The following is a 66,516-nucleotide window of genomic DNA, read 5'->3' as shown; positions in this document are numbered from 1 at the left end:
TTACAAAACCATTTTTAGTAATTTTAGCCAATTATTTTTGGCTATACTTTTGATGGCAATATGGAGATCCTGTATTTGAAAGGAATAGATATCACAGTTGGATTGATAATGTGATATGGAACATTTAATCACGAGGTCACCAGTTTGTATCTAGCCTCTGACAGTACAGAAACAACAAAACATTACCTAGTAACAGAGAGGCAGTGTAGACTAGTAGACAGAATGCTGGCCTGGGACTCAGGAGATATACGTTCTATTCCTGGCTCTGCTACTGGCCTGCTGGGTGACTGTGGGCAAATCACTTCTCTGTGCCTCAGTTTCTCCACCTGTAAAAGGGAGATAATGATGTAAAGAGCTCTGAGGTTTACCAATGAAAAGTAATATAGATCAGAGCTAGATGGCATTATTTTTATAATGGTTGCTCAGTTGCCAGTGTTAAATGATTTGATGTTTCTGTGTTCCTACTGGATTGGTGTCTGTATCACAGGTCTAGACTCAGACACACTGGTAAAGTGCTGTGGGGGGAAGCTTGCACTGCTCTGTGGATGACTAGAGGTCATCAAAGCTCTCCATCTAGCACCAATCTTGAGCACTAAGTTTGCTTTAAAAATAGGAAATGATACTCTGAAGGATCTGTATTATAGAAGGTCACAGACATTAAACTTTGGTTGTGAAATCAGACATATAGAATATTGAGTGGAAATGTGTATTATTCATGAAATTTTACACTCTGTTCATCTTAATCATGGTCAGTTCTGAATCTCTTGACAGGATATTTACCTGTAGAACCAGATTATCTTTTACTGTGTTATCTGAGGGCACCATGTGCTTTAAATTAGATTTTCAAAGAATATTTTCCTTCTACCCCCCTTTTTGTCCATTCCCAACACAGAATTTCTTATAAAGTAGGAGGTTTGTGACAGGTTGCAAACTGAAGTTAGGCTTTTTTCTCTCCTCATTCTTGATCATTCTAACATGAGGCCCTTCTCCTGTCATTACTGCAGATAATAGGTTTCTATTTATGACACTCGCTCTCAATCACAAATAAATTTCCTTACTGAAATTGCATTGTAGAAGAAGGAGACCATCTGTACAGCAAAATAAAACAACCCCAATTATTTTATATCTCTAGAGCACATATTAGGAATTATTCACCAAGCAAGCCAATTAACATTTCAAATGCTCAGTTTTGCTGAATTAATTCTTGATCGGCTATAAATATAGACTGAAAGACCTAATCAAAAAGATGGATTTTCTTTTTGATGTCTAATACCTTGCATCTTGTCATTTCACAGCAGTGATGCAGTACAACATGAAGCAAAGTAATACAAATACATAATATAATATATATACAGAACATCCAAAAGATCAAAGGGCTGGATTCTCTCCTCAAATAGATTTTGCACTGGTGTAACTATTGATTTCAGTGGAGTTACTCCTGATTTACATAGGTGTATTAACAGAATTTGGCCCAGGGATTTTTTAGAATACCAACAATGAACTGGGATAGTATGTGAGTATTCAGAAAAACAAGCAGCAGAAAGAACCATTGACTATCTGATTCTGACTTGATTCTGAAAAATATAATAAAACAGATACAATTTTAGCATGTTGGGCTCTAAATCAAATGTTCACCACTAGGTGTCACTCAAGTACTGGTTTCAGAGTAACAGCCGTGTTAGTCTGTATTCGCAAAAAGAAAAGGAGGACTTGTGGCACCTTAGAGACTAACCAATTTATTAGAGCATAAGCTTTCGTGAGCTACAGCTCACTTCTTCAGATGCATATCGTGGAAACTGCAGTTTCCACGATATGCATCTGAAGAAGTGAGCTGTAGCTCACGAAAGCTTATGCTCTAATAAATTGGTTAGTCTCTAAGGTGCCACAAGTCCTCCTTTTCTTTTTACTCAAGTACTGCTTACTGTTCCAATCTACTGCTGCAGACAGACTCATCTCTTTAAAGTGAGCAGAAAGTTTTGACAGTCTGGGGGACTTGTTTCCCTGTTGTCTCTGATTTAAGCATCCACAACCATGAAATCTCTGGTTACATTAATAATATGTATTATCCTTTCAGATTATAAACAGTGCATTGTTTGTTGACATCCTTTATTCAGAGAGACAAAGCGGGCAAGGTAATATTTTTGATTGGACCAACCTCTGTGAGAGAGACAAGAGCTCTGTGTAAGGTCGAAAGCTTGTCTCTCCCACCAACAGAAGTTGGTCCAATCAAAGATATTACCTCACGCGCCTTGTCTCTAATATGCTGGGACCAACACGGCTACAACAATACTGTGTGTGTGTATATATATATATATATATATATATCCTTTACTCTGGCAGTCTCTGCTCTGCAGAAATCCATGCAGGCTAGGGGAAAATCAAGCTGTCCCTTAATGAACTCCTTAATAGTCTCCTTTGACAATCAGAGCCCAAATTCACACTGATGTGTTATCTGGTTATTTATTTGTCATAATCCCCAAAGCACAGGGAGGCAAATCTTCCTTTTCTCTCTACTGCTGATGCAGCTGTCCCCCTGTGGCACACAACTAGTTCAGTTTCATGGTCCTGGGGCATTATATGGGGAGACCATGGTAGGGGTACACACCCCACTGTAGTTCTGTGAGGCTCTTTGTGCTGTGTTGTGGTTTGGGCAGGGAGCGTATGGACTTGGTGGAGGGACAAAGCTGAGAGATCTACCCCTGGTTCTTTCCCTTGAAAGGTGCTTTGGAAGCTACTACAGCAGGGGTTCTCAAACTTCATTGCACCATGACCACCTTCTGACAACAAAAATTACTACACAACCCTAGGGGTGGGGACTGAAGCCTGAGCCCCGCTGCCCAGGGAGAGGGGGGCAATTCCAAAGCCTGGTGGGGCCAAAACTGAAGCCCAAGGGCTTCTGCCCTGGGACGGGGGCCTGTAACCTGAGCTCCACCACTCAAGACTGAAGCCTGACGGCTTGGGCTTTGGCCCCGGGCAGTGAGGCTTTGGCTTTGGCCCCAGGCCCCAGCAAGTCTAATGCCAGTCCTGGTGACCCCATTAAAACAGGATCTTGATCCACTTTGGGGTCACGACCCACAGTTTGAGGATCCCTGTACTATAGCCATTTGACTTGAATATCAGCCACAGGGTGGTTCTTCTGTTCAGTAACCTGAGGACAGAGGATTCTTTCCTACCATCCACCCAGTGCCTGGCTGAGTTGCTCAAAATGTGCAGTAGGGAGAGAACGGTAGCCACTGAGAACAGTTCAGTTTCCCATTCTACAGGACTAAAAGTAGCACAAAAGATGTTTTGACAATAAAGCCATCAATAGCTAAGCAAGGTGTGTGTCAAGCCATCTCAACCCTGCCCATGATGTACATTGATCTAGCCCTGTGTCTGGAGGAGCAATGCATATTTTCTGTGAGAGTAATGGGTTGCAACTAAGAAAAGGAATATTAGGCTGGTTATCAAGAAAGCGTTCCTTACAATGAGATCTATTAGCCTGGGGAATTGTTTCCCAGCAGAAATGATAGAAGCGTCACTGCCTGGGTCATTTACTACTAGATTGGACAAAGTACTTGATATTTGAGAATCTACTGTAGGCACAAATCCTCAGCTGGCGGAGAGCTGGACAAGATGACCTACTAGTAATGGTGCTTTACTGTTTCTAATCTCTCTGGACTTGATCCTGAAAAGTGCTGAGTGCATCCGTCAAAAGTGCAGAGTGCCCTCAGCTCCTATTGACTTCATGGGCGTGGATGGGCTGAGTAGCACACAGAATCATGCTCTACGATCCTATTATTGGGAAGTACCATTTCCAGATCTCTCACATAGAGTTATTATGATGCCTAGAAAAATGCATTGTTGGAAATGGCTCAGATTATACGTAAAACCCTCAGAGACAGATTATGGCACGCTTGAACGGGAGAGGGCACAAGGAGCCCCATTACCCCCAGCTCTCACAAGAAGCAGCCATTATTTGGTGTCTTGCATGCCCCAAGAACAAGGAAGGGGGAGCAGATTGGGACTTCCATGGAGAACACTAGTGGGTGGTTGGCTGGATAATGATGTGACCCTGGTACTAATCCCTCTCTCACAAGTCCCCTACAAACTATACCTGTTATACATGTATAGTAACCTCTACTGGTCAGCACGCTCCCTCTTAGTGGCATTCATCTCTTCCTGCACTGAGCAAGCCTAATACCTCCAGGTCAGGCTGTGTACCCCGCCACAGCATGGCTCTAGCCCTTTGAGACATAACAGCCTTCTAAAATTTTATAGTAGGGAGGTGTGTCTTGTCTTTTTTGCTTTTCTCAAATGCCCAGACATCTCACTTGGATATGGTCCCTCCCCTGCCTCTCACCAGCCCTGCAGGGCAATGATGGATGGGACAAAGATACTTACCATATACATATCACCACTGTCATCTTTATACCTAGTATATATGGTCTATATATTTGTTTTGCACTCCTTGAGTGTCTGAAATACTCACAGAGTTGATCTTCTGTGCACAGTGGTTGGATGCTATTTAGTGTTTAGTTATGGCCAGTACATAACTCAAAAGAATTCATAGCTTTGGTTCTTGTAATTATACCTGCAGTTTGATATTAATTTGTTTTATCATAATATGCAATGAATCATTCAGCTGTTTAGAGGTTTGATAGGACTATGCCAGTTAAGTTAGATGTGATACTGGTTAGGAAGGACAGTAGAAGAAAATATCAGTGATATACCTGTCTATGAGAGAAGAGCTCAGTTTGCTTTAATTCTAAAGAATATATTCGGGACAAACAAGCAAATCTTGCCCTAATCGGAGTATATAAACATAAAGGATGAGATATAAATTCAATCCCAATGAGATGCAGCAAAGTAAAGCAATCAGTGTTCGCACAAGGGTGAAGTGTCCTTGTAGCATGTCAAATAATTTATCGCCATTACCCTTATATGAAGCTATAAAAAAGGACATCAGGATGCTTTTTGTGCCTTCATAAATGCTTAATTTATATCTTAATCTTCGGCTCTGGTTCTGCTCACAAATGCTTTTTGACACGCAGAACTACTTTGGAGAAACACACTCTCACTCGGAGCACTAGTGAGAATCATCAGTTCAGTTAATGAGCCAAAGGGCGAAGAGTGATCACGAGTGACACCCTTTTAATATATTTCTCCTACTTTTCATATACATATTTATTATGCTATTTTGGTAGATTAAGATAATAAAATACTTTGTGGCTATCACCCCCATGCTGTCTTTGCGTTTCTCAATCGGCTCAATAACTTCTAATAGACTAGATGTACTGTAGAATGGTCAGCGTTGTACTTTAAAGGATGGAGTGTTTTCATACTGTGGAATCTAGTGTTAGTGATAGCTGAAAGAACAAAATCAAAGAACTTGCTGGGTCAGATCCTCAGCTGCTGTAAATCAACATAGCTCCATTTAAGTCAGTGGAGCTTCACCTATGTATACTAGCCAAGGATCTGGATCTTTGTCTTTATTTACAGAGAAGAACAGACTGATGGAAAATTGGGCAGGGTTTATGTGTCTCTCATATTTGCACATGCAGCCACGTACAAATATATACTGTTCTTTTTAGAGCTGTTCTTATTTTGATTGTAGCCTCCTGCAACACCCTTCAGTTACTGCATGTTTTAGACCATAAGTTCTTCATGGCAGAAACCATGTTTTATTATATTTGTGTACAGTGCACAGGACAGGGAGGCCCCAGTCTTCATTGGGGCCTTTGGGTGCTATTGTAATATGAAGATATTTCAGTGTGTCACTACACAAAGAATTGCTGTCAGATGCTGGTAAGTTTTCTGGGCCTTGTGAAAGCTCTTTAGGGTCTGGGAGGGACAGAAATGAAGCACTAATGCAGTTTGGGGTGAGGGTCTGGCATTAGCTATTAGATCCAGGTAGTTGAGAATCAACTGGCTATGCACATTCACTACCTCACAAGCTTCGCTCTATGGTACCATAGAGAAAGATGCCAAGCAGAACAAACTTCCAGGAATGCCTCTTTCCATCTGCCCCATGCACAGTGGAATTACAGCAGTTTGACTGCATTTAGAGCCTTCTGCATCTGTTGGGTCAGGATGAAGGAATGTAGTAATGCCATGTCCATATAACTAAGTAAACTGGAAGATGGCATTGTCTGTATGTGATGTGTAAATCTTTCACAATCTGGATTTAGGCATTTACGAACACTAGTTTACATACCCAATGCAAATTCCATCTTTCCTACTGAACTTTAGACCAGTGTTTCTCAACCTTTTTGATATCAGGAACCAGCTTGCTGCCTTCCTAAACGCTGTCAGGTTAATCTCAGGGACCGGTGCCAGACCACAAACCAGTCATTGAGAAACACTGCTTTAGACAATGAGATCCTCCTGCAACGCAGGTGCCAGGGCTGCAGCATTCTAAATAAAGGTAACTGCCATGAGGTTTAGTCCCCTCCAAATGCATTGGATATTTACTCTAAGTGGCTTAAGGCCTAATCCACTGAGGTGCTAAGCACTGTCCACTCCCACTGAGTTCCGTGGAAGTTAAGGGCACTCAGCAGCTCATAGGATTAAGCATCTGGTGCTAAGGAGAGTTCAGCATATCAATTCCTGTCACTCACTGTGAAGAAAACACACCCTATATTGCCACAGAAGAGTTGCTCTGCTGAAACTAAAATATAATTGCTGTAATCAGCATAATTACAGATATCAACCCTCTGTGTATACAGAAAATGGATACCAGTAAGTCATATTTCATTTCCACCTAGTTACCAGATAAATAGATAAAGTTCTAGATCTTGGTTCAGCAGCAGCAAAACTCCCAAAGTCACAGAGAAATTCATGAACTCAATAGTCATTTTTAAAATAGCTGATATACATACATGCATGCTTTACAATCCTAAATTGACTGACTACTTCAGAGACACCTCCACATGCCACCCCGTCTCTCAAACTCATCAACACAGATGCATCACCATCATTCTCTACTATAATATTTAAGGGGAGCCTCACAGTAGGGCTGCCAACTGTGAAATTCCCTTCTGTAAGAGATCCAACTGAGCCCAAACCTGACCACTACTAAGTCATGTTGCAAGACCTCTCTCTTTGTCCAGGCCTTTTCCTAGCAGTTACAGAATTGCCCTGGTTATGTCTCCCTGGATGGCCACCATTTGGATTTATTCTTTCTTCAAGTAAACAGTTCTTAGTGAGGAGGGAGAAAAGCAGAGTAGGGATCCCTTGATGGGAATTTGATGTATCTATAATGTACATAATGCATGCCCAGATGATGGGTGCTTTAGCAATGTGTATATCAAGAACAACAGTTAAACTAACTGTACATCTATCTGCTTTTCCTAAGTGCTTTCTTACATGTTTATACAATGCAGAGCACACTGTCGGCACACAATAAATAATCAGGTTTTCTGTAATCTATCTTGCCACTTTTGCTAATGATCCATGTTTGCAATAAACAAATGATTTTCCTTTGAAGAGCTTCAAGCTTCCTATGGTCTCCTGAGGTCCTTCTTCCCTCTCTTCCTCCCCTATTTTGAGCTTTGACACTTGATAAATTCCCAGATTTGTGAGCAGATTAAGTTAGGTTTAACACAGTCTCTTTTAGGAAAATAAATAGATATGGAGGCATTAGCAGGGGAGCGATCTCTATTATGTAAGGCCTTTGATCAAAAACAGAAACTGTGGTAGGAGAACAGGTGGAAAAAACTCTGGGAAGGTCTCTGTGGGTTGTGCCATTGACGGGGACAAATGGAAAAGAAGAAGAAAGCGAATAAAAGATATGTCTAAAGCTCTGGATATGTGAAACTTAGTACAAAATCATTCGTAGGCTTTGAATATCCCCAGATCTAAGATATAAATGTGTCCCAGGATTCTCTCCCACATATAAGGCACCCTGGTAAACTTGAGTTCATTGCTGGTGGTTCTGACCCCTCACTGATCCTTTCTGAGATTAGGTGCCCTCCTTCTTGTCAATCTCTTTTTAACACTAAAGAGATTTTCAGTCCCTGGAGGATCTGAGGTAAAGAAAGGTCCCAGTCTGTGCTCATTTGCAACAAGGAATTGTATCTTTAGTGTCTCAATTCAAGACAATCCTGTAGTGACTTCAGAGAGATCTACATTATTAAATATTTTGGCTGAAATTCTGTGCTGAGGTACATTTGAGAAGATGCAGCCCATGGGGGAGGGATGTAAAGGAGCTTTTAAGTCACCTTTTCACTCTGGGATTCTGGGCAGTACTAAGGACTGGTCTAATTTACAGAAGACTCTAGAATGCTGCTTCACACAATACTCCCTAGCACTCAGTTCTCGACCCACTCCATCTTACTTCTGGCATGCTCTGTGCATCAGAGCTTGCAGTGTGGGGGAAGATTTGGGCTGCCAAGTAGCACACATTAGAGAGTAGGGGGGCAGAACTCCTTCCTCTGTAAAACATTCAGCTATGATCAGAAATTAGGCCCTGAATTTTTACAGGTTCAGGAGACTGATTCTGAACTCCCTCCTCAATAGCCTGAAAGAGTTTGCTGAATTGCACCTCGATGATACCATCTGGGAACTTTCCAGCTATACAATTTAGATCTTAGACCCCAATCCTGCAAACGCTTACCCTGCGCACTTAACTTTGTGCATATGAGTATTCCCACTAATTTCAAGGGAAATTACGTAAGAAAAATTGTGCACATGCATAAGTGTTTGTAGGGTTGGCAACTTTGAAGAAAGTGGTTTGGTGGGGGTGTTTTAACTGTTGAAAGGCAGGAAAAGAGTTGGTTGTACCTTTCTTGCTGTTTTACCAGTTTCTGCAGCTGAGAATTCTGCAACAAAAGGGAATGTAACAAACCCTAGTTTTATTGCTATGCTTATTGTTCACACAGTTCATGTTTATGATACACGTTCTTGAACCAATACAAATGATATACAAGCTCTCACCTCAAATTTTCTCTCCTGGATATTTCAACTGAGTGAGATGACAATGCTGACTTGGTAACAGAATCCTTTAGCTGGGAACAAACTGCAATGTCATAAAGTAGGATTTTGGTGCCTGCCCAACGCTGTTCCATGTCTGAACTTAGTATTGTGCAGGAAGAAGGGGGAAAGATTTAAATGGAAGTTAGGAGCCTAAATACCTGTGAAGATCTGGGCCTGTACAGCTATATAGGAAGATACAGTTCCTGCCCCCAAAGAGCCCACAGTGCAAAAAGACCCAAGGCAGATGAAGGGTAGGGAAAAGGCATGCAATATATAATCAAAGTGTTCACAGACATGGCAGTCTCCAGCTATATTTTGTTTTGACGATACCCATTTGTATAAAGCAGTGCTTTATCCCACTCTCCAACACATATTTTCCATCCATTTGTTTATGACAAAATATGGCTCTGGGAAGACAGCATTCTAGTGATAATAGTTATGTAATATGGATTTAAAACCCACGACTGTGCAAAACTACTTCCTGCCTCTCTTGTTCATTTCCTGTTTCCATCAGCTTCAGTAATAAGATCTAGCTCTTATATAACACTTTGCTCTCATAAGTGCTATACACACATTAACTAATTCATCTTCAAAACACCCCTATCAGGTAGGGGAGGATTAAGAGAACACAGAGTTCCTGGCTGCCAGCTCCATGCTGTCTGTCCACTAAGCAAAGCTGCCTCTCAGTGAGTCTGGTGGTCCCAGAATTTACTGTATAGAAAGTTGAAACACAGACAACAGTCCAAAACAGGTTCATTCCATGCCTCAGATCTAATCATGAGCATGTTCTGTTCCTATTCCATTGAGCCCTTGGCCCGTTAGATGATATCTATGGTGTAAAAGGGAAAAATGGCCTTTTGGGGAAATTCCCCTAGAAAAGGAGGGGTTTAGTGCCAATATATGCCACTCCCTCTTGGGTGTAAGGGTGTGATGGGGCACAGCATGTTGCGGACGGGGCAGGGAAGTGCTCTGTAACGTTTCAGGGGCAGTCACACAAGGCTACCATAAGTTCAAATAGTCTCTTGAGAGATAGAGCACAGTCACCCCTCTCTCTCTCTCTACATGCACCATCCCAACACGTGAGATCTCCTGAGATTCTTCTCTTGACAGAAACTAAATTTTAACGTGGGGGTATATGGAGGCAGAAGTTTCCTCAATTCTGGAACTTGATACCTCTATGTGTGTGACAGTGTCCCATGTCCGTTAACTTTCAGAGCAGAGCTAGGGTGACCAGACAGCAAATGTGAAAAATCGGGACGGGGGTAGGGGGTAATAGGAGCCCATATAAGAAAAAGACCCAAAAATTGATACTGTACCTATAAAATCGGGACATCTGGTCAACCTAGGCAGAGCACAAGACCTGTGAGTCCATCCACATCCCATTAAAGTGACTGGAAAAACCACCATGGCCTTTAAAGTGAGTTGGATTGGGTCCCTCCCAGGGTCAAAATAATCAAAAGTAGCCTCTAATTTTAATTGCTTTAGGTTTTGGGTATCCAATCTGAGAGCAAGATCCTCAAAGTATGTAGATGCTGAAGTCCTATTGAAATCAATTGGAGTTATGCACCTAAATACCTTTTTGAGGGTCTGGGCCTTGGGGCTTAATTTACAGAGAGGCTTAATACCCCCAGCTCTCACAGACTTCTACTGGGATTGTGGTGCACAGTCGTGCAAAAATTCAGAGCCACAGTATCTCAAGCTGGGCACTGCAAAAACAGGCAGGAAAAATCTGAGTTTGCTTTTGAAAATGTACTCTATGTGTTTACCCAAGCTTTTGCCTAAGGTGAGGGGACAGAGGTTTTGGTCCTGGTGTTGTTGTTGTTTTTGCTAAGGGTATGTCTACACTACGGAATAAGGTTGAATTTATAGAAGTCGGTTTTTTAGAAATCGGTTTTATATATTCGAGTGTGTGTGTCCCCACAGAAAATGCTCTAAGTGCATTAAGTGCATTAACTCGGCGGAGCGCTTCCACAGTACCGAGGCTAGAGTCGACTTCCGGAGCGTTGCACTGTGGGTAGCTATCCCACAGTTCCCGCAGTCTCCGCTGCCCATTGGAATTCTGGGTTGAGATCCCAATGCCTGATGGGGCTAAAACATTGTCGCGGGTGGTTCTGGGTACATATCGTCAGGCCCCCGTTCCCTCCCTCCCTCCGTGAAAGCAAGGGCAGACAATCATTTCGCGCCTTTTTTCCTGAGTTACCTGTGCAGACGCCATACCACTGCAAGCATGGAGCCCGCTCAGGTAACCGTCACCCTATGTCTCCTGGGTGCTGGCAGACGCGGTACGGCATTGCTACACAGTAGCAGCAACCCCTTGCCTTGTGGCAGCAGACGGTACAGTACGACTGGTAGCCGTCATCGTCATGTCCGAGGTGCTCCTGGTCGCCTCTGTGAGGTCGATCAGGAGCGCCTGGGCAGACATGGGAGCAGGGACTAAATTTGGAGTGACTTGACCAGGTCATTCTCTTTAGTCCTGCAGTCAGTCCTATTGAACCGTCTTATGGTGAGCGGGCAGGCAATACGGACTGCTAGCAGTCGTACTGTACTATCTTCTGCCGAGCAGCCATGAGATGTGGATGGCATGCAGTCCTTCTGCACCGTCTGCTGCCAGCCAAAGATGTAAAAGATAGATGGAGTGGATCAAAACAAGAAATAGACCAGATTTGTTTTGTACTCATTTGCTTCCCCCCCTCCCCTGTCTAGGGGACTCATTCTTCTAGATCACACTGCAGTCACTTACAGAGAAGGTGCAGCGAGGTAAATCTAGCCATGTATCAATCAGAGGCCAGGCTAACCTTCTTGTTCCAATAAGGACAATAACTTAGGTGCACCATTTCTTATTGGAACCCTCCGTGAAGTCCTGCCTGAAATACTCCTTGATGTAAAGCCACCCCCTTTGTTGATTTTAGCTCCCTGAAGCCAACCCTGTAAGCGCCCCTCCCGGCGTCAGAGCAATGGCAAACAATCGGGCATCTGAGAGTGCTGTCCAGAGCAGTCACAATGGAGCACTCTGATGGGGCTAAAACATTGTCGCGGGTGGTTCTGGGTACGTATCGTCAGGCCCCCGTTCCCTCCCTCCCTCCGTGAAAGCAAGGGCAGACAATCATTTCGCGCCTTTTTTCCTGAGTTACCTGTGCAGACGCCATACCACTGCAAGCATGGAGCCCGCTCAGGTAACCGTCACCCTATGTCTCCTGGGTGCTGGCAGACGCGGTACGGCATTGCTACACAGTAGCAGCAACCCCTTGCCTTGTGGCAGCAGACGGTACAGTACGACTGGTAGCCGTCATCGTCATGTCCGAGGTGCTCCTGGTCGCCTCTGTGAGGTCGATCAGGAGCGCCTGGGCAGACATGGGCGCAGGGACTAAATTTGGAGTGACTTGAGCAGGTCATTCTCTTTAGTCCTGCAGTCAGTCCTATTGAACCGTCTTATGGTGAGCGGGCAGGCGATACGGACTGCTAGCAGTCGTACTGTACCATCTTCTGCCAGGCAGGCAAGAGATGAGGATTGCTAGTAGTCGTATTGTACCATCTTCTGCCAGGCAGGCAAGAGATGAGGATGGCTAGCAGTCGTACTGTACCATCTTCTGCCGAGCAGCCATGAGATGTGGATGGCATGCAGTCCTTCTGCACCGTCTGCTGCCAGCCAAAGATGTAAAAGATAGATGGAGTGGGTCAAAACAAGAAATAGACCAGATTTGTTTTGTACTCATTTGCCTCCTCCCCTGTCTAGGGGACTCATTCCTCTAGGTCACACTGCAGTCACTCACAGAGAAGGTGCAGCGAGGTAAATCTAGCCATGTATCAATCAGAGGCCAGGCTAACCTCCTTGTTCCAATAAGAACGATAACTTAGGTGCACCATTTCTTATTGGAACCCTCTGTGAAGTCCTGCCTGAAATACTCCTTGATGTAAAGACACCCCCTTTGTTGATTTTAGCTCCCTGAAGCCAACCCTGAAAGCCGTGTCGTCAGTCGCCCCTCCCTCTGTCAGAGCAACGGCAGACAATCGTTCCGCGCCTTTTTTCTGTGCGGACGCCATACCAAGGCAAGCATGGAGGCCGCTCAGCTCACTTTGGCAATTAGGAGCACATTAAACACCACACGCATTATCCAGCAGTATATGCAGCACCAGAACCTGGCAAAGCGATACCGGGCGAGGAGGCGACGTCAGCGCGGTCACGTGAGTGATCAGGACATGGACACAGATTTCTCTGAAAGCATGGGCCCTGCCAATGCATGCATCATGGTGCTAATGGGGCAGGTTCATGCTGTGGAACACCGATTCTGGGCTCGGGAAACAAGCACAGACTGGTGGGACCGCATAGTGTTGCAGGTCTGGGACGATTCCCAGTGGCTGCGAAACTTTCGCATGCGTAAGGGCACTTTCATGGAACTTTGTGACTTGCTTTCCCCTGCCCTGAGGCGCATGAATACCAAGATGAGAGCAGCCCTCACAGTTGAGAAGCGAGTGGCGATAGCCCTGTGGAAGCTTGCAACGCCAGACAGCTACCGGTCAGTTGGGAATCAATTTGGACTGGGCAAATCTACTGTGGGGGCTGCTGTGATGCAAGTAGCCCACGCAATCAAAGATCTGCTGATATCAAGGGTAGTGACCCTGGGAAATGTGCAGGTCATAGTGGATGGCTTTGCTGCAATGGGATTCCCTAACTGTGGTGGGGCTATAGACGGAACCCATATCCCTATCTTGGCACCGGAGCACCAAGCCGCCGAGTACATAAACCGCAAGGGGTACTTTTCGATAGTGCTGCAAGCTCTGGTGGATCACAAGGGACGTTTCACCAACATCAACGTGGGATGGCCGGGAAAGGTGCATGATGCTCGCATCTTCAGGAACTCTGGTCTGTTTCAAAAGCTGCAGGAAGGGACTTTATTCCCAGACCAGAAAATAACTGTTGGGGATGTTGAAATGCCTATATGTATCCTTGGGGACCCAGCCTACCCCTTAATGCCATGGCTCATGAAGCCGTACACAGGCAGCCTGGACAGTAGTCAGGAGCTGTTCAACAACAGGCTGAGCAGTGCAGAATGGTGGTAGAATGTGCATTTGGATGTTTAAAGGCGCGCTGGTGCAGTTTACTGACTCGCTTAGACCTCAGCGAAACCAATATTCCCACTGTTATTACTGCTTGCTATGTGCTCCACAATATCTGTGAGAGTAAGGGGGAGACGTTTATGGCGGGGTGGGAGGTTGAGGCAAATCGCCTGGCTGCTGGTTACGCGCAGCCAGACACCAGGGCGGTTAGAAGAGCACAGGAGGGCACGGTACGCATCAGAGAAGCTTTGAAAACCAGTTTCATGACTGGCCAGGCTACGGTGTGAAAGTTCTGTTTGTTTCTCCTTGATGAAACCCCCCGCCCCTTGGTTCACTCTACTTCCCTGTAAGCTAACCACGCGCCCCTCCTCCCTTCAATCACCGCTTGCAGAGGCAATAAAGTAATTGTTGCTTCACATTCATGCATTCTTTATTCATTCATCACACAAATAGGGGGATGACTACCAAGGTAGCCCAGGAGGGGTGGTGGAGGAGGGAAGGAAAATGCCACACAGCACTTTAAGCACAGCACTTTAAAAGTTTACAACTTTAAAATTTATTGAATGACAGCCTTCTTTTTTTTGGGCAATCCTCTGTGGTGGAGTGGCTGGTTGGCCGGAGGCCCCCCCACCGCATTCTTGGGCGTCTGGGTGTGGAGGCTATGGAACTTGGGGAGGAGGGCGGTTGGTTACAGAGGGGCAGCAGTGGCAGTCTGTGCTCCAGCTGCCTTTGCTGCAGCTCAACCATACACTGGAGCATACTGGTTTGGTCCTGCAGCAGCCTCAGCATTGAATCCTGCCTCCTCTCATCACGCTGCCACCACATTTGAGCTTCAGCCCTGTCTTCAGCCCGCCACTTACTCTCTTCAGCCCACCACTTACTCTCCTCAGCCCGCCACCTCTTCTCCCGGTCATTTTGTGCTTTCCTGCACTCTGACATTATTTGCCTCCACGCATTCGTCTGTGCTCTGTCAGTGTGGGAGGACAGCATGAGCTCGGAGAACATTTCATCGCGAGTGTGTTTTTTTTTCTTTCTAAGCTTCACTAGCCTCTGGGAAGGAGAAGATCCTGTGATCATTGAAACACATGCAGCTGGTGGAGAAAAAAAAAGGGACAGCGGTATTTAAAAAGACACATTTTATAAAACAGTGGCTACACTCTTTCAGGGTAAACCTTGCTGTTAACATTACATACATAGCACATGTGCTTTCGTTACAAGGTCGCATTTTGCCTCCTCCCACCGCGTGACTACCCCCTCAACCTTCCCCCCTCCCTGTGGCTAACAGCGGGGAACATTTCTGTTTAGCCACAGGCAAACAGCCCAGCAGGAATGGGCTCCTCTGAGTGTCCCCTGAAGAAAAGCACTCTATTTCAACCAGGTGACCATGAATTATATCTCACTCTCCTGAGGATAACACAGAGAGATAAAGAACGGATGTTGTTTGAATGCCAGCAAACATACACTGCAATGCTTTGTTCTACAATGATTCCCGAGTACGTGTTACTGGCCTGGAGTGGTAAAGTGTCCTACCATGAAGGACGCAATAAGGCTGCCCTCCCCAGAAACCTTTTGCAAAGGCTTTAGGACTACATCTAGGAGAACCGCAAATGCCAGGGCAAAGTAATCCTTTCACATGCTTGCTTTTAAACCATGTATAGTATTTTAAAAGGTACACTCACCAGAGGTCCCTTCTCCACCTGCTGGGTCCAGGAGGCAGCCTTGGGTGGGTTCAGGGGGTACTGGCTCCAGGTCTAGGGTGAGAAACAGTTCCTGGCTGTCGGGAAAACCGGTTTCTCCGCTTGCTTGCTGTGAGCTATCTACAACCTCCTCCTCATCATCATCTTCTTCGTCCCCAAAACCTGCTTCCGTATTGCCTCCATCTCCATTGAAGGAGTCAAACAACACGGCTGGGGTAGTGGTGGCTGAACCCCCTAAAATGGCATGCAGCTCATCATAGAAGCGGCATGTTTGGGGCTCTAACCCAGAGCGGCTGTTCGCCTCTCTGGTTTTCTGGTAGGCTTGCCTCAGCTCCTTCAGTTTCACGCGGCACTGCTTCGGGTCCCTGTTATGGCCTCTGTCCTTCATGCCCTGGGAGATTTTCACAAAGGTTTTGGCATTTCGAAAACTGGAACGGAGTTCTGATAGCACGGATTCCTCTCCCCAAACAGCGATCAGATCCCGTACCTCCCGTTCGGTCCATGCTGGAGCTCTTTTGCGATTCTGGGACTCCATCATGGTCACCTGTGCTGATGAGCTCTGCATGGTCACCTGCAGCTTGCCACGCTGGCCAAACAGGAAATGAGATTCAAAAGTTCGCGGTTCTTTTCCTGTCTACCTGGCCAGTGCATCTGAGTTGAGAGTGCTGTCCAGAGCGGTCATAATGGAGCACTCTGGGATAGCTCCCGGAGGCCAATACCGTCGAATTGTGTCCACAGTACCCCAAATTCGAGCCAGCAACGTCGATTTAAGCGCTAATCCACTTGTCAGGGGTGGAGTAAGGAAATCGATTTTAAGAGCCCTTTAAGTCGAAATAAAGGGCTTCATTGTGTGGACGGGTGCAGGTTTACATCGATTTAACGCTGCTAAATTCGACCTAACGTCCTAGTGTAGACCAGGGCTAAGACTGAATAGTGCTAATTATTAGGTGACTGTAAACTGTTGGCTTTGGTAGACAGCATTCAGTTTCATTGATTGTGATTTTAAATTGTAAATGCACAACGATGCCACACAGCAAGCATATTTTTATAAATTGGAAATTTATAAAACTGTAAATTTTATATTTATAGTTTCTATTTTTAAACTCATGCTGTCATTTTCTGGTTTAAGTCTTTTCAGAGATCTGATTTACTGTTTTCTAGTTTAATCATCCTTCACTTTCAGAAAGTCTTAGGCCAGAAAATCATCTTTAAGTATTTGAACATGGCCTAGTGGGTGTATTACCTTTGTCTAAGGACACAGAGAATTTGGTTTATGGCATGACACAGTGCACTGTATTAAAAGCTGTTTGGCCAGATACACTAGCTGTAAAATAGAAAAGAAACATTTGGGCGTGGAGGGGAGAAATAGCTTTTATCTTTTGTGTAATGCAAGATAAGTATAGGGTTAAAAATTCCAGTGCAGTAATCTGATATTTAAGTGAATGCAGATGTGCCCCTTTAGAAGAAGTTAATTGGGTAGCAAGTAGGCACACATAGGAAGCCCAGCAGGCTGGGTGGGGATTTTTTTTCTGTGTGGGTTGATCAAGGGCTAGGGTCAATGCAAAAGGGTAAAATGAAGTAAATAAAGCTCAGTTTTAGTTCTGTACTCCTGTCTTTGTTAGATGTAATGCTTATAAGGCTTTAAAGATCAAAAATTCAGTATTTCTGCCTACAAAAGACTGGTTGACAAGAGGTGGATTATGTAAATTTAGGGACCTATGATAGTTTTATTAGGAGGAAACATCTAAAGTAGCCAGGGAGCAAATCTAATATAGAAACAAGCTTCTGCTACATACCTAAGGTCTCTCTGGCTCTTGCGAAAGCTTGTAGTTTACTTGTGAGTCCATAACGCTCTACTCCTGGGGGCATTCTGTGCCAAAAAAATAAAAATTCTGTACACAATATTTTAAAATTCTGCAAATGTTATTTGTCAAAATAACACTACATAATCACATCAGTTTCAATTATTTTGGTAATTTATTTCAAAATACCTGTCAGCGAGTATGTCTGTAACAACACACATAAAAGTTCCCCCAGGAGTAGACAGTTAAAGAAACCCCTATGACAGTTTCTGTTTCTCTGTCCCCTTCCCCCAGCCCTGAGCCCAGCCATGGTGCCTCCCTTGCCCAGATACCCATACCCCCTCCCTCCAGAGCCCAGCTGCAGGGCCCCTCCCAGCCCAGATACCCCCCCCCCCAGAGCCCAGCTGTGGCCCCCATAGCCCAGACACCTACCCCCTCCCTCTCAGAGCCCAGGGATCCAGAGGGAGAAACAGCCTGATGCTTGATCCTGGGCTTGCATGGAGTTTCCTGCATGCCACCATCTCCTTCCCTTAGGGCATGCTGGGAACTGCAGCTGCCAGGAGGCCTCTAGCTACCTCCCCCTCCCCCCAGCAGTGTCTTCTATGTGCAAGCTGAGCTCTGCTGGGTCGAGCGGCCCCTAGTGGCTGCCAGAAGCCCTGCAGCCCATTTCTGTGGGGGAAAGGAAATGCTGCGAGCCTGTTAATTTCTGCAAAGTTCTGCATTGCGCAGTGGCACAGAATTCCCCCAGGCATAACACTCATAAGATGTCTGCACTGTGGATACCTGCAGTTTCCTAAATAGCCTTTTAGGATTGTCTCTTGGCTATGTCACATTTCTAAAGCCTGAATATAGAAAAAAATATGAGATTGTCCTGTGTGTTCACTCAGAGCACAGGTCCTGGGTAGGGGCAGTTTACTGTTTAAAGAGTGGATAATTAAACTGCTGATTATACATTGTGGCTTTTAGTAGTGGACAAATATGTCGAGGATACGAGCTATGGCACCATATTGGATTCAGTGGGTATCTGACATCCAACAGCCTAGATGAAAATTATTTCTTGAAAAGTGGGGAAGGAAATGTTCCACTTCTTGGCAGGGATAATGGTTATTGAAGTGCTGTAGTTCTGGCTGTCTGAATGATAGCAAGACCCTAGAGAAGGACAGTATCATAGATGTTAGAAACATAACAGAACTATTCTCAGCTTATCTCCCAGCAGATGCAGGATTGTGAGTGCTTCCAGTGCTTTCTAGGGTTCCCCCCCCAGTCTGACTTTAAACATCCCAAGTGACAGAATTGTCACCACTTCCCTTCGAAGACTATTCTGCCACCTCACAGGCCTCAGTGTCAGGAAACTTTCCCTGAAACACAGCCTAAAGTTTCATATGCTTAATTTGATTCCACAAATTGTAACGGTATCTTCATGTACCACATTAAAATTCTTCTGCCTCCTTAGTATTTCCATCCTTCAGCTATTTCTACTATTATACTTTCCCCTGATGGGATGACTGCCTGACTCTCATAATTCTGTTCTGGAAAAAAAACTGGATTCAATTTTATGGATGCTATATCCTACTGAGCAAACTCTTTTGTAGGATTTCACCAATCTTGTGGCGGTATTGTGGTGGGGTTTTTTTTTGTTTTTTTTTTTTTACTATTTCTAATTTAGGCCAGGGTATCTAAGTCGAGTGAATGGGTCACATCTAGAGCCTTCCTTGCTATAACTGAACCAATTAATTCAAATTCAAATTCTGGAGCTGGCATAATTCTCAGGTGACTTGCTCTTAGAAATATCAGGAACTAAAGTTGCCCTCTGCTTTGCTGGTGGCATCCACCGCAGAGACGTGAACTAGAGAAGGACAGATGTCATATGGTGATATTCCTGAAAACTGGGAGGGAGTGGGGAAATAACCATATTTATAGGGGTGCTAAAAAAACACAAAGCCCTTCACCTTGAAGAGAGAACTCTCAGTATATAGCTACACACATACTATTTGAAATACATTGTGAATTTCCTAGGTGAGAGAGGCTTTTATAGATTATTAACTGTTTGCACTGGAAAAGAAAAAGTGAAACCCCAAGGCAGGTTGATAAATGGTAGAAACCTCATGCTTAATAAACCCAGACGGGAGAGCTATTAAATTACCCAACTTCAGTAGCTGCTAGAAGCCCACTGGAAGGAAATCCTGTTGCACAAATCTGTTTCCCTGTTACTTCCTTTCTAGTGTTTTTCACCAGAAACAATCAATCCCATGAGTGCTGTACAGGGTTTAGAGACTTTCTTATTTTGTTTTCTCCCTTCCTCCTTTTTTTAAATCTGAGGGCCGTTCAAACTTCTCTTCTAGACATTCTTTTTGCTCATTCAGGGTCAGGGAAATCTGTAAGTATTCACATTCCAAGCTGATCCTTCTGTGCCTCCCAGTATTCAGTGCTCTGTGTAGGAGGCACTGAATAAGGAGAGATGAAAGATGATGAATTATGATAAACGCAGAAGGGTATGGGGAAACTGCAGTGGCTTACATGCCAAAGACACCCTTGAAGGAAACTTGCTTTGATCCCCAAAAGAACTCTAAGGTGTGCTGTTCTAATTATTTCACAGCTGTATCAGGGACAGAACCGTTATTTGAGTTTTAGTTGAGATTTTGTTCTCTGGCAGAGTAGGGAAGCTGAGTTTGCTTCTGTGCATGTGTCCATACAGTGCACACCAGGAAAAAGCCCATGATATTTTTGGGGGGGAGGGGAGGGGGAGCTTGAAAATGAGAACATTTCAACTGATACCTATAGCTCTAACAAAAAATAATTTCTAGGAAGACTGGAGGGGAGGCAGAGGTGTGTGACTTTAATTCTTCCAACATCTAGCCTGTTACAAAGTATAGTATAAGATAAAATTTCTACAATAAAGCAGTGTTCTTCAATGCTGCCATATAATTCAACAGCCAAGGCTCTCCTTGCCAATCTGTAGTCACTGTTACTGTGTATTGTATATGTGCTGCTTTTACAAATGATGCCTTACAATGGCTAACATTCAGTACAAGTTTTGCCATGATGCAACTGATAAAGTATCTGAGTCCATCTAATTTCATGTAGCCAAAAATAGTTTTTCAATGAAATCTGGGAAGCCCCGGGCCTAAGTGGTACACAGTAAACTCTGATGATCAGCATACCAGGATAAGGTGGAATCTCCTGCTCTAGGACAGTTGTAGCAAGGCATAGAAGGAAAGCAGAGCACAGAAGTTATGTGCCAGGTGCTCAGACTAGGTGGCAATGCTTTTCTTCTACAATACTCAAGTTCAAACTGTTTCAGAGAGGATTTTAGAGTATCACTGTGACTCCACTTGAGGGAACTAATTTGCATGTTAGGACTCCCAAATCCATTTAGGTCTTTAAGAATGACCATGAAATTAGTGTAATCTTTCTAGCTTCCTACAGATAGTTCTTTGTAGACTCTATATACCTTGCTTTGGTATCCACTTAGTGAAATAGGAAAAGCAATTGTAGTAGGTCTTCCATGTTAAGACTGCACTGTATCTTGCAAGAAGTACTGATCTGTGAAGCAATTTTCTGGCAAATTAACCATACACCACAAAATTAACTCCAGTACTGTAAGAATTTGATGATACTGTATTTCAACCTCAGTAACTAAATTCACTTTGGATTGCCCCAAGAATATTTTGTGCTCAGCTCACCCTCAACTTGGAGAGAGACATTGCTGCTTATCTTGTAAGATCAGCTGTTGCTCATTCATTTGCAAGCACATTGATTAATTTTATAAGACATATGAAGCATGCCAGTATATACTATATCTTACTAGACCCTTTATAATTGATTTCCTTAAACACCCAACTGTACTTTCACTAGTATCAAGTTTTTGTGCTCATTAGCTCAAATGAAAACAAAATGAAATTTATTTTTAATAACTCTCCAATAGATGCTAATATATAACTGAAAATCCTTGTCCCAGGTACTAATAATGAAACCTTTATATTGCTAGAAATATTAAAACTCTAATACTCTCCCTAGTATGTTTTATATAAACTTGTACTTAATCTTTGTACTGGTAGCAAGAGTTTTGAGAGACAAATTTACATATTTGTCCCTCAATATTTTTCTTTTCCCCCTTATCTGGGCTATATATGTCATGTAAACTGTTTACAACTGTCATGAACATTTTATAGCGTTGAAGCATTTAAACTGTAACTTGTATAATTTATATATAAATGCTGAATACACCATCAAATGCAATATAAGAATAACAGACTCATTGGTCTTACAGGTTTTAGAAATTTACCATTGCGCACATTCACAAATGGTTGTGTACAAAAACTCAGTACAATTACATACAAAGCTTTCATCTGAAATACAACACAGGAGTAGATAAGAAGGAAAAAACGTTATCATTTTAACAGTAATTACAATACAATGTGTGGAATAACAGTTCACAGCATTTAAAAAACAGATTGCTTATTTAGAGACAACATGAATAAATTAACTCTCCACTTTGGCTATACTGTTCAAATTTCTTATATTAAGTGGAAACCCATCTTTTTCAGGGATTAAAATGCAGCTGATTGTATGCCCACTAATGCAACAGTTTTTCCCTTAAACAATGGGTCTCTGTGGGATTTCCCACTCATTGTAGTATCCATCTATTCAGCTCTATTTTGATTGGTTAATCCTGTTCAGTATTTTTCCAGGCAAGAAATGACTTTGATTTTTAGCAACAGGCAAACTCTGTTATTTAAGTTATGGGCCATGTTTTTCTCTGTTACACCTGGAAGGTCAGTCTTGAAGTTTAACAATTTGTCTAACTTGTGTCAGGTTTTAGAGTAGCAGCCGTGTTAGTCTGTATTCTCAAAAAGAAAAGGAGTATGAGTGGCACCTTATAGACTAACTAATTTATTTGAGCATAAGCTTTCGTGAGCTACAGCTCACTTCATCGGATGCATTCAGTGGAAAATACAGTGAGGAGATTTATATACACACAGAACATGACCCATTTTTTCATGTTCTGTGTGTATATAAATCTCCTAACTTGTGTGTTTTTCAAATCTTTCCATCCACCGGCAGAAATTACTGGTCCTTTCTATACATATTCCTCATTCGTGAGCTAAAATTATGAGTATGCTAATGATTTTAAGCATTTATAGCCACTGCCATGAGCCATATTATATGCTTCCATCCAATAGGTCATCAAATTGACTTAGGAATTGTACAACCAGGCTAGTACCTCCCAGTCTAGCCTAATATGTCCAGAGGTTATTCCACAGTAGTATGAAAAAATCTTAGTCTTCCATAAAATTATTTAAAATAAAATGTGAACACTTAGATGTGATCTCATAAACCAAGAAAAGTAACTAAATTCAAAGCTGAAGATTTACTGCCAGCTAGAAAGATGTCTTTTGATTATTGCTTGCAGTGAGGAATGGTCCTAAACCAACCTGAATACAGAATTAGTTTCTGTGACTTTCGAACAAATTATCTATAAAATTTAAACATGATGCTGATGTGACATTATCAGGTTTATCCCCATGCGGTCATTTTTCCTGACAGCTTTATGTACTAAGTAACTCTTTTTGGGTACCAGGCAATGCAGGCAATCCAGTTTAGCACCCATAAGAAACCCCATCTCTGGATGGAATCTAAAAGATTTTTAATTTGCATGTCACTACGCAGGTGCACTCAGCCTGAAACTATGATGAAAAAACATCAGATGCAACTGAACAGTTGACTCACTTTCCATGGGTACTATGGTGATGCATTGATCATAAAAGATGTTCAAATGGGCTGCAAAGAGGCCTCGTTAAAAGTCCCAATATAGATACCAGAAATATCATATTTAAAAAACAAAAGTGCCATGATGTGGCAAGTTTCAGAGTAACAGCCGTGCTAGTCTGTATTCGCAAAAAGAAAAGGAGTACTTGTGGCACCTTAGAGACTAACCAATTTATTTGAGCATGAGCTTTCGTGAGCTATAGCTCACTTCACCGGATGCATACCGTGGAAGCTGCAGAAGACATTATATACACACAGAGATGGTCCCTTTCTCATAGCTTAATAAATATAGTTTAGTATCTGGGATCTCATCTTCCAGCTAATTCTCATGTAGTAATATAGGTGTTTTCTTTCCACAAATATGTTTTCCTTAATTTAGAAGCAAATTAATTTACAGTTCTCCCTAATATCTACTCAAGGGATTGTTTTCTTCCTAACACCTTGCCATTCAAGTACTCATATATTAGCAGATATTCTTTTGTCTATTTTAATGATTGCCAACATCTTGGGGAGATGTCTGGACACATTACATAGACAAACCTTGATAGGCAGAGCTGCGGAGTCAATACAACACTACTATAGAATTATTTTAAAATAAATATTATAAATGCATTGGCTATATTTCAAGAACACATTTATGTAAATCATGCAACCAGATTTAGTTAATTGCCACAGTATGCCTATTAGCTTGTATATTGCACCCGAAAAGGATGTAATCTTCCACCATCCTCACTTGGAAAGATCACTGTAGAAATTTAACTGGACTGCATGCCCAGTTTATCTACTCAATCTACTTAAAAGTTAGCTAGCTGATGAAATTTGTGTTCATGATCATACAGCTAGTTTGAGAGAACCCTATTCTAACTTTAAAATGCTGCAGTAGTACAGAATATGGGAATTCTGGCATTAAAGAGGGGGTATTTAGTGTACTCATTTGCAGTGTCAACATCCAGAAAGTTCTTTTCCAGCAATTTTATTTCACAGCAGTGCTGGTCTGAGTTATACAAACAGAACAAGTTAAAGAACTGGGTATGTTTGTCAGTGCATGGATTTTCTTCTACCTTGTAAATTATTGGCATGTTTCACTGATTCCAGGTTTAAACAGCACACAATCTTTCCTTCCATCTGTAAACTTGTAAGTGACGTATCTTACCTTACACAGAAATGATGCTGAGTTTTACAAAGCCCTCATATATTGAAAAATGTAGTAAGTTGTGGTACTGTAGAAACTATTCATAGGCTTTAAAGGACTGCTTCTTACATACACTGGATCTGTACTAATTATGATGTTATGTCTGGGTTTTTTTGTGCTTTATATTCACACGTGATTTATTTGTGAAACATACAAGAAAGTTAGAAGAAAAGCAAACATTTTTTTTTGCTTTTTTCAGTTTGTTTACTTTGTGCATCTGTTTATCTGAAGTTGTTGTTATAAATCTTCTCTCACTATGATGTCCAAACAGAATTAAAATGCAGAAAGCTTAAATTCAAAATATTTTATCTTTTCTCATGTCCCCTGAGCAAGGTGGGATGGCTTGTACTGTATGTTCAACCTGGATGAATGAAGCTGTAGGAGTACTGTCTCAAAGTTCAGCAGCAGCATCTTTCTGAGCTGAGGTTTCTTTGGCCTTGTTCTCAGGAAGTGAACTTAAAATAAGTCTCTCCATGTCTGATTTTTGGTTTTGCTTTTTAGGCATTGTAACTAGTTCTCTAACTGCTTTTCAAAGTTGCTAATGTAGAAATTTCAAAAGGGACAATTTTCAAAAAGTAAAGCTGAAACTTACGTGAAAATTGTCTTAAGAGCTCCATTCAGCTTTCCATCTACACAGCCATCTAAATATTACAGTGAACCTGTGTGTATCTGACAATACTTTGTGTGTAGTCAGTTTCACGATTCTCCATTAGTCAATTACTTAGGTTCTCCCTTGCTGAAAAGACCGTTATAAATATCAAGAGGAGAGCAATTTTCAAAGTTTTTTTTTTTTTAATGTATGCTGGACATAGTATTTAAAAGAAATTTTCAGACATTGGAATTTTCTTAATTAGCCAACCGGCAGTTTCTCTATCTAATTTTCCATAATCTAGGCTTGTCACAGAACACAGGATTTATAAAATTGTTGCCTTTATCAGTTAGCCCTATAGGACAAATTTTGTTCTGTTACAATGACATTGCTTGGTCATAGGGAGAGTAACTGCTCTTCCCTTATTTTAAAAGATGTCCATTATTTCTTATCCGACAGAATAAATGAACATAATGTCTCCATGTCCTATGCACAGGTCAGAGAGGGGAAAAAATAAATCATGATACTTTTTCAATCTCTGTCCACTCATTAGAACAAAACGAGATGCCATCGATAATATTCTGTACATCTTCATAATGTGATTGTCCTTCTTCTTGCTGGCTTACATCAGCAGTGAAATAGTTAAGTTTTGTCATGTAATGTATCATGTGTCAGAGTTAATATCACATTGAGATGTTCACATGTCTCAGAGATAATGGTTGTAGTCTGTCTGCAGGTACCATTTCTGTTTACACTTGGATCACATTTTAATTTCCCTTTGCATTCATAAGATCTAGAGGGGTTTTTTTTAAGTGACAACTTAGGTTCTGGAGCACAAAATGGCAGTCTCCAAAGAATAGTGCCACCTTGCCAGACCATTTTGACTCCAGGTCCAGTATGTCAAGCGAGAATGCCCCTTGTCTCATATTTCAGCAATAATCAGTCGAAGGATCAGACACAGATACCACGGTAGGTCTGTGTAAATAAACTCTGCAGGGTGGGTGTCATCCTTTTGGAAATAAGCTTCATCCCAGAGTTCACACATCTTTCCTTGAAATCAGGGTGCTCAGGAGGGTTGCGATGCAGATGTCATGGCACAACCAGGTGGTGTCAAGACACTTGCGTAACTTCTGAGCATTTGAGGGAGCTCCCTACACAATGGGGACAGCCCCTAAAAATCCTGGAGGACCATCTCCCTCTCCCTCCCACCCATTTATCCTGAAAACGCCTGTCTGGACCCCATTTCTTTGCACTCATTTTGTAACTGACTTGATGAGGTGAGGAGTGAGAGTCCAACTCTGTGCCCCCCCCACTTACCACCCTACTCCTCCCCAACCCAAGTGGCACCAAGGTCCAGTACCAGGCTCGTGGGGTTCCCCAGCATAGGGGGCTGGTCCCTACCCAGCAACTCTTCCCCTCACCTGCTCCCTCCTCCTCCTCCAGGGGCGTCTCTGTCTCCTAGCAACGCTCAAAATGGCTGGGCGGCGCAGCGATTTCTGGGAATTATAGTCCTGGCACCCCTGAGCTTCTCGTCCCTTACCGAGGCGAGGGACTATATTTCCCAGGAGGCATCGCGCGCCGAAGTGGGGAGCTCGTCGAGGCGGCGCCGCGGCGGGGTTCCCTGTGGAGCGAGGGGACACAGGTGGGGGAAGCGCGGAGGGCGCTGGGAATTGTAGTTCCGAATCCGGAGAGACTCTCCAGAGCCAGTGGGCGGGAAGGCAGAGCAGGACTACAAGTCCCAGGGGCACGCAGGAGGGAGCGGGCTGGACGCCGCTTGAGGGCGGGGGGTACGAAAGGGAACCTGCTGGCGGAGGCTCTGGAGGTTCCTCACTCAGGTGAGGCGGTGGCTGTGGAGAGGGGCTTGAACCCCTCCTGGGCCTGCAGGGTTTGAAACCGCCCCCCCCCCGACGCCCAGACGATACTCCGTTGTTCCCCCATCTGTCCCGGGCTCTGGGGGCTCAGGCCCTGCCGGGTGCCCCAGCGTGGGGGGCGAAAGGGAGGGCTCGGGGTCCCCCGCATCCTGGGGTGTAGAAAGCGGGGGCGATGGGGGCTCGGGCCCCCCACATTCTCTGGGGTAGGAGCCAAAGGCTCTGCCTCCCTCTGCAGTTGGGGGAGAGGCCAAAGCCCCCATATTTTGTGGGGGACAAGTCGGCGAGAAGGCCGCCCCCCCCCGCCATCTTCCATACTTGGGGGGGCAACAAAAGGATGGGGAATGACTAATGTCCCTTTTTTACTTCGGTGGGATGAGGCGTGAGGAGGAGAAATGCCCCAGTGTCTCTTCTTGTAACCCCCCGCCCCCCCATATACTCACCTTTTTTAAGGGGGACAGATATTTGGGATTCAAATGGCTCCAGTGCCTTGTCCAGTAACCCCCTCAATACACCCACCTTTCTGAGGGTGGTAGGCTCACGTTTTTGGGTTTCATTTACTGGGCTTCAGAATGAGGAAGGCTTAAAAAGTAAACTAAGTTTGAATGTGACTTAAAATTTGGCATTAAAACAGGCACCGCAAAAATGATACATCTTAGGATCTTCTAAAAAAAACCCAAAACCTTGATTAAAAACAAATGCCTGTCTTAACACTAGTAATTAGTGAAATTCCTGCAATGGGAAGGGGAAGTTGCGCAAAGGTTTCAAAGCTGCAGACAGAAAATAGTTTGTTGTAATATATTTAGCAAGCAATGTGAACCACAGAAAAATAGGGGGTGTGGAGAATACATTCCCTGGCAAAGAAGCTACTGTACATTTTAACTTGGGGAGTGGTTGCAGCATTTTGGTATGTCAGGGGAAGCCAAGGAAATAGAAATCTCTCTTTTCTTCCCAATCCTTACAAATAAATTATATAAAATCCAGACCTCTACCAAGACAAGGAAATGCCACATTTTTAGACTGATTTGACAGTACAGAATCTCTCTCCAATGACAGAATTTTTGTAATGTATTCTTAATTTGAAAAAGTGGGGTTTTTTTCTGATCATAGTTTGGCAGTCCTGGATTTTAGGTTTTGTTTTCAGGAAGTACTTTTTAAAGTGTGTTTGCCAGTTTAATCTCTTTAATTGCACAAGATCAGGCTTAGTAAGTATCTAAAGGCATTTCTAAAGCACCTGTAACTGGAGTATGTAACTATACTTTGGCAACAAAACCCTGCCAACATTAATTTCTCTCATCAAACATTGAAGGTATCTGTAACAATTGTCATTGTAGAAGCAGTTATTGGAAACTTCTGGCTGACTGAACAATGATGGCAGTTTTGAGTCACCCAGTGGCTGCTTTACGCATGTTCGAATCATGTAACTCCCTTGCAGTAGAAACAAGGCTTAAAGTGAGTGTAACTTTGCACTCTTGTAGATGGCATGAGGGTCTGTTTCAATGCTTGCAGGAGGCCTCAAATGTACTTAGGTCAATTCGGTCGGTCCCAACTAAACTAGCACTGTCCTTATCATGGGTAAAAAGAAAAGGAGTACTTGTGGCACCTTAGAGACTAACCAATTTATTTGAGCATGAGCTTTCGTGAGCTACAGCTCACTTCATCGGATGAAGCTCACGAAAGCTCATGCTCAAATAAATTGGTTAGTTTCTAAGGTGCCACAAGTACTCCTTTTCTTTTTGCGAATACAGACTAACACGGCTGTTACTCTGAAACTTATCATGGGTATTTGTTAGGAGAGCAGGAAAAACAGGTAAGAGGATCTGGAAAAACAAGTCGTCTTTTTTTTTTTTTTAAGCTTTCCTTTGTAAGGGATTGTGATAAGCATGGCCCAAATAATTGTCTGTCCTTCTACTGTGTAGGTGTCTTGCTACATGTATTTGAGGTATGAATGAGAACCTAGCAGTACACCATGTTAAATTCCTCCTTCCTGAATAAAAAGTGTTTGTGGAAGATCCAGTACTTCAGTATGAAACTCTGAAAAATTTGGTAAGTGAGAATTTTTTGGCCTTTGCCAAGTATGTGGTTTATGAAACTGGGATCTAATTTATTTTGCCTGTATGATATCCTGACAGTTATGAGCAACTAAAGGTCACTTCAGAACTAAAAATGCATTTGGCAGCAGAATGGAGATGATAAGATTTTGAAATTTTATCTGATAACCACAGACTGAATCCACCTGAAATGTATGCACCAAATTTTTACCACCCACTCCCTTCCTTTTTCTTTCTTTTTTTGTTTTGTTTGGCCTGTATCTGGGAAAAAAGCAAACAAACTTGTGGATACAATTCTTTCATAATACTTAGTCCTGCCGTGAGTGCAGGGGACTGGACTAGATGACCTCTTGAGGTCCCTTCCAGTCCTATGATTCTGCTAAAAATGCACCTGAGCTAGTATAACTGATGACTATCCTTAAATTAAGTTTTGTTATTTTTAATAAACGTTAAATTATAGAAGCACCCCTGCATCCAGGAAAGGGATAATTTTCTGGTTGTCAGGCTACAAGAACCAAATAAATACTGCTGTGTAAAAATGTAAAGAATGTAGCTTATGCCTATTCGAGCACGTGAGATCAGAGCTGACAATAACTTAAGGTTTTAGTTTTCATTTTTAGCATTTTATGATAGGAAGTATCTAACGTTTAAGGATATGATTCTGTCATTGAGGTCATGGATTCCATGGCTTTCTGGGACCTCCGGGACTTCTTCTGGGACAGAGCCAGAGCAGCGGCCGCTGGAAGAGCTAGCCGGTGGTCAGCGCTGGGGCTACCAGAGCAGTGGCTGCCCAGTCAACCCCAGGGCCACTGAAACAGCTGACCAGCCCCTGCAACAGTTGGCCGGTGGTCAGCCCTGGGGCTGCCAAACAACTGACCAGAGGTCAGCACTGGGCCCGCCGGAGCAGCAGCCGGGGTTGGGTCAGCCCCCTGGGGGCTGGAGCAGCAGTGGTCAGCCCCTGCCATGGGAGCAGTGGGAGGGCTGGAGCAGCTGCAAAGGCCGGCAGCACTCTGTTTGCCTCCCCTCTTGTCCCCTCCCCCCCCGGGTATTTTTAGGAAAAGTCAGGGACTGGTCACAGGCTTCCATGAATTTTTGCTTATTGCCTGCGACCTGTCCCTGACTTTTCCTAAAAATACCTGTGACAGAATCTTAACCTTACTACTGTTTAATTGTAATATCTGTGTTTTCAAAATAAAGGATGTTGGCACTTACGGTATAAATACTTTTAGTCTGGGCTCCAGTTTGTGAGTCCTTTTTTTTTTTTTAAACCGAAAGTGAAAGCCCTGCCAAATGTAGTACTCACCAGAGAACTGTTTTCTTAATTTGCTTGTAATTTGTTTCATTATGCATTATATTCTGAATAAGCTATCTCCTCCTGTTATAATGTCATTCTAAAGTTAACAGTATTACATTTCTGATTGCATAGGGCAGTGTTTCCCAAACTTGGGACACCACTCGTTCGGGGAAAGCCCCTGGTGGGCCGGGCCGGTTTGTGTTACCTGCCGTGTCCGCAGGTTCGGCCGATCGTGGCTCCCAGTGGCCAAGGTTCGCTGCTCCAGGCCAATGGGGGCTGCAGGAAGCGGCAGCCGGTACTGCACTGGCCTGCAGCGGCGAACCATGGCCAGTGGGAGCTGCGATTTGGCCGAACCTGCGGACGCAGCAGGTTAAACAAACCGGCCCGGCCCGCCAGGGACTTTCCCTGAGCAAGCGGTGTCCCAAGTTTGGGAACCACTGGCATAGGGGATGCAGTAACTTTTCCCTCTAGTTAAAGTGCTGGCCATGGTGTTAGTAATAAGCCCATTAGTATTTGATAGCTAAAGGCCCATGTAAAATTAATTACATGGTCTTGATTTATTTTCTTGTGGATGGATGTCCGCGGCACAAACTACCATCAAAGTCAGTGCCCTATTTGGCTGTCTTGCACTTTGATTATCATGGAGAATGAACTACTAGAAGCTGTCTTTGCACAAGGTACCTAAACACTTGCAGCAAAGCTTAAGAACTTTCATATGTTTCACCTGATTTATTAATAACAAATTTGAGTTTCTAATTCTGTCTGACTCCTTTCATGAGCGTTATTTTTCATTTAAATAAAATATATGATGTTACCAGCATCGCTTCACTGAATGTCCTATGCCTAATCCAATCAAGTATTCTTAATATATATACAAGTTTCCACTCTTCTGCATTTATTTGCTAATAGATATTTCTATGAGCAAATATTGGTTCAAATAAAATATAAAAGATGCCTTTATAGTTTGAGAGGGAGAAAGATCAATTCACTGGAAAGATTCAAAGGCATTTTTATCCAATGTCCTATTTCTGCTGGAACAGCTGCAGGGGAGATGTTCTAGTTCAGTACAATCGTTAGCAGCTGTGAACAAGTAGCTGTCCATAAATGTAATTGTCTCATTGTTGATTAGTACTCTAATATATTTCCATCCCTGAAATACAAGAGGTGTGTGGAGCCTATACCATAAACTTGTGTCCAACAAGAATAAGTACCAGTCATTCTGAAAGCATCTAGTTACTGATGTTTTCTTGTGCGGAAGATATTACATTTTTCTTTCCTGAAAGATAAATATATTTAGATGACAGGAAAATACTTATTTAAATAGTTTTCTCCTCTCTCTTCGATATTTAACTTTAGTATACTAATGAAGCAGGTATTGACAGACATTTGTGTGTAGAGTCCAAAATGATGAAAAATTGATCAGCATCTGGCTATAACAGCTGAGGACATTTTCTCAATGGAAGTCATATATAATCAAAGAGGCAATATTTACCTTTTTGAGGAGCATGAGGTATAGAAGATAAGACAAATTCTGTCTCTGAGAGTTGGATGTATTAATGAAACTCTAAAAATATTAAAGCTATACACACCGTCAACAAAAGCTTTTTAAAGATATGGAATTGATTGCAGTGTTGAACTGCCTTGAAAAGTATCAAGAGTAGTGTTGTCTCCCTGTGCCTGTTTATAGCAGCTGAAAATGTGGCCTAAAGTGCTTGTGTCCCTTGTATGTAGCTCTATAAGTACTCCATGTGATGAATATATTTTTGAGTCAAGTGTTTAAAAATGAGAAACGGGTCTACTACCACCAGAAAATTCTAGTCAACATGCTTCCTTAAAGGCCACAAGGAATCTGGATTTGATTTTGGTAATGATCTGGGCAATAGACCAAACAATTTTTTTTTATGTTATGACATTTTTGGATCTTGTTTGTCAATTGCTCTGTGAGTTACGAGCAAAGGTTTTAAAACTTTTTGTTTACTATAAAAACATGGAAAACATAGGCTATTTTAAACTGGAATATTTTCCACAAGGTAGGTCATTTTGAAATGTTCACCCTTGTCTTGTGATTAAAACCAGTGTAATCTATATTATTGCATTTTCTTACTAGAGGGGAATTTTGTCACTCAGACATGACCACTGGATGCATTTCATCTATAGTATTAGTGTACTTTATTTTGTTTTTTCACCGGTACGATTGAATTTCTAGACTCTTGTCACAGTAAGAGGACATTAAACTAAATCCTATGGAGTCTTATTAAAAGGTTTTATACTTGAAACAAAGCTGCATCTACATACTCAAAGTAGAATTATTCTTAGCATTTATATAACCATTTTACATTTTGATAATCCCAAACAAAGATTAATATTCAGAACACCCTTATGAGGGTAGGTAAGTGTGATCTCTATTTACAAATGTGTAAATTGGGGAGGGAAAGGAATTGAGTGTCTTGCCCAAAGCTGTACAAGAAATAAGTGGCAGAGGCAATATTATCATTCAGGATTTGTTGGCACCTGTTTCTATGCTCTAATCTCTAGACAAGCTGTCTCCTTAAGTAATCTCAGAAGAATGTTGATAATTGAGGTTTTGATTAAAACTAGCGATTGAGGTTTCAAATATGCTGTTGAATAATATACCTTGTTTTCACAAGTGGTTTAGGGACCTATTTGTGAATTACAAATTTGTTTCCATCCTGCCCTAAAGATGTCCAATTTTATAATCTCCAAATCTGAATCTTTTCCAGTCCTTTCAGATGCACTTTTTCTTCTGAAGTATCTCCCTTCAATAGCCCATTGTATAGTTTGAGGTGACCCAAAGATCTCCCTTCCAAATGCAGTGCATTCAGTATGCTCTTTATAACATAGGAGCAAGATATGTGTGATTATCATTCCCGAGGTTCATTAATTCTCTATTATAAATGTCTCATTTTGGAGAACCATTTTGTTCATGGGGGATATATACACTTTGTCTCCAAATACTGTAATCTGCATCAGTAATAGCAAATCTAATCAAGAGCTCAATCTTTTCCTGGAGTCTTCAATTATCAGTGTCAGATAGTGCCAAGTACATAATGAACTTGAACTGACTGCTTCTCATTTGGCAGTGGTGTCACTTTATTCATGTGTGTAAATTTAAATTTGAACTAATGGAATTGGTGAGGTTGTTGAATTGACGCCACTAGCCATCACCTTCAGCCCCCAACTAAAACCTCTCCAATGCATCATCAAGGATCTACAACCTGTCCTGAAGGATGACCCATCACTCTCACAGATCTTGGGAGACAGGCCAGTCCTTGCTTACAGAAAGCCCCCCAACCTGAAGCAAATACTCACCAGCAACCACACACCACACAACAGAACCACTAACCCAGGAACCTATCCTTGCAACAAAGCCCGTTGCCAACTGTGTCCACATATCTATTCAGGGAACACCATCATAGGGCCTAATCACATCAGCCCACAATATCAGAGGCTCGTTCACCTGCACATCTACCAATGTGATATATGCCATCATGTGCCAGCAATGCCCCTCTGCCATGTACGTTGGTCAAACTGGACAGTCTCTTCATAAAAGAATAAATGGACACAAATCAGACGTCAAGAATTAGAACATTCAAAAACCAGTTGGAGAGCACTTCAATCTCTCTGGTCACTCGATTACAGACCTAAAAGTTGCAATACTTCAACAAAAAAACTTCAAAAGCAGACTCCAACGAGAGACTGGTGAATTGGAATTAATTTGCAAACTGGATACAATTAACTTAGGCTTGAATAGAGACTGGGAGTGGATGGGTCATTACACAAAGTAAAACTATTTCCCCATGTTTATCACCCCCCTGCCCCCCCCCCAATCCCCACAGTTCCTCAGACGTTCTTGTCAACTGCTGGAAATGACCCACCTTGATTATCACTACAAAAGGTTCCCCCCGCCCCACTCTCCTGCTGGTAATAACTCACCTTAAGTGATCACTCTGGTTACAGTGTGTATGGTAACACCCATTGTTTCATGTTCTCTGTGTATATAAATCTCCCCACTGTATTTTCCACTGAATGCATCCGATGAAGTGAGCTGTAGCTCACGAAAGCTTATGCTCAAATAAATTTGTTAGTCTCTAAGGTGCCACAAGTACTCCTTTTTTTTTTCACTGGAGACTTGACATTCTTTGATGTCCAAGGTACGAGGTATCATGCAGTGTAGTCTTTTCTCCATTTGCTCTGCTTGTGTGCTTAAATTATCCCTGGCTGGAGGGACCTCTTCTAGGAGGAAGAGAGAAGCGTGATCTCCATAGCCCATTCAAGTCCTCAGTCTCTAGGCTTGAAAGAGCTGTGAAGGGGGCTAATTATAGTAGTGGTCACGGTGAGGGGTGGACCCTTTTCCAGCCAAGACCACCAAACCTATTGGTCCAATTTTTGGAGTTAGGGACAAGAAGTATGTCTGACTAGTTTATCTGTTGGTTTTAACAGAAAGACTTACGAAAGTTAAGATTTAAGGATGTTTTCTCTTAATACAGAAGTCAAATTTGTCTAACATGGTCTATGTGGGTTCCTTTACCTTTTTTTTTTTTTTTTATATAATTGGTCAACGTTGCATTACCGTGACTCTCAGTAGTTTGGTAATATCATAAATTATTTTAAAATTCACCCACAGGATCCTTTTTATGCCACAGCACTTCAATAACTACTTTCGGTTTATTAAATGATACTGAAGGCTCATCTGGAGCTCTCAGCCTGCAGTCCCCCATTTCTAACTTTTTCTTCTTATTAAACTTCAATCAGGAGGTCTTTCATGTTTCCTCTGAAATACTTTCCCTGCAGGTAAGTAAGGTTTGAAAGTTTTTTTGTTTTTTGTTCCATAGTATTTCAGAGGAAAATGGGTCTGGCTACCACACACTTTATTGCTTGTATCAGAGTAACAGCCGTGTTAGTCTGTATTCGCAAAAAGAAAAGGAGGACTTGTGGCACCTTAGAGACTAACCAATTTATTAGAGCATGAGCTTTCGTGAGCTACAGCTTGTAGTGTGTTTCGATAACATGGTGATAACACAGCAAGTGTTTGAACAGCACAGTCAGATCAAGGAGTTGAGGTTACGTTTTTGGTTAGCTAAACTTTATTAGGACTGGGAGAAGGGGATTGACTTCCATTGGGGTCTTTTTGGGCCTGGCTGGAAAAAGTGGGGAAGAGAAGACACATATATGTAACAATAGTTTGAAAAACTACATTCTGCTTTATATGGAGATAGTTTCAAAATAATCTAATTTTAAATTATTGCAGCCAGAAATCCTGACTAGCTAAACTTCTGTTTGAATTCAGTAATGTTGCATCTTAACTTGCAAACTTTATTAAGACTTCAGGTCTCTGTTCTGGGGAGAATAACTATGGCATTAACTTTCTGAAGAGCTGTTACTCTGTATCCTGATACCAATCCTTTTGCAGTTCAGTGCTGCAGCCAGAGGAGTCGGTTTTTGTTGTGGGCAGGTTTATCAGTGATGGTGCCAGGCAGTAACTGTTCGTATTACAATCCCATTGATTTTTAGATCATGGGTGTGGAATAGTCTCTGCATAGCAGCACTGTTTGGAACAGACTGATAAGGCTCCTTGTTTCCTAGCAACCACACAGTCTGCCATAACCAGAAACCTGCCCCTCTGCAGCTGAAGTGAAAATTCTGAGTGTCTCAAATTTGTACCTTTAAACAAGGTAAGTCTTTCTCCTGTGAGATGCTGAATGTAAAAGCCTTTGTGTTCAGTTAAAATTAACATTTCAGCAGAAGTTTGTTTTGGATGCAGACAGAGAGAGAGAGAGAGATTCTACCTTCTTTGTCCTTAATATAGTGTTCCATTCTCTCTCTTTTTATTTAGACATTTCTCATTCCTGGGCATGGCAATGTCATATGTCCTTCTCCTAACTAGACTCATAGCTGAAGTTACAAGCAAATCCACTGAAAGTTTGGTATGTATTATATGTCATAGCTCTGCATGAAGTTTCATTCTGCTATGAATGAAATGGAGTTAAAATTGCCTGTTTATATGCTAAATTCTCTTAGGAAGGAAGTGGGGGTTTTCCCCCTTAAAATGCTGTTTATAGAAGATTTTCTGATCACAGGAAAAGCAGCACACCCAGAACTTGCCTGTAAACATTAATATCAGCTTTTCCTTTCTCCAAGCAGCGTTTGCTGCCAATGATCAATATGATAGGTAGACGGAGCAAATCATTCCCAACAGGAATGAAGATCTAGCGCTCAGTATTGCAGTATTGATTGGATACTCTGTCTAGACAATTTGGCAACTAGTGAGGGGAACTTGCTCTGAAGACTGCCTGTCAAAGCTTTGCCCCCCCCACCCTGACACAAACCCACTGGCTAGAAGACATGCAGCTGATCACACTCTGAAAAACATAGATAATCATGATTTGAAAAGCTTTTAATCTTTCTAGCTGCTTGGCACTACAAAAGTAGCCCAAAATATGGAAACCTAAAATCAGCTTTAAAAAGCTGCCCGAGCTTACAGGAAACTGCTGCTGCCTATTGCACAGTGAATCAGCAGAAATTTATAACCTGTCTCCAGGACAGTTTGACCTACAAGCCTTTGTATGTACCAAGCTGCCTATTTTCTCATTGACTGTGAGCCTTTCTGGTTCTTTCCTGTTCCCTGACTTCCCCTCCCACACTCCACTAACTTGAAGTCTGCCGCAGTCATTACAAGTGTGATTATCTCAACCAGGTCAGGGATGAATCATACACTCTTCCTGATATCCTTGAACCTCATCACTTGCTTGATTAATTGATGACTACATGTAATAACAAATACTATGCTGGGTTGGCTTAGACTGACTTTGACCCTTTAGTCATATGCTTGGATACTAGCCTGATCTTGTGCTACTTTTCACCAAGCTCAGTGCATCTGAGAGTTTTGAGACTTGAACAGCTTGGTATTTTTGAGAAAAAAATCAGATTTAATACAGCTGCAAAGTTCCTGGCTCCCAGCTCTGTGCTCAGTCCACTAGCCCATATTGTTTCAGAACATTTTTTTTTAGCCCTATGAGGAAGAAATTGTGTAGCTTAAATGACACTCTCCTGCATTGCAACATGAATATCCAGAGAAAGAATGGCTTTTCTATAAGGGAGGAGTTATGATACTACTATCTGTCTTGCAAAACCACACATTTTTATTTTTAAAATTTGGCATCTGGTATTTGGCTTGTTTACATGAATATGAAGTGCGCTAAGGAGTGCTTTCACTTTATAGTACTGACATCCTAACATTGAGAGAGTTTATTTTTTTATAACGGAGTTCTCCTGTCACTGCATATAAACATCAAAAAGAGAGCAGTTTTAGTCAGTGCGCTGTTTCACATGAGATTAGCTTTTACCATGATTCTGACATGCATTATGTTTTTCACCTACAATATTAACGCAAAGCTCCCTTTTCTAAAGGTGCTCTATGAAATTAGAAAACTCCAATGCAAATGTGAAGTTTAATAAAAAATCAGCCTTATCCTCACTTTGGAGTATGGGGGAGGAATGAGGACCCTCCGATCTGTGCACAGAGGAGACCTAGCTTAGCTGCCTCTGCAGCAGTCCCCCTAGATCCCACAGAGTGCTCTCTCTGCTAGTCTAAGATCTGTACAAGCGAAAGCAATGAGGACTAAGTGAGATAAGGTAGACATGCATCGTCCCGCACATTTACTATGGAGCCCCCTTTCTGGTGAGGATTCTCTTTCGCAGAGGGTTTCTGGGACAGCTGTGTCCCAGGGGAGTCCCTGGGGCCACCAGGAGTCAGAGCTGCTCTGAAGCACAGACCCTCACCATGGATGATCCTGGCCTCCTGCCCCCCTGGAATCTGCAGCTTTTTGAGTGGTCCTATGGCCTGTTCTGTAAGGGGCAAAGACAATGATTAGGGAAAATCTGTTACGGCAACCACGCTGAAATTGCCTTCTCCAGGGTTTTACCTCAGGAGAGTGAGATTCAGTCCAAGGAGATGAACTGTACATTGTTCTAGAAAAGTTGGCAAGTGCTTTTACAAAGTGGTTCTATGAGGTCCCATCCAAAATCAACACGGACATGTACCTTCTTTTACATTTGTTCGCAAAGCCCTAATTTGGGCAGTTGCTGACTGGTCAAAATGATCTCATTGATGTAATCCAACCTGTTCTGTATCCTCTACTGCTGATTATTAAAAATTGACAATGAAGTGTTCATTGATACTGTAATTTGTTCCTTTTTCATTAGTATGTATTGGGTAAGATTGAGCTGTGTTTTTAATAAAGCCAAGAGCTGTGGGAAATGTGCTGTAATGTTTTCTTTTTAGGTTTCACAGCCAGAATGCTGTATGGATGTATTGGATGCTAACAGCACCTGTCCAGTCACTAACCAGTGCAGTCCAGGTAGTGTCTTTGTCCAAGAGAAATTTCCCAGAGCATTTTTTGGTAGCCAGTGGCAAATCACAGAAGCTAATTAATTAGGGACGGAAAGAAAACTTACTGTACACATGCATCTTGAGGAATGTTCTCTGTATGAACACGTGTAACTCTCATGGAAACTGTATGCTCACATGGGGAGGATAGTAGCCTGGCATTGCTGAACTTGTTTTTCAGTTTTCACATAGCATAAAGTGGTATGATGCTAGGTGTACTATAAATTAATATTTACAAACACATGTGATGCAAAAATACAGTAATATACAGCTAAGGGGGAAGGAAGAAAGACTTAAGCCTTGGCTAATATGATGCAAATGTACTATCTCTTATTGCCAGGAAATGATGTGGGTTCCCTTTTGTGCCACTTAAAGCAGACTTTCAGAGAAATATTAGTTGATTTCCTACCTCCTTTTATCATTCTCCAACAATGCCAGGAGAAAAGATGATCTAACGTTTGTAAAAACCCACCTTTGTTTAAGGTGAAGTGGAAAGCTTTAAAAAAATAACCAAACTCTTCTAGATTCAAGATCAGTAAGAGAACATATAGGCTTCAATATTACTGATTCTCTGAAGAACTAAAGAATTGAAAATCACATTTTTTCTTTCTTATGACTAAAACAGTGGGTTCTGTCTTTTCTTCACATTAGATATTAAAAGGTATCTTAAGGTTCGTTATTTTTCTAAGCTAAATGTTTTGCTGCTCAGTTACTTAAACATTACATGATTATTACATTCATTTCTGTTCTTAAATGATCTGAGATGTGGCACAAACTGTTGTCCATAAGTCTTATAGATTCATATCTTTTTGCATCATGCTATAAAATGTTAAACTATCTGAATATTTGGTGTCAGATAAAGTACTTCGTTGCTTTCTTCTTCTTTACTATAGAAAGGCTTTGCCCTTACAGTGGGTATGTTTCGTGTTTAAAATAACTGTCAGGTGTAATTTATTACTAAGGGCATCAAATGTGCAGCTTCCCTCGGAGGAAAACCTACCAGCAGAGCTGTTTTCCAATCAGTGCTCTACTAATAGTGTGCTTTATGGAATAATTGATCCCAGTTTGGCCAAAGGCTGTGGAGGACTGGATTTTAGCCTACATAGTGAGTTTTCGCTTTAGTATCTAGACTGTAGCATGATCTAGCAGGAATATCCTTCTAATAATCAGGCTCCTAAGTCATAAGACACACAGAATGAAGCCACTACTGCTTTATTCTATTAAATAAAATTGGTGTTGAAGACGTGCCTTAACTTTTTTTCCTATCTTATCAAAGATAGAAACTTGTGCATTTAAACATAAAATGAGAGACAGAAGACATCAGTCAAGACACAAGTTTTAATCAGTTTTCAACCCTGTGGTAGGATGGCTGATATAAAAGACCCCACTTACCTGTCATGGAATAGTTTAAACAGAATTGAGTCCTTCTAAATTGATGCAAACTGTACAATACCAAAGAAGTTTGGGCAATAGAAAAATACTGTATTATGGGCCACCTTCATATTGTTCGTTACTAGCCATCAAGTGACTGACTGGGTTGAGTCCAATATATCCTGATTCAGGAGCTCCTTTACTGGTTCTTAGCATCTTTATGCCTCTCTCTCTACCTTAACTTGTGATATCATACACAGACATAGTCTTAAATCTTACTTTAGCAGCATGGGGACCCGGAGGGTGCAGGAAAAATATAAGCAGGGAGGTTCCTTCTTTTCTGGTAGTTTTTAAGGGATGGCATGGGGGGATTGGTACAATTTTCCTATTTTTCATAATTTAAAAAACTAAATGGTGAATGGAGCTACATGAAAATAACCTCCTAGCATGTGCTTGCTTATAACTGATTTCTCCTTAATGTCCTTTATATGTGGGATAACACCTTGTTTCCTTGTTGCAGCAGGCACATTAGAAATTAAAGCTCTTTTTTTTTTTGGTGTAGTATGATAGTAAGCAAGAGACATTCCATGCAGGAAGCCTGTGTTCTCAGATGCTTGATTCTGGAGACTAGAAGGATGTTCCTGACATTTCTCATGCCATTTCAAGCTCAGTGTACATTTTGTTCTTGTGCAGGTTGTTACAGAGAGTGGAATGAGGATGGGAGTAGCAGTTGCATTAAATGCAAGAATGAAACCACTCCTGTTGTGTCAACTTACAATCTGACCGATTGTAGAAATAGTAAGTCATCTGCCATCCTCTGGTCCTGAATTTTTTATTTATTTATTTATTTTATTTTTGCACCGGGGTCTCTTTGTACACATTCAGCTCAACCAAGACTGTCCCGTAAGAGATTCTGATGATTTCCATTCCTAATTTTTCTTCTCTGAAATCTCCATCATTCTCAGAGGCCCTGCTGTACCTGAATAGCTTTGGGTGACAAACCCTTCGAAACCCATCAGAACTTTCCTGAAATCAACCAGCAAAGACTGCTGTAGAGCAGTGTGAGGCACAGCATCCCGTAATCTTTAATCTTTTGTCTCCTAAATCTCCTTTAGACACTGTTTGTTTACACAGTAGAATATCTGATCTTTACAACCAAATGCAATGTCCAAACTATATCTTTCTGTGGCTTTTAAGAACTCTCAGTATCTGTAACATGCACAATTTAAACAAATACCAAAATATTTAAAAAAAACAAAAACAAATTTGCATTAGACAAATAATTAACATTGAATTTCTTGAATGATTTATTCACTATTTTCAGAAACAGGCATTTGCCGTAGGCACATACTGAGGACTCCTTCAGACCTCAAATAGCCCTTTTATTCAGGAAGCTGGACTGCACTATCCCATATGTAAGAGGCCCCATTTCTCATTTTTGTTCTCCATGAGCAGTCCATTCCATTTAATTAATAAATTATTTAGCAAAATTAGCAGAAGAGCTTGAGATGCTTCCTGTAAGGGCAATGCAGTAATAAACACTTTTGCCAGAAGAGGGTGATCACACTCCTCTTCTTTATCTCTCCTGGGAAGTGGTAGAGGGGCTGTTATCGCATGAGAGAAACCAGGCATCAAATATGATATGATGGCTTATGTCACTCAAAACCTTTACTAAATCTGCTCTGAATTTAACGCTTCATAAAAATGCATTTTTCCCCATGTAGCTGGTACCAGAGGAATGAATTTGCAAATGAATATAAGTACCGTAACCCCCTTTCTACAGAATATAGGTAAGTAAATGGAATTGTCTTGTATTGGGGGGTAGCCACTCTAAAGCTTTTCCTGTTGTCACCTGTACCTGCTTGACAGCATAGCGTTGGATACAATCTCAGTAAGATGTTTTCTCCCATATTTTTAAGCATAGTAGCCATTTTAGAGTGTTTAATTATTCCAGACTGTAGGAGGTTTTATTCTTTTTTTTTTAAAAAGCCAGATTTTGAGATAACCACTTCTTTTGCAGGATGGTGTTTGGTCATGAAGCAGTTTGCTCAGAGAGAAACAGTTATGCCAGTTACTTGCCAGCTGATTTTTAAACCTGATGCTGCAACAAGTGTTGTGGGATCTTTTTGGTATGCCAGTTGTCAATTCTAATTAGATCTGATACCTGATGAGTTTGACTGGCTCTTCTAGGGCTTGAAACTTTTTGTTTCTGGAGCTGGTTGTAAACTGCACCAGTCACTTCAACTTGACTCCTTACATGTATTGTTTCACTTGTACTGCAAGCAAATATGAATTGAAAATAATTAGATTGCTGAAGTATGGACCACTACTGGAGGTAGGATCCCAGACAAGGTGACTCGGTGAACAGTATCTAGTATAACTACTTAATGTGAAAAGAACAGGAGTACTTGTGGCACCTTAGAGACTAACAAATTTATTTGAGCATAAGCTTTCATGGGCTACAGCCCACTTCATCAGATGCATAGAATGGAACATCTAGTAAGAAGATGTATATATCCATACATACACACAGATACAGAGAACATGAAAAGGTGGCGTAAGAAGCTAATTAATTAAGATGAGCTATTATCAGCAGGGGAAAAAAACTTTCGTAGTGATAATCAAGATGGCCCATTTAGACAGTTGACAAGAAGGTGTGAGGATACTTAACATGGGGAAATAGATTCAATATGTGTAATGACCCAGCCAGTCCCAGTCTTTATTCAAACCCAAGTTAATGGCATCTAGTTTGCATATTAATTCAAGCTCAGCAGTTTCTCGTTGGAGTCTGTTTCTGAAGCTTTTCTGTTGCAAAATTGCCACCTTTAAGTCTGTTACTGAGTGGCCAGAGAAGTTGAAGTGTTCTCCTACCAGTTTTTGAATGTTATGATTCCTGATGTCTGATTTGTGTCCATTTATTCTTTTGCGTAGAGACTGTCCAGTTTGGCCAATGTACATGGCAGAGGGGCATTGCTGGCACATGATGGCATATAATGTGAATGCTCTTGAAGTGAGAGGGTAAATAGTATAGTCATAAACAAGATTCATGTACAGTTGGACGCTATAAAAGCGCCTCTGAGACAGCTCTGCCAGTGCACGTAAATCTTGACCTGCAGCACCACTTGCTATTGTATCCCTGTACTTCTCTGGCAGAACCCTCCAGAGAGGCCCAGTTGTGTTATCTTATGACCTGCACAGAAGGGGAGTGGGGGCTCTTGGATGTGAGTAAGCTGAAACAGGTATTGATAGGAGCCTCATGATTCCTGGTTTCTCAATCAAGTTCTAGTTTATGATGAGTATAAAACAAATGCTGCTTATTTCCTTTTGTACTACATGTGATGTAACAGAGGTAAATCGCCTTTGCAACCGGCCCCGTGAAACTTGTACCCACATGGTAAAGAAGAGGAGCTATTCTGCCCAGGGAAACTGAGGACTAATATATAGCTTTAAAAAAAAAAAGGAATTGCAAGATCTAGGGAATAGCTTTGGGAACTTAAGACAACCTATGTAGTGTTATACTAAAAATTTCACTATGCCAAGTGTTCAAAATCTCATTAAACATCTTTTGTCCCTGATCCTGAATGAAGCAAATTAAAAACAGAATGAAGCCAGAATTTAAACTGAGGTAAAGTCTTTGTATTCCATTTACTGTAAATACCAGAGATGTGGTGTATCTGCTCGTTCTCTGTCCTGAACAGAAGAATTTCAGCATTCCTTTGCTTCATAAAATAAATCTAGGCCACCTCATGTGATCATGACCTTAAACAAAATATGTTAAGCAAATTGAGCAAATATTTTGGAGAAATTTTTTTGCTAGTGTCTAACTTCCCTTTGAGGCATTACAAATAGGCCATTTTGAAGGCAGAATACCGGATTTAATGACCAATGGCCTGACTCCATCCTGTATTGGGCAATTTAACTTTACTTTAAGCGTTCTTATTATTTTGGTTACTAATCCACTTTTGTTCAATGCCTGGCAACACCAAGTTTGAAAAGGATAAAGAAGGAAACACTTGGCACAAAAATCTGTGGCTATCTTGAGGAAAACATAGAATTAAAATAGTGTAGGTAGAGACTAAAACACAGCAAAATTAGTGTTGGAGGATTTTTCCTGACAATTTTGATGAGGTTTTCTGTCTGATATTTTGATACACAAAAGGAATGTTCTTCTCTCATCTAAATGTAAGGAAGTTTATTCTGTATTCTCTATAGCACTGATGGGAGAATAAATCCCTTTGCCCCTTGTATCATAAGGGTTTCTAGTAAATAATAGGCTATTTCTTCTGGTTTCACAGGGGGCCCAGAAGTGGCCGCCTCTCTCATTTTAGGGACATTCTTCATCAGTTTATTCCTGATACTGTCTGTGGCTTCATTCTTCTACCTCAAACGTGCCAATAAACTTCCAAATATGTTCTACAGAAGAAACAAAGGTAAAGTGTTTCTTAGTCATTCTCTGTTTCATCATTTATTTACAGTTTAGCTGGGAATTTGAGAGAAGGCCAAAACCTTTTCCATATGTTTTAGAGTTCCATGTTCCACATTATTTTTAATATACATATTGTAATCTGTTCTATGCACTTCTGTATTGGGACCAGTGCAGTCCTACATATGTGTAAATGAACTGGAAAAAGCGGTAAACAGTGAAGTGGGAACATTTGCAGATGATACAAAATTACTCAAGATAGTTAAGTCCAAAGCAGATTGCGAACAGTTACAAAGGGATCTCACAAAACTGGGTGACTGGGCTACAAAAATGGCAGATGAAATTCAATGATGGTAAATGCAAAGTAATGCACATTGGAAAACCTAATCCCAACTATACATACAAAATAATGGGGTCTAAATTAGCTCTTAAGAAAGAGAGCTTGGAGTCGTGGTTAGTTCTCTGGAAACATCCGCTCAATGTGCAGTGGCCATCAAAAAAGCTAACAATGATAGGAACCGTTAGGAAAGGGATAGATAAGACCATAAATATCATAATATCACTCTATAAATCCATGTTATGCCCATACACTGAACACTGCATGCAGTTCTGGTTGACCCTTCTCAAAAAAGATCTATTAGAAATGGAAGAAGTACAGAGAAGGGCAACAAAAATGATGAAGGGTATGGGTTCTAGATAGATTTATGTGTAGTGCGGGGGAGGTGCCGGTGGTCATGGTACATGTAGGTACCAATGACATAGGGAAGGATAGCAGAGAGGTCCTGGAGGCCAAATTTTGGCTGCTAGGTAAGAGATTGAAGTCCAGGACCTCTATTGTAGCACTCTCTGAAATGCTTCCAGTCCCACTTGCAGGGCGAGTTAGACAGGCAGAACTGAAGGATCTCAATGCGTGGATGAGACAATGGTGTAGGAAGGAGGGGGTTAAGATTTATTAGGAACTGGGGAAACTTTTGGGAAAGTGGGAGCCTGTACAGGAAGGATGGGCTCCACATAAACCAGAATGGAACCAGATTGCTGGCACTTAAAATTAAAAAGACCATAGAGCAGTTTTAAAAGTATTAAATATTAATACATACTCTGGTTTAATTAATAAGTAAAAAGTGATTTTATTAAATACAGAAAGTAGGATTTAAGTGGCTCCAAGTAGTAACAGACAGAACAAGGTGAATTACCAAGCAAAATAAAATAAAACACGCAAGTCTACATCTAGTACAGTAATAAAAACTGAATACAGATAAAATCTCACCATTAGAGATGTTTCAATAAATTTCTTTCACAGACTGCAAAAAGAAAAGGAGTACTTGTGGCACCTTAGAGACTAACCAATAAATTTGTTAGTCTCTAAGGTGCCACAAGTACTCCTTTTCTTTTTGCAGATACAGACTAACACGGCTGCTACTCTGAAACCTCTCACAGACTGGACACCTTCCTAGTCTGGGCACAATCCTTTCCCCTGGTACAGCCCTTGTTCCAGCTCAGGTGGTAGCTAGGGGATTCCTCATGATGGCCGTCTCCTTTGTTATATGGCTTTGGTACAAGGCAGGAATCCTTTGTCTCTCTGGGTGCCCCCCGCCCCACCCTCTAAATGGAAAAGCACCAGAATTAAGATGGTTTTCAGTACCAGGTGATATGGTCACATTTCCTGTGAGACCCCAGGCCTTCATTGCTCCCAGCCTGACTCACAGGAAGGCCTGCCTGCGAACAGAGCAGTCAATTGTTCTGGTTGATGGGAGCCATCAAGATTCCAAACCACCATTAATGGCCCACACTTTGCATAACTACAATAGGCCCTCAAAGTTATTTTTCATATTTCTAGTTTCAGATACAAGAGTGATGCATTTATACAAACAGGATGACCACACTCAGTAGATTATAAGCTTTGTCATGATACCTTAAAAGAGACCTTTTGCATGAAGCATATTTTAGTTACATTATATTCACACTCATCAGCGTACTTTTATAAAATCATACAGAGTGCATCACACCCAGTATGGTCATTCTTATGTTCATATGCCCTGAGTAAACACTTCCTCTGCATACTCTGTATGGTTTTTGTGGCAATACAGAATTTATCTATTTTCAGTTTCGTTTTTGCATGAATGCTTCTTGTGCAGCGTCAGTGACTAACACCAGTTAAATTATTTTGTGGTGTCAAAGGGTCCAGCAATCCAGCCCTTCACACTAGATGGTACTAAATGGTCTATATCTGGGGTACAAACTCATGATCTATATCTGGGGTACACACTCATGCTATGTGGACAGGAAGCATTTTTGTAGCATTTGACAATAATATTTTTCATCCAAGGCGCTCCAAACACTTTGGAAAGTTTTATTAAGCCCCACAACACTGTTGTCCTATATGAGTTTTACAGATAGGGAAACTGATCCACAGAAGGACAAGGGATTTACCCAAGAAGAGGTGGCAACAGCAGAATTAGGAAGAGAACTAAAGATTCCTGAAAAAGAACAAGGAGGACTTGTGGCACCTTAGAAACTAACAAATGTATTTGAGCATAAGCTTTCGTGAGCTACAGCTCACTTCATCAGATGCATTCATTCCCCACCCCCCGCCCGCCCCGCTCTCCTGCTGGTAATAGCTCACCTTACCTTATCACTCTGGTTGCAGTGTGTATAGTAACACCCATTGTTTCATGTTCTCTGTGTATATAAATCTCTCCTCTGTATTGTCCACTGAATGCATCCGATGAAGTGAGCTGTAGCTCATGAAAGCTTATGCTCAAATAAATTGGTTAGTCTCTAAGGTGCCACAAGTACTCCTTTTCTTTTTGCAAATACAGACTAACACGGCTGCTGCTCTGAAACCTGTCAAAAGATTCCTGGTTATTCCTCTGCTCTAACCACTACACTTGCCTCTGTGTTTCACATGGGGTTATTTGGGATCTCCAGAAACAGAGGAATGACCTGTTTTATGACCAGAATTCTTTCATTGTATTGTGAACTCTCCCCCACCCACCTTAGTTTCTGCTTTTGTAGAACGATATTGGAAAGAAATGTAAATCTGAAATGCAGCTGTGTAACTATAATCTAATGAGTTGAATTCATCCCTGTGGTAACTCATGAAAGCCAGTAGAATTATACCAGGTATAAATTTTGTCCAATATGTAATTTTTATGGAGTCAGCTAGATTTTTCACACTCTCTCTTCAGTTGCAGAATCTTTGTAAAACAATTCTGCGTACATTATTGCACCCTAACCTTTCCTGGTCAGAGAGCAAGTGTGTAAATATGGTGTATCTGACTTCTGCACAGTAAATTTTGAAATAATATAGAAATGTATCTATATTTCTCTACTTGTCCCGACCCCTTCTCTGCCAACCCCACATGTAATAGCTGCCATTTAAGAGATTCTACCAGATTAACAATGAGCTACTCTTAGTCAGATCCATCCACTGATCAGCTGGATACCCCCTCACCTCCATTTAGCTTCTAACAGAGCCAATTCAAAACAAGACAGTCTCAACACAAATCAGTAAATAAGAGCAATACACAAGCAAGGAGGAACATGAGATCAAAGTGACACACGTAAACTTAATTGCATAGCACAGTTCCATTGAATTTGGTGCCAATAATAGACACCTAGACGCTAAGCTATTTTGTGCTAAAGAAACTGTTAGTATCATGAAAACTGACGAATTGAAACCTGTTCTTACAAGTTTCTTTCAATAGGTTTAGGTACCACAGGTCTCCCTTTGGGTGTTTATAAGTGGGTCAAGAGCTATCATACTGTGACATCTAATCTGGCAGGTCACCAAACTTGTGCTGTTTAACAACATTTAGACTAGAATTTCCACTTTTTGTGCTACTAGTTCTCTTTTGTCCTAACATGTCACAGTGTTGAAACTGAGGTTTTTATCTGAGGGAGAAGAGTTAAGAGCCCACTGGAGGGAATCTCTTAGGACTTCTGCCAGGCTGAATTTCATTTTGCCTGGCTATTTGCTTTGTTGTCAGTAAAGGTTAGTATCTCCCAGTTTCTTCTGCTGCTTCTGACTCCTATATCCTTCTCTCTCCACATCATTTGCTGCCTTCACACACTGACAGCTAGCTTCTACTGCTTTCCTTCCATGGCAGCTCCTTCAAGGCAAAGTGATGCTCCGGTGGCCTCCTCAGGGAGCAAAATAAGAACTGATTTAACCCTGTAGAAGTAACTGTTTCCTGGAGAGCTTGAGAATCCTATGTCCTTAATGCACAAAAGCATCTTCTGGGCAACGTGCTCTGATTTCAAAATACTCTTGTACTGATGTCTCCTTCGAAGCAATGGAGGGAGAATTCTCCCTCGAGTGTTGGTTGGGATATTGGGCCTATCAGATTGTTCATTGTGAAGAATTTCTTCTATACATAAGCAATTGAAGCAAACAGTTCCAACCTTCTAGAACAATAACGGCCTCTCTCCTTCCCCCTTAGCATCAGTTCTGCAGCCCAGTGAAACAGTAAGTAAAATCATTCCTTCTAAGGGATATAAACAAATAGTGTTAATTATTTATAGGGATACTGTCCGGTCAAATTTTTGGCCCAAATCTACCATTTTGTAGAAATGAAACTGTTACAAAACCTAAACTAAAAAGAACTGTCCCTGAAGTACTTTTAAAATTTCAATCAGAACCATTTAAAACCAGATATTCCCCTGCAGTTTCTATCGCCCAAACTTTGCAGCATTGTACTGGTATATGAGAAATTGGAAGCAGAATTAACTAATAAAATAAAGCGAGTCTCACAAGTTTGTTGTCCTGAGAAAAATGCAAAAGTAAACACAGCCTTAATAATGAGAAAATATATTTTTTACATTTTATTCTTTTAGCACAAGTGCGGACATTTTGCTTATTAAAAATAATTGTAACCTTAGTGTCCACTTCTAATTTCTGTAATATTAGAAAATGCAAAGATCTTTTATATTTTACTTGGCCCTTATTCTGTTCTGCAGGCATCAATGATACCTCCACCTACTTCTTCAGGTAAGGATCTGTTCCATGTTTGAGGGATCTTTAAACTTTATTGTGAATATTTTCACCTCCAACAACTTGCTCTGGTAGCTTTTTTTTTTTTTCTTTCCCCTTGTTAGCTTGTAGTTAAGAAATACAAAACTACCTAGGAATATCCCCAAAAATCTGAATCTCATTGTGGAAATGCCAGGAATACCCAGTAAGTAGACATATATAAACTCCAGAATTCAAACCACAAAGTCTGTTCAGGGGACAGAAGTATGACAGTGTCTGTAATATTAACTTTTTTGTTAATCTAGTGTCATTTGAGTAATTAACATGGACAACTTCATTATCTAGTAGAAGTGCTGCTTCCTTAATGGTATCTCTGGCAGCTAGGAGATAGACAGCTTAGAAATAGATGGATGAGGGTTCAGGTTTTCAGAGGTGTTCAAAAACTGAATTATTCAGGATGGGACATGTTTTCAGGGCTGGAACATCTTGAGGATTCCTGGGTGGCTCATTTTCAGGCTCACTGGATTGAAGCATGTCACACCTCTTCTAACAAATTACACTTACATGGTGTTTGGAACATGCAAATTGGTGGGGGCAGGGTTTGGAAAGGCTGTATTAAGCATGAAAAATTCAGGCAGTAACCCGTTCTCTGGATTGGTGCTCATCTAACCAGTCCTCTTTCGTTCGTTCTTTTTAAACGCACATTCTTTCAAGCAGTGCTGAGTGTATGATTAAATAATCCATTCTAGGGATGTCTTTATTTATTCTTAACAAACCTCTACTGAGAATTGCAGGAAAAAAGCAGACTCAGAGGCCACCAAAAAAAGCAGCAATACACTAACAAATATTATTCTCAAAGATGTAGCTATCTGTGATGCTGATGTGCAAACAAGAAAGCTTAATGAAACAAACAGAACAGCCCTTGTCTGAAACAGAATATTGGCTACTTCTCCATTCAAAACATGGGAGAAGGTGAAATCAATCACTCTTTGTCAAATAAAAAAGTAAGCACTCTTTCAAGTTTCAAGTATTTCTGAAAACAATGCAAAGTCAAAAACGAATTCAGTGATACGTAACATTACAAATACTACAAAACTGTATTTGCTTATTTCACATGTAGGTATCAAAGAAACTTGTACTGCCTAATAGGGTAAATCTAATTATTTAATCAGGACACTACTGAAAACTAGTGTACACTGTACAGTAGAACCTCAGAGTTACGAACACCTCAGGAATGGAGGTTGTTCGTAACTCTGAACAAAACGTTATGGTGGTTCTTTCAAAAGTTTACAACTGAACGTTGACTTAATACAGCTTCGAAACTTTACTATGCAGAAAAAAAATGCTGCTTTTAACCATCTTCATTTAAATGAAACAAGCACAGAAACAAGCACAGAAACAAGCACAGTTTCCTTAAAGGGAAGTTTAAAAAAAAAATTGACGTTATATTTTTTAGTAATTTAACAGTACTGTACTGTATTTGCTCTTGTTTGTTTGTTTTGTTTGTTTGTTTCTTTTTTCTCTGCTGCTGCCTAATTGTGCACTTCTGGTTCCAAATGAGGTGTGTGGTTGACCGGTCTGTTTGGAACTCTGCAATTCTACTCTATATGTCTGATCTGTGTACTCTGAAGATAATGGTGAAACTCATATCGACTTTAAAGGAAGACCAATCAAGCCTTCCAGGAACTGGATAAAATGTTGTTGGGGGAGGGGGATTTTAAACAAGCCAAACTGTTTACTTTCATTGTGTGGGTGTATGTGGATTATTTTAAAATCTAAGCTGCAAGAATTAAGATTTAAATCTTGGTTACCACAATCTTAATTTTAGGCCTTCCTGCAGGCAGCATGCTGACTCTAAGGCTATGGCTACACTACGAGGCTTTTAGCAACACGGCTGTGCCACTACAACCATGCCACTAAAAGGCATGCAGTGTAGCTGCTGCCGACAAAAAACTCTCCAGCTCTCTCCTGCCGACAAAAAACTTCCACCCCTCACGAGCGGCAGCAGCGTTGTTGGCAGGAGAGCGTTCCTGCCGACAAAGCACTGTTCACACTGACGCTTTTCGTCAGTAAAACTTTTGTCGTTTGGGGGTGTACGTGTGCTTTTTAACACCCCTGAACAATAAAAGTTTTGCTGACGAAGTGCCAGTGTAGACAAAGCCCTTGTCTGAATTTGTTCTGGGCTTCAGGGAGATATAATCTAATAGAACCAGGAACTCCTGAATTCTAATCTTGGCTCTGATCCTGAGAGCCTGAGTGGGTGCAAGTGTCTTAGCCTCTCTGCCTTGGTTCCTATAGCCATAAAACATGAATAATATGTGGCTTATCTTTGTAAGGCTGAAGATAGAAATAATAATGGAAACACTGGTATCCAATGAGCACCCAGTTCAATAAGTAACTTAAGTGCTTTCTTCAGAAGAGGTGTATTAGTGGGCTTTCTTAATCTTTAGTCATCGGTCGAATTTTCTTCTCTATATTCCAGAATAACAATAGCTACTTTTGGATCATTGGCTGATGTGTTTAGGTATGAATTAATTATGAAGACATGACTAGATAGCAGTTGCTAACTGTGTGTCTGTGCCCACCCTTTCAGTTCGAAAGCCACGCTATGTCAGACGAGAGCGGTCGTTAGTGATGTCTGCATCCACTGCTATGATCCCTTCTGCAGAAACCAGGGTCAGCAATGTTTAGCCTTCAAAACTTTCCTGAGGACTTAATAAATATGCACAGTGTTGGAGAAACTTTCCGTAGCCACTGGAATGCCAGGAAAATGTCAGGAGCAGCTGACCTAAAAGCAAACCGAGCCACTGTGTCAAATGGGTTTGTGCCAAACGTGGACAGAGGAATTGAACTAATGCAAACGTGATGACTATAGGAAATATCCAGTTCTGTGAACTGCTTTGATGGGCTTGAAAAGCACTTTTCTAGCTCTGTGGCTTCATTTGTCTCCTAACAGAAGCTATGTTAAAATCTGCAAAGAGTCTGCCTTTTTTGGAACACTTTCAGCTTTGGCAAGATCCATTTTCCTGCATTGTGATCAGCTGTCTGGTTGTAGAGCAGAAGCCCTCAGTGCAGCAGGCCAACACAGAGTTTTGGAGGTGGGCTTGTTTAAAGGACACGTTTGTAAATGTTAACTCTAAGTGCCATGGCTTTAATGCTGCAGGAAAATACAAATGTATTTTACATGAAGTATCTCAATGCAAAAATTGATGCCTTCAGAAGCATCTTCTTCAGCTTCTCAGTCATAGAGGACCATGGTTTATAACTGTAAGTTTAGACCCACCTGTATCCAGATATTGTCATCCTAAGTGCTGCTGAAGACTGTGGTCAGTATGGGTCTGAACCAAAGCCCATGAAGTTGATGGGAGTTTCTCCAGTGAATTTCATGGGCTTTTAGATCAGGCCCTACATGAGGATCCATTTGCTGTGGCTTTGTAGTTGATAAGCTGCTATTTCTGCCCCACTGAGACACCCAGCCTTCCCTCATTCCAGCATTTCCTGAGGGTGGCTGTTGCAGTGTAAAGGAAGGCACACTCTGTAAGCTAGGTTGAGCCACCCTGAGCACTTACACACACTGATTTCAACTGGAGTTGTCATGGGAATTCTCAAGTAAGGGTTTCCCTAACACAACACAAGTCAGGGTTTCCCCAATCTAATCCTCCATTTGTGTGCATGAGGCCTACAGATCAGCACCTTAGCTTTTGACTTCCCCCACACATCACCTGCCTTTGTTTAAACCTCACTACCACAATGGGTTCTTTAGAGGAAATGACTCATGGTGGATTTTTGTCACTAGCCAATGGTAGCCATCATGATTTCAAGAACACAACAATTGATCCTTATCTCTAAAAATGCTAAAGTAGCTGTCTCAGGCCAATGTGACACCAATGTGGAGAGTGTAAACCTCATGATTCAGATACCCACTCTGCCTATGGCCAGAGGCTTGTTCAAAGCTTATAGAGTTACGGTTTGGGGTGGGGGCAGGGAGGAGCTAATAGTCTTTTTTTATTGGATATCTATTTTATGCACATTTTAATGTAGTGTAAACTGTTTGAATTTCTTACCTGAGAATGGAACCTCTCATTTTGCAGCTTTCCTCTAGTGAGGTCAAAGGCAGTGGGGCTAAAGAGGAAACTGAAGGAGCGGGGCCTGCTAACCATACACATTGAACTACTATATGTAAAACTTTGACTCCCCTGCTATGGTTAAATCCAACCTAGTTTTAATTGCTATTTTTTCTGTCTGCTAAAACTTAACAGCCGCAGTCAGTCAGGCCGTTTGAGAGGGGAAGCTTCTGTATGTAAGTACTGTATGTGTATAGTTTGTCTATCCGCAAACCAGGAGGTGGGTGTTTTGTCAGAGTTACTGTTTATGTCTGTTCTCTACATGTCAATAGGATTTACCTCTGATACAAATGACATTTTGAGGTGGTAGGAAGGCATAGGGGCTATGAACTGATGAAGTGTCAGAAACAACCTTATAGGAAAAAGAAGTAACTATGCAATGATACAATGCAAAGATATTACATCTTTAATGGGAGGAAGTTTCTGCTTATGAATCTGCCGATGAAACTGCATCCTTGCATGGCATAGTTGCTCATCAATTCTTTCCATACATAAATCATTGATGAGTCATTCTCTCCATTGCTCTGAGGGGACTGTCACTGGCCCATGTCACTGCTACATGTATGTATCTGTCTGATGAACCCTGTCTGAGCCTCAAGTGCATCACTGTAACAGTTTAGTGCCAAGTATTAGATGCTTTGTCCTTCTCCCCTCACGCCCAAGACAGAGTTCAGGTTTCGCAGAGCTAACGTAACTTTCTGTCAAACTTTTCGAACACAGCAAATGTTATTCCCATGGGCTTTGTAGTTTGCTCAGATCACTTTAATGTTGTCTGACCCAACTGGATCCCTGGACAGAACCTCATTAGTTTTTGTTGTTGTTGTTGTTTTGCACTGTCATGTTAAATGCATAGTGTGGAGTTGTTGTTTTCTCCCCCATACAGTTGGCTTTATTGAACACTTGATGACTGAGTCTTGAGCTGTAAATGGTTAATTCAAGGACAAAGGACTGATATTTAATGTACTGGGGTATTTTTAAATTGTGCCAAAATAAACACCTTTCAGCTTTTTTAACTATTGTTGAGGTCATGCATGTATTTCCTTTCTAAGCACAGGAAGGGGCAAACTTAGCACAAGAAGCAAATCTCTGACCCTTCTCACTTGGCGTGTTGCCTCTTCCATAGCTCACCTTTCAGGAGAAAGTAAAAATGTCCATAATTCTCCTGTCCAATTATGCAATATGATAGCAGGGCAATAAGAGGGGAGGGGAGCAGAATTCCTTGAGAATCTGTTTGCCTCCAGAAGCACTGAAACTTGTCCCCTTTAACTTGTTTACCATTATAAATGCTCATTTACAAGGATCTAAAGCAGGGGTAGGCAACCTATGGCACGCGGGTCAAAGGCGGCACGCGAGCTGATTTTCAGTGGCACTCACGCTGCCCGGGTCCTGGCCACCGGTCCAGGGGGCTCTTCATTTTAATTTAATTTTAAATGAAACTTCTTAAACATTTTAAAAAACTTAATTACTTTGCATACAACAATAGTTTAGTTATATATTATAGACTTATAGAAAGAGACCTTCTAAAAACGTTAAAATGTATTACTGGCACGCGAAACCTTAAATTAGAGTGAATAAATGAAGACTCGGCACGCCACTTCTGAAAGGTTGCCGACCCCTGATTTAAAGCAAGAAATAAATCACCCTTTATGCCTGAATTCAGAGGTGATGGGCCAAATTTTCTACTGACAATAACTCCACTGAAGTTAGTGTAGTTATGATAGCTGAGAATTTGGTCTGAAGTAAATGGTTGTTTAAATTTCACGTCACTGAGTTGACATAAGGTTGTGTGGATCTTGTACTAAAGAGACAGATGAGGGTAGCAAGAAAAAAATCTAACACAATGAGGCTGTAAGGTAAAGTAGACCCTTCCATACATGAAAGCGATGTAGTGTAACACTTGTAAATCTGAACAATAAGTTCTCTTTAGCTACAATCAAATTCTTACAGACCTCTAATCCCTTCATAGTAAAGCGTTTCTTTCTGAAAGGAGTTTGATGGGACGTTCTTTACTGTAAACAGGAGGGTGTGTTTTGTTTTCCTCAAATTTACTTTGCAAATATTCAGAGTAACAGTGAGAGATGAGCCAATGGAAAGTATTGTGCACAGTCAGACAGCCGAACTACAGATGGTTAAATAAATACAAAGGTAAGAGTTGAGCAGCGATCCTATACATGGGAAACATGCTATTTTCAGCAGTAGGCACAGGGACAAGCCAAAAAAGCTTTTGTACCTACTATGTAGGCACTGGGAAAATTCCAAAAAAGTGTTGTCAAAGCAAGGATGAGAATGCAATGTATGAAAAGATTCAGGCAATGAAAATGATCCCCTGGGAGCCGAAACTCGAAAGATGTTTTGTCAGTTAATTGGACTCTGAGCCAAAGCACATGCCAAAACAGAACAACCTTCTTGAAGATGAAGTGGTCAGTGCCCGAGCTGTTAGCCACTTGATTGAATTCATTAGATGGAACAGGAAGTGAACTGCGGAGAGTAGGCGCTAAGTAAGCATATAACAGCAGAGAACAGACTGAGGCAGCGTATAGGGCATACCTGAGAGGGGCTGTCTCTTTTCTAAGATATTCATGCCACCAGCTGAAGGTGAGTGTGCACTGTATTGAGGAGAGTATGATGGACAATCACTTTTTGGACAGTAAGTGTAAAATCTGATACCCAATTATGTACTCTTTCCAAAATGCTGGTGCTGGCATCCTGCTGCTTTGGACTGAGTAACTGATGCAGAAATGACATTCCCCTCAGCTAGACAAGTATAGCAGCAATTCTTCACTGTATGGCTAGTGTCTGTAAATTTGTATGGGCAGCTAACTATGGTTGGGACTCCTCCCCTTCTTGGCCCTGCCATAAATGACTTGGATTAGAGCCCAAAGTGAGCCTGGACCTAGATTTCTGGAATCTACCTGTCCTGAGATTGCCTCTTGAGCCTTTCTTGCACTCATTCCTCCCAGGGAAAGTTTCCCCAGGGAGTATCTCTGGGAAATGTATACAGCGTCTTAAGGGAATTCTACAACTTCCTTATAATAAACGCAGGGACAGGAGGAAGTCATCCTGAAAAAGAAATCAATAGAGTGTGAGCGAGGTGGTGTGGGTGTGTGGAGGGGAAAAAAAGACAGTGTTTCTTTGTAGGCAAATGGCTTAGCTAAGGTTTATCACTCACACATGCATTCTTCTACGCAGCTAGAGGGAATGGGATAGGGAAGACACCAAGCCAATGCAAAATGGCCCAAACCCCTCCATCCCATTTAAGCCCCATGTAAGGCTGTGTAGGGAGTTTTAAGCAGCTGAGTGACCAGGTGAGAGTGCCATCTAATGCAAACCCCCAGATAGGTACACCATTTGTGCTTCAACAAAACAGTCTCCACAATGATACAATGTCCATTGGCTTCAGTAGGAGTCGTACCTGCTCAGACCAGAGGATGATTTCGTCCTGTGTTAGCACTGCCATGGGTAGAAGTGTGTTTTAAGGAACATGCCTAGAGGCTCCATTTTGTGTTGAATTTTGCTTGCATTCCTCTTGCCACAGGACACTGTGAGGTCTATTAGCATGTATAAAAGCTACTTTGCATCTTTGTCATTTATTTTTAATGCTCTCTGGGAAAGAAGAAATGAAATGGTGTAAACTTGATCATTTTACAATCCGTGCCTTGCCATGTTTTTTATTGTTAACTGATTGGATGCAACAGCATTCAGATGAATCCCAGTCTCTGAAAAAAACTGAATTACAGAAATGCAATTATGTATCTTTACCCAAAGCATGTAGAGAAAACTGTTTTTAAACAATAGTTTTCAATATGATATAATGCAACTCTGTAAACTATTTGCTACAAAGGATTAGGATTTCACCATCATCCTGGCTTTATTTTTTGGTAATAGAACCAATGTAGGAGGGATTAGGCTGTAGACCTGTCAGTTTCATTGTATAATGAGCAATGTTTATAAATAGATCATTGGCTTTGTTGCAACCTCTCTTCCCTATACCATCATACTCATCAAATTAAAATGTTCCCCTCTGTTTCACAACCTTAGTCCGTGTAAAACTGTAATCCTTTGGATTTACTTCCTAAAGGGCTATAGCCGATCCAGAACACTGCACTACAATCTGCCAGCTCTTCAAATTCCTGTGACCTCATAGCTCACGATCCTGGTGACATCAGTGTCTATAAAGTTTTCATTTCAATCACTTCCCCTTCTTCCCTTCTAAAATATACCACTACTTCACTGTCCTTTCATGGCCATGGCTCTGTTTCTAACATTAATGCTACTCTGCACCAGAACCAATCACACCCCTGGCCACCACGTACATTGTGTTTCTTGGGCATCAGAGCACTACATACCTCAGAAATAGACTGGAGAGGACAGGAGGTGAAATCTTTATTTGTATGTGCTCCACACTAACAGGCATTCCCAGCCTTATGATGTGAAATACTAACCTTCTACTGGGGGGAACTGTTGATTCCAGCCAGTTATATTTTCCTAAGCACTTTGTGACCCATTTAAATGATACACTCAAACTATTTTAGTCAGTGCCTTAAAGTGATGCAAAAATGTGTCTAATAGTAGACATACCAACACCACCAAAGTTTGCGGATAAGTGTACAAAGAAAGGAATTCTTGTTCGATGGGTGTTTTACGTGTTATATAATGAGCTACCAACATGTAAAGTATTAGGAAATGAGCTGTAATTAGTAAAGCCCAGGTCACTAGTTGACTGAAGGCAGCTAATGAGAAACAGAGCCTTGCTTAGCATCGGCGGCTGATTCAAATCCAGCGCAAATCATTAATGACCACAAATTGTTGCCGTGCAATGACTTTGGCCTGTGTGTCAGTTCCCTAATGAGTAAGTGTCCATGTCACAAACCACTATCAGAACCGGTACTAACTGGCCAGGTTGGCAGTCTTGACAGAGGCCCAAGAATGAATGAGCACCCAGAGAGAACTTTCCTCCAATCACTAAAGGTCAGAGTTGAGAAACTGGCCGAGCAACTTCTGTTCTGCCTGATACTGAGTAGGTCAATTCAGGGACTGACTTTCTTCTCTCATGCTGGTGTAAATCAGGAACAACAGGATGGAAACCAGAGAAGCTACGCCAGTGTAATAATGGGAGAGGAGGTTCTGGCCCACAAGCTCCAGAGCTGTCATGCAGCCCCTTCCATAACCACTAAAGTTGCAAGGACTTTAGATTTGTACATTTTGCAGGGCAGGAGGTCTATTTGTTCAGCACTTTTTTATGCCTTGTAAAACTGCAATGCTTTATAAATAAAGTGCCCCAAACCAGTATAGCAACTCTGTGTGTGTGTGTGTGTGTGTGTGTGGGGTTTTGTTTTGTTTTAAAGTAAGCCAGGATCCATTTGCAGCGAGAGCAGACTGAAACCTGAAACATAACTCTTAGTCAGGTGACCAGCACGGCACAAGAAGGCACGGATGTGGATTGCCAATTGCATCGCTGGCTGATGAGATAATGCATCTAAACACGTAGTAGCCTAAGTACTGTGTGTATTCATCAGAAGCTAATTGCAATCCAAAGACTTTACATACTAGTTTTAACCAATTATTTTTGCATCTGTGCTCTGACCTGAGAGCTGATGTAATATTAAAAATGCTATACCAGATGAGAATTATACAAGGGCAACATGATTTAATGACTCAGCACCATAAAAGATACGGTTTGGTTATTTATCATCTCTTGGAATCCCCATGCTGAAAATGATAAAGAGGGACGGGGAAGGGCGAATAGAAAGTAATACAGGTTCTGAAGTTTTTAGAAAACATTGGTAAAATCAACCCTAGAGTTTTAAATAATGAGTTCTCGCTAGCCAGATGGTCTTCTGGCACACAGGCAAATCCAAAATGAAACTCAAGCTGACCTGTACAATGGAGTTTACTTGAGGTGTGTCCATTGGCCAAAAACAAATAAAAGAAAAAAATCTCGAGGAAAAGTACTCAATGGCATTCAGTTACAACATCCCAGTTAGATCTATTCTCCCCTCTAGTCGGGCTGGTGTCCAGGTATTGTACCCATTCTGAGCAGCAATTAGGCTCAGTATAAAGACAGGTTTCAGAGTAACAGCCATGTTAGTCTGTATTCGCAAAAAGAAAAGGAGTACTTGTGGCACCTTAGAGACTAACCAATTTATTTGAGCATAAGCTTTCGTGAGCTACAGACTAACACTTTGATGAAGTGAGCTGTAGCTCACGAAAGCTTATGCTCAAATAAATTGGTTAGTCTCTAAGGTGCCACAAGTACTCCTGCTCAGTATAAAGTATCTTGTATGTTTTCTGTAGTTCCATTCCCAATATTTGGGGGAAAGAGGGAGACAGTGTTGTGGAGGAAGGGAAGAGGAGGTACTGAGAGGGAGAAGAGAAAAGGACAAAAGAGATAGGGATGCTAAAGGACAAAGAGAAAAGAGATGATTTCTTCTACTTTTTTCCCCTCTTCTCTCTTTCCGTCTTTTTATTTTCATGGCCAAAAGAAGAAAAAAGCCCGCACACTCTTCCTCCCTCCCTGTCCATTTTGATGCGAGACATGTTGGCGAGCACATGGTTACTAATAAATAATTGATGGCACTGTAGGATGAATTTTATGTTACTCCAAGGGGTCAAGGAGGGACTCAATGGCAGATTGTTTGTAAAAAGGCTGATGGAGCGCGTTCCTCACCTAGAGGGGGGTAGGTAGAACGGCTGCATGTGAAAGAACTGAAACGCTGGAAGAGAGGCAGGAAGCAAACAATCTGAGCCAACTATACCGGAGGTTTAAGCTAGGGCCCGGTCCTCCACACAGCTGAAATTCCATCTTTGTGTCCTTTATTTACTCGAACTCTGTCCAGCACACAGACAACTAGTGGCTGAATAATATACTGCAGGTAAGCCACTAATGCATCTCTTGCTACTAAACGCTACCCCAGCCTAAATCCTCCCAGTTCTTCCTTGTTGAACTCTTGTCCAGGAAAGTTTCCTGGTTGTGATACTTCCAGCAAGAACAAGGCTAGCCCATAAAGGACTCTAAGCATCCAAGAAGGTTGCCCCATTCATTTTATTGCCCCGTTATTCTACTATCTGTAATATTTAGTATCAGTTGCTTCCTCCTGCCTGTCTTGAAGGAAGGTCACGTGCTTGGCAGTAGTGTTTATTTCTTGGGAGCCGGTAAGAGCTTGTTTTGACACACTCCACTATCTCCTTTCCCCTTCCTTTTCTGATACACCATGTAGTTTCCGTAATTGTCTTATCTGGCTGAACAGTCATAATAAAGCGTTATGTGAAGCCAAGTTCAAAGTGTCTACTATATCATCCTGTATACTATTCTATTGTAAGGATACCAGTAAAGAGCCGATTGATGTCAGAAATGCCAATAAACTTCGCTTTCCCTGTATGGATTTCTTCCTTGTAACTGGTTTATAAGCGGGAGCAAACTGTTTTTATTATGTAAACAGACATCACCAGCACCCCTCCTCCCCACTTTACAGACCTGAAATGTGAGGTTACTTTATAACAAACACCAGAGAAGAAACAGTAGCTGATATACACCAGGCACGTGTGTACGAGAGCACAGGTGGAAGGGCTGTTTTAGTGTTTACGGTGAGCTATTGTAAGCAATATTTATGCTATACAGTCCTGATGACTTGAAAATAAGCTGCATTTGGCTCTTCTGCATAAGGATGAACTGGCTGTATTTACATTTGATTTTGGTCTGGACACAAATCCACGTCCAGGAACGCACTTAAACGCTCTCCTGATTTGGGGCCTATAATGCTTTGGGCCAGATCCTCAGCCTAGCTCCACTGTCTTCACAGAGAATTCTCTGTGATTCTACACGTTTACAGAGCCATCCATCCTGCTCTCAAGATCTCTTATGTGGCAGGCATCTCAGTGGAGCAAATTCCTCCTCTTTCTCCTCAGGCAGAAGCACACCACAGCTGCTGCTTTCAGAGCTATGGCAGGATTTGCCTTTATCTCTGTGATGGAGATAAGAGTGTACAATTGTTTGTGAAAGCAATCCCCAAAGAGACTGAATTACTACTGTGGCTGTCTGACAAGTTCACTTTGAAGTGTGGTTACAGCTGTGATGCAGTTCTCTATTTATTCTCTCCCTGTGACTTCAGTTCAAATTAACCTAGTTTACAAGTCAGAAGATGAGATTTCAGCTTATTACCCCATACCCTGGCTCGGTCAGGCCACCCAACTATGGCTGAGGGCACCTGGGTAACGAAGACTCTGCAATTGCCTTTTAGCTGACAATTTGAACGCAGCAGCCCAGAATCACTGTCCCACCATGATACTGGCTCTGCTGAGCCTACAGAGCAGATAACAGCTTGGTTTTGTCAGCCAAATGAAATGACACAAATGCCCTGGGGCAGATTTGTTGAGCAAGAAGCTGTTATTTATCTCTAGCTGCCCGTGGATGATGTTTGGTGGCTTTTTTTATTTTATTTTGTAAAGCTCTTTGTTAACCAGTCATGGAATGACTGAAGTTCAAGATGGGAGACATTTGGGGAACTGAAATCCCCTGTCCCCATACGACACTGTTCCCAACACAAAGGTGCTTTAGCCAGAATTACAAAGACACAGCTTCCATTTGAAAGCAGACCACTCCTGTTTTACTGTATCATCCGTTGACCCAAAGGAGCTCAGTGCCCAGTGGCAGCATTGCTGAACCAGCGTACCCAAGCGCAAGTGAGCTGCATTCTCATCTGGCTGGCAGGTTGAGCCTGTGGTATCCGCATTCAGTTAGTTCTAATCAACCAAACCCCTCATTGCCAGCAATGGAGAGAAGTTTTCATGCGGGTAGGAAGCAGAAGGTAGCATGATTCAGGGAGAACGGGTACACCCTGCAATTGTGGCAGTGAGAATGGCTGACAAAATTGCAAGAAAGTTAAATATTACTGAACCTCATGCACATCAGATGATACTGCTTATTGCCTACGCCTTATCTAAAGAACCAGCCAGAGCAGGAGAGCTACGGGATTCTATCACAGCTATCTAGCACGACTGTTATTGCTCGCACCAAAAAGGCAAACAACTTCCTTGATATAAGGGTGGGACACACTGGATAGTTGGTAAGAGATTAATCTTTATATCCTGTCCCCAGTCATATAACCCCTGTCACATGGCAGTGGTCATTGTCCATTGGCCAATGTCATCCAGTATTTTGTTTTCTTGCTCATACTGCTCAATACATTTTGGGACATCATCCACATTCAGATGCCTTTTCAGCTTGGTATGAGTTGTAGTTGAAGCTTCTGAGGTTTTTGTTGTCATGGGTCTGTCTTTCCCCTCCAGATCAGTGCTTTGGAAAAACCAGGAATGCAGCTATATTTTATACCGAGCTTGTGCGTGCTTAGCTAGGACTTGAAGAGTTTACTGTGGCTACCCGGGTTGTGTAGAGATGATCACACAGGCTCTGGTTATTCACTCTAAGGCTGGGATTGTCAAAAGAGCCTAAAGGAATTAGGAACCCAAGTTATTTGATTTATGGAGCTTCCAGCACCTTGGCAGATAGAAGGGCTTCGGGCTTCACCCACAGCTTAGTTCTCAAGGTTTGATAGGCTCCTCCTAGTCAGAGCTGGGCTCCGCTTCCCAGAACCACAACTCTTAGTGAGTGGATGGGGGGATGATTGACAGCTCAGTTCAGGAGAGGTCCAGGACTGGACAAGCAAGGCTGAGGAAGATGTAGTGGCAACTCTGCGAATAGAAAATGTACAAAGCACTAATTTAGGTCTCACACAAATGGTTGCTAGGCCATTATCTCACGCGGACATGGGCTCCGCCAACCAGGAAGAATCTCACACGGGGCCAGTGTTGCAAAAGCACAGAAAGAACAGTGGAAATATTTGTTGGCCAAAACCAGGGGACAGAAGAATTTCAACAGATAGAGAAATAAGGTTTAGAATGACTTTTCCTTAGTTCTCTATGCTAATCCTTAGCTCTTCTACAGCACTTTTCACCTTTAGATCTCCAAGTGCTTTATGAAGAACGTTACGACCCCTGAGTGACAGTCAGTATCGTTACCACGTCTGTGCACAATCAATCTGAAATGTATTCACGCAGTGGCCGGTCTACCACCACATACCCACAGTATCTCCTGCAGCACCCAGACGATAAGATGCCTAATGCCAAACCCTGTAGGCTAGAGTCAGGCAAAACACCCCATGAGCCATACCTGCAGCCTCAGCTCAGTCTCGTCACTATCGCAGCAGGTGAGCCTGTCCATGCGCAGACAGCTAGCGACGGGTGTGCTAAGACGACATGATGCAGAAACCCAGTGTGCTGAATATGGCATAGACTTGCCTAAACCCATGAAGTCGCAGTACTCTATACCTCTGTCAGTCTGTAGCCTGCCACATAGCCAATCCCACATTGTGGGGCTCTGGTCAGTGCTTCTGAAAACAAACAGCATGCTGTTGTGACCTGGATACCTACACCCATGGGCGTGCTGGCTAAGGTTCCTCCCCGCCCCATATCTACATCCCATTTTAAGAAGGGGCATTCAAATAAAGGGTCTGGCTCTAGTATGAGTCCATGTGACCCCCCATACGGATAGAAAATATTTGGTATAACCTGTGCAGCCAAAGAGCCTGATCCAAAGCCCATCGAAGTCAATGGAGCATCAACTTCTGATTGGGTTTTTGGATCAGCCCCTAAGAGACATGACATTTGCTCAATATCCCTATAAGTGGCCCTGAGATCCTGAAGGCTTCTTGGTGGCCTGGCCTCCTTCTCATGGAACATTAACCGGTAGTATTTTTGCTTTTTTATTTCAATGAGTCACGTTTCTTTTCTCCTAGTTGTTTTTCTCTTGTAATAAGATGGGGGGGGGGAACTTGTCCGTATTGTCTGTATCTGTGTCCCGCTGCCCTCTGCTGCATGGAACTGGAACTGTTCAGCTGCGTGTCATAGGCCATGTTCTGCAGGACAGCATCTCCAGTGGTTTGAGCTTTTGGAACAGAAGGCCAATCATACAGTATCATGTAGCCACAGTGTGCAGTGCAGGGAAAAGGGTAAAGCACTAGGTGGCAGACTGTGGTTTTGTTGCACTATCTGTGCGGTGCTCTGGTGTCTAGATGTGTTTTTAACCACCTCATCTAAAGCCCGTTGACATCAAGGGACACACTTCCATTGTCTTCAGAGGACTGTGGATCCAACCCTAAGCTTATCCGTGTAGGCACTTATATTGAATGTGCAAATTGATGTCCCATTGGTAGCAAAGCACTTGCTGAAAAAAGAAAGGGGGTGGGGAGTAAATAAAAGGATATCCCCTGAGGGTTTGAAACACAGTTTATTGCAAATGCGCTTGCAGCCTGTGGTGCATGCAGGTGGGGTTGCAAATGTCAGACTGCTCTGAGGTAGTGTTGGGGACAGTCTCACGACACGATCATGCATCCTCCAGATAATGCAGCTCATCTCCCTAGTAGGGCATTTTGGCTGAATTAGTTCTTGGCTTTAAAGCTGTTGCCAATTGCCATTATAGGTGAGAGCCTGGAGTCAAGTGTGATTTGCACAAAGGCTCCAGGCTCATTTCTAATCCCAGGCAGGCACATGCTGCTGTTTTGAAAACCCATCCAAACCCTGTTTACCTAGAATAACTACATTGACGGGCACCACCAGCACAGCCACATCCAGCATCTGATGAAGTGGGTTCCAGCCCACGAAAGCTTATGCCCAAACAAATTTGTTAGTCTCTAAGGTGCCACAAGGACTCTTCGTTGTTTTCACATTGACTCTGGAAGGGTTTCCAGGCTGTCTCCACCGTTCCTCTATTGCCTTAAAGATGTAGGTTTGGGAAGATGGTCTCATTCTAGTGAAAACTTTGGATCCAGGTCTAGTGTCTGGATTTCCACTTTGGGGCTCATCTCCTTAAGAAAACTGTGGGCTATAGCTAATAATGATTTTACGGCTGGTGTGAGTGTAGGTTTGACCCATTAAAACTGACAACAAACCTCTGTGCTTAGATGACTATATTCAGCGGCGGAGATGACAGGACTGGAGCATGGACAAAGGAATTGAGAGGGAAGTACTTTCCCTTGCAAAATATACAACTGTATAGTTTAGATAAGCCATTTTCCTCCACGCTGCATTGAAATGGGGGTGGGCAGAGAAGGAATATACCTCATTCTAGCCAGGTAGGAGCCTGTCTAATTAAGCACCTCACTTTCATCTAAGGGACTGACTGATGGCAGCGGTGAGGCTAGGATATTAAAGACAAAGATAAAAGCGCTCCGTAATTAAAAAGCCCTTGGCTGCCTTGTGTGGGCGTCCTGGATTTGGCCGCTAGCCAATTTCGATGCAGGTGGCAGGCTCTGGGTTACTCTGGTGTTCCTCCAACAGGCCCGGGATCTACGTCATGGCCTCCTGCACCTGGAGAATTCAGGTGCAGCGCTGCACTGGGGGTTCTGCCGGTCTTGGAACTAGGCCTTTATGCACTAGCGAAAGCTACAGCCTGCATCTACCCACTGTTGCGACTCGAGGGCTGGGAATGGTGTCTTTTAGCTCTAGGTCACCAGTTCAAATCTGACCTAGACAGCACTGCTCATGCTGTCTCTATGCTGTAGCTAGTGAGACTGTAAGTCTCCATGGCCTGCCAATCATTCCGGCACCGTTCAGCAATGCTAACTGAACAGCCGTAGTTAATTATTATTCATCAATTTCCGAGGCGAACAGCACGCATCGTAACTAAGTGATTGTGTGACAGATTAAGGCAAGCGCTGAACTGTTTTCAGTATTTGACAACCTCCTACAGCAGTGGAAAATTAGCCTTTTGTTTCCTCCTCCTTTTTTATTACACAGCATCAAACAAGGAAATTAAATACCTCACCACCACTGTTGGAATAGTATTTGCAACTACAAGCCAGGGAAATCAAAGTCCGGGTTGATGCTCCAGTCTTACAAATGCACTGTTGGGGCTTTAAGGCAAGAGAGAGATTGCAAAGGGGTTTTTTCCTTTG

The 66,516-nt window shown here is 42.0% G+C and overlaps 1 protein-coding gene across 4 annotated transcripts; it reads left to right on the top strand.

Moving 5' to 3' along the window:
• The first annotated feature begins 26,812 nt into the window (after positions 1–26,812).
• On the top strand, positions 26,813–54,759 carry C18H1orf159 (chromosome 18 C1orf159 homolog). Of its 4 annotated transcripts, none has more exons than XM_073316885.1 (11): positions 26,813–26,894; positions 28,847–28,973; positions 35,805–35,965; positions 36,127–36,217; positions 38,575–38,650; positions 40,744–40,848; positions 41,775–41,840; positions 44,346–44,480; positions 48,916–48,941; positions 49,433–49,463; positions 52,039–54,759. In XM_073316885.1, exons 4-11 carry the CDS (start codon positions 36,146–36,148, stop codon positions 52,134–52,136), a joined length of 609 nt encoding a protein of 202 aa, XP_073172986.1. In that variant the 5' UTR covers positions 26,813–26,894; positions 28,847–28,973; positions 35,805–35,965; positions 36,127–36,145; the 3' UTR covers positions 52,137–54,759. The 4 variants fall into 4 exon arrangements, with proteins under 4 accessions (XP_073172986.1, XP_073172988.1, XP_073172987.1 ...); XM_073316887.1 differs by lacking the exon at positions 52,039–54,759 and adding an exon at positions 50,305–50,827; XM_073316886.1 differs by lacking the exon at positions 35,805–35,965.
• Positions 54,760–66,516: the final 11,757 nt, after the last annotated feature.

Source organism: Lepidochelys kempii, chromosome 18, assembly GCF_965140265.1.
Source record: "Lepidochelys kempii isolate rLepKem1 chromosome 18, rLepKem1.hap2, whole genome shotgun sequence".
NCBI classification, from domain to species: domain Eukaryota; kingdom Metazoa; phylum Chordata; order Testudines; family Cheloniidae; genus Lepidochelys; species Lepidochelys kempii.
The sequence above is the reverse complement of the archived record's forward strand: the minus strand, read 5'-3'. Positions and strand labels throughout refer to the sequence as shown.

Bases quoted from the DNA above. Each gene is read 5' to 3' on its own strand.
- C18H1orf159 (XM_073316886.1), top strand. From the start codon at position 36,146: ATGGCAATGTCATATGTCCTTCTCCTAACTAGACTCATAGCTGAAGTT. The intron at 36,218-38,574 runs GTATGTATTATA...TTTTCTTTTTAG, and splicing joins GCAAATCCACTGAAAGTTTG to GTTTCACAGCCAGAATGCTG. The intron at 49,464-52,038 runs GTAAGGATCTGT...CCACCCTTTCAG, and splicing joins ACCTCCACCTACTTCTTCAG to TTCGAAAGCCACGCTATGTC.